Source organism: Abramis brama, assembly GCF_963993115.1.
Source record: "Abramis brama genome assembly, chromosome: 22".
Lineage (NCBI taxonomy): Eukaryota > Metazoa > Chordata > Actinopteri > Cypriniformes > Leuciscidae > Abramis > Abramis brama.
Window position 1 is genome coordinate 25,788,913 of NC_139984.1, and position 72,089 is coordinate 25,861,001.

Below are 72,089 nucleotides of genomic sequence, written 5' to 3' on the forward strand. Positions count from 1 at the left end.
AGAGGATACAGAAAGACCAGTTCAGGACAGAAACACAATACCAGGCAGGAAATGAGCAGCATCTACTGATAACTGCAGTCGGCCTCTACCTGTCCCTCCATCAGCAGCCATCCGCCCTCTGCCTTCGCATTGTGATGCAAATCAAGTCCCTGGCTGGAGAGCTGATAAGGAGGCCTCTCATTTCAGAGCGCTTTGTTTCCCTAACAGAAGAAAGCTTAGCAGAGAGGGCCTCCGGGCTGACACAAGAACCCATCCCATTGTGCACCCTGGGAGAAGTGTTGACTGATATTTGGGAAGAGGTGTTAGAGGGAGGGAAAGCGACCGGGGTTTTTACGGCAGGAACCGTCTCGGGTTGTTGAGAGATCCTGATGGATTTTTATCCCCCTCCCATTCTTTTTTTACTCCTAGCTACTCAGACGGTGTCAATCAGTAGCCGTTTCTTCTCACCACATGCAGTTTGCGGTTCTTTTCAGGCGCTTGTCATTACCAGCATATTGCCAGTATTGCTATATAAACAAATGAGTTCACGCTAGTTTCAGGAGAGAGCATTGATCCTGCTGTGCAACATTTACTTCAAAGCATATACTTAGTATTCAAAACACGTTTGTGTTGAGATAGCATACATGTTGGTGGTTTATACAGGAATTATAACGTTAATGTGACCTGTTGTGTTTTGATAGCCTTTTTGCGTTCGTTTTTCACTCATTGTGATATTAATGCGCTAGTTAGTGTTCCCAAAATCATGAAATAATTAAGCTAGATCTTATTCTGACAAAATTCCTCTTGCGCACTTTCAAATTGAGCGGTAAAAAATAAGTAACTTGACATTGCACAATAGTTGGGAAACAAATGTCATGCATATTGCTAGATCAAATGCAATTAGCTTTTATTACTACATCATATACTCAGAAAGCTTGTGTATTTCTCATTCTCACTTGAAGAATAAGTGATTTGTTTGTAACCATGGCCATGAACAGAAGGCCCTACTGTATGTGAGCTCGACCTTAAATAGGACTATTCGCCTCGTTCACCCCCTCCACCCTCGTCCCTTTTTCTGTTTTCTATCAAATTCCTCTTTTTATGCCCCCTTTTCTTCTTTTGAAGTCTCCAAACTCTTGTAAAAAGCCAAGCTGGTGGTTTTTGCTGAACCCTGTGGTGGGACGGAGAGGGAGGGGTTGTTGGTTGAGTTTAGGCTTTCCATTGAAGGTAGCTGAAGAAGGTGGGGCAATAAAAGTTAGAAGTTTAGAGCCTCCCTGTTTTTTATTTTTTGTTTTTATGATTGGGCCTTTTTTTTTACTAGCTCAGGCTACAGCTGGTGGTGTGAATGGCAGCCTGAGGTGTCTGAGTCTTAATAAAGACCCCGCCAGCCGGGCTAGGGCCTCCAGTCCAGCTATGAGACCACCTTTATAGGCCTAGCTTACGAGCAGGGGCCTCTATTAAAACCTAGCAGGACTGCACTGAGGAATTTAAGGCCAGGAAACAAGAGAAAAATAGGGTTTTGTGTGTCAAAAGATGGCAAGGGTGGGGGTGGGGGCTGGGGGTTTGGATTTTGACTGACCAAGGGTCACTAAAAGAAACTATTTGGCATGTGAAAATGTAAAAAAAGTCACGTTAAGTCACCTTTATTTATAAAGAACTTTATACAATACAGATTGTTTCAAAACAATTATAAAACTAATTTGATTCAGCTATAAAGCAGCGCTACAGAAGACAGTGCCATCATTCAGTTCAAGTTTGTTCTTGTTGTGGAAAATGTATTTTAGGGTTTGATCTGGTGTGATATCTCAAAGTCATGACTTTCAGTAAGGCTTGACATCAGAATTAGTGTGACATGAGACACTAGTCCGTCCCGCGTGCAAGACCCCAAGTACAGGGTGGAGTTGTTCCCCCAGGCTATGTGACAGAGATGAGCAACCTGTCTTATCGGCTCCGCTTATCTGTCGGCTAGTGTTAAACTGTTTGTGTTTTCTTTTCATTCCAGTGTCAATCACCAGCCTAATCCCCTAAAATCCTGACCCCCTAAGGACGGGGTAGGCTGGGGGGCGGAACTTGAGGGAGATGAATTCTACAGACATGTTAACTAGATTTGACTTTTTACCTAGTTGGCAGATGCTTCTTATACAATAACAGATTTAAAAAGCAGTGATGGGTAGCGCCTTGTGTGTTTCTGCTCGGGGGCATCATGAAAAGGGTTTAGCGAGGAATCATGATGGTTTTCAAAGCACTTTGAAATCGGATACGGTTTAAAAGGTTCACGGGAGAATCTTTTCTTCTCTCCATGTGGCGTTTAATATCTCCCTCTCATTAAATCCTCCTGTGTTGTGTAAATAGTGTGAAGTGATGTGATTAAGCGAAGCGTCTGATGTTTTCTTTTCTCTCCTGTTGATCTCTCTTCAGCGGTGGAGACCCAGAGCACCAGTTCGGAGGAGATGGTGCCCAGCTCCCCTTCTCCACCACCTCCGCCTCGTGTTTACAAGCCCTGCTTCGTCTGCCAGGACAAGTCTTCTGGGTACCACTATGGTGTCAGTTCTTGCGAGGGTTGCAAGGTAAACAGCAGAACTCCCATCGCCCGTGGCCTGGCAAATCTCATGTTTTTCATGAGTCTGTTAGACACTTTGTCTTGATGTTTGGCAAAAATGTGAAAAATACAGAGAAGCGTGGAGGTTCATCTCTCGCACATTAAAAATACTTAAATACTAAAAAAAGTATTTTCGCACCTGTCAACAGCAAGAAACTAAGACTGATTGAGGAACTTGTAGTGGAAGGAGCAAAAATGCTTACGAAAACACAAAATGTCACATGAAAAATATACAGTTGTGCAGTATCAGCATAATGTGAACTGTAATGTGATATAATGTGACGTAATATGAGTAATGTGAACAGTACATTAAAGCAATGAGAGGAAATGCAATAGTCATTTTTACGATGTTTAAATGATACAGTATGTGTTGTACTAATTACCACTGTGGTGAAATACAACTATGGTGAAGGCTTCAAGCAGCTTATTGCTTTTAAATGTAATAAAATGATAGTTTCTCAAGACCTATTTTAGTTAAAAGTTGAAAAACTTTTGACTTGACACGACATCTTATCAAAACACTGGAAAAAAAACCCGTCAAGCAAATATTTACATACAAAAACTATTTAACGGAAGCAATAACACATTCTTTGTGAACATGCCCAGTTAGTTTCTTTAATCTAATGGTAAGCTGTTTGCAGCAAGTAATGATACATTTTTGGCATAATATCTATATTTTATTTATTTAGGTATAAGGGCCGTTTCATCACTTTGACTTTTCAGATTTTTGACCATTTATATAACAAAAGCAATATTATGTCAATAGCATGAGACAGTTCTGAATCAGCAACTGTGAACAATATACTGACAGCTTGTATAAGAGAGATGATAGGAGAGGAAAGGTGGTTGACCTACTCTTCAGCTGACCTACTAACACTCTCTCTCTCTTGGATGTCTGTTGTAGGGTTTCTTCCGTCGCAGTATTCAGAAGAACATGGTGTACACCTGCCACCGTGACAAGAACTGCCAGATAAACAAGGTCACACGCAACCGTTGCCAGTACTGCCGGCTGCAGAAGTGCTTCGAAGTTGGCATGTCCAAGGAAGGTGAGTGTTCAGGCCTTTGCCAAGCATGTGAGCTTATTGGTCTTCGGCCAAGACCCACATACACAAACACAAATATAGAGATGGGACAGGAGACAGACGGGGACACACTTATATAGGCTAGACATACAACCCAGAGACACACAGACAAATTTAGAGTCATGAGACTTGAGACCCGGAGCACTGGCATAAACAAACTGTAGATGACTGTAAACAGCCAGTCGAGACACTTGAAAACACAAAAGAGAAATGAAAGTTCAAACACAAACAATTAAAGCAGGTTAGAGCTCAACATGAATTTTCAATCAATTTCACCCACATCAATCCTTCCACGGTAGGTGTGATTTCTTTGGTAGCCTTTCCTCTAGTCACTTTATTACTTGGCACTAACAGATTTGTGTTGTAACAAAGACAATAGCCCGAGGTTGAAAGAGCGAGTCTGGGGCATGTGTTTGTTCATTTGCCAGGGTCACGGCGATGATGTCACGGGGAGAGTGGCACATTGGCCCTCTATGTGTCCACTGGGACATGTATGTGTGCGTTTATATGTATGGGATGTGTGTAGGGGCCGGGATCACATTGTGCTTTTGCTATTACTGGATATCCTGAGAGGAAGGAAAGAATGGGAGGGGGGGGGTGCAAGAGAAAGAGGGGAGGGGGTTTAGGGTTGGCAGGGCTGCTCTCCCTTGGGTAAAACTCACCAAAACACCCACAGTGTCCGATCTGAGGTAATTTTTCCATGTATTAGTGATTACGTTTAGGATTCGGTATCCTAATCTGGAGATATGCGATAACACAACAAGGCCCTGTCCCAAATGGCACCCTAAACACTCGCGGTCTTCCTTCTAGTCTGCACTTTAATGACGTAACACCGCTTTGACTGTGCGGGCTCGGCAAAAGTGTGCATCGAGGGCGCATATCGCCCGCAAAGGGGGCGCTCGCAAGCACCTTTCTAAAGCCTAAAATGACAAATGGGACACCCTAAGGTCTCATGGACTTAACGGACACGCGCACGCGGCAGCCATTGTGAGTCCACAAGACCGAAAGTGCATATGAAGTGTGCCGTTTGGGACAGGGCCCAAGTGATAAATGCTATCCAAGTTAAACTGAATTTGTTCTAACAGGTGACAAGATGAATCTTACAAAACCTGTCAAGAACATCACCTCAAAATCAATGGAAAAAAGTAAATTATATTTTACATGAATTTTATACAATGAAAGTATATTTTTTGTAAATATATGAGCCTATTTTTAGTGGCATTTTTATGACAAGAAATCACATTTTCTGTTGCAATTATGTATTTATGTTTATGTTATTTACAGCTGTGGTCAGACATATTGACACGCTTGGTAAATATGATCAAAGAAGGTGATGAAAATAAATCTGAATTGTTTATCCTTTTGATCTTTCATTAAAAAAATTCACAAAAATCGAACCATTCATTGAAGTAAAAAAAAAATCACATTATGAAATAAAAAAAATTCTTTAATACACAATGGCCACAATTATTATTATTGGTACCCTTAGAAATTGTTATGAGTAAAATATTTTTTTTTCACACCAGGGTGACTAGGAACATGAAATTATACAGCCATGACTTCCTGTTTCACAGGAATCTAAATGAGGAAACACAGAGGCCAAATTCCCTTAATCATCCATCACTATGAGTAAATCCAAAGAATATAGTTGTGAAGTGCAGCAAAAAGATTGTTGAGCTTCACAAAATATAAAGTGACTGTAAGATAAATAATAGCTAAAGCATTGAAAATTCCCATTTCCACCATCAGGGCGATAATTAAGAAGTTCTAATAATTAGAAATTTGATTAAAGAGGAAGAGGAATTATGTCATTATGAAAGAGGAAGAGGAAGTGTGTCTATATCGTCTTAATGCATTGTGAGAAAGAAAGTTTGAGTGGCCAAAGACTCTCCAAGGATCACAGATTTTTTTGCGGACTTTACTTATTTTTTTACGAATTGCAGAAAATACTTCAATCTTGGGGTCAGAAAGCCTAAATAATAATAATTATTATTATTATTATTATTATAAATAAATAAATAATTCAAACAGCACCGAATCACAAGTTGTTTGGGAGGGTTTCAAGAAAAATCATCTGCTCTCATCCAAAAACAAACTCCAGCATATTCCGTTGTCAGGCACGACAGAGACTTCAAAGGGGACTGGATTCTATGGTCAGATGAAACGAAACAAAAAAAGCCCTTTTTGGCAGCAAACCCAGCAGATGGGTTTGGTGCACACAGGGATAAAAAGTACCCCATGCCCACGGTTAAATATAATGCTGGATCGTTAATGTTGTGGGGCGATTTTTCTGCCGGAAGTCCTGGACATTAGTTCGGATACAAGGAATCATGGATTCTATCAAATTCCAACTGACAAAAAAACAAAAAAAAAACTGATGGCCTCTTCTAGAAATCTTATAATGGGTTGTGGTTGGATCTTCCATCTGGACAATGATCCAATACAAACATCAAACAACAATGCAATTAACAATTAACAATGCAGATTTATTTTCACAGGCCTCTTTGCTCAAATTTACCAAGGGTACCAATAATTCTGACCAAGACTGTATGTCGTGGTTTTTGTTAATTTAGTTAATTTATGATTTAAATACATGATTTAAAATAGTCATTGTACAGTATTAAAAAATAAAAATCATTAATGAAAGGCACAATAGCTTATAGAATAATAAAAAAAAGAAATAAGCTTTTATTTTATTTTATTTTTGGTGTGAAATGTAAATTGGACATGTTTTCAGTAGAGTCAGTTCAGTTTTTTCACTTAGTTTTGCTGAGTACCTGGTTAGCAAGTTTACAATCCTGCTCCTTATAATTGTATATTAAGCAATGTGTTGCAGACATTCTGAGGAATTAAACCTGATTAAATCATCTGATGTTTTTTCTGGCACATCACTTTGTAAAGTTTCACTAGGTTGCACATCCAAGTGCAAAGATCATAGTTTGGCAGTTTGTAAGTGAACCTGACTCACTGTAGAAGTATTAAGGAGCCTCTCTTTGTGACTTTCAGCTGTGCGCAATGATCGAAATAAGAAGAAGAAGGACGTGAAGGATGAGGTCGTTCCGCCAGAGAGCTATGAGCTGAGTGGGGAATTGGAGGAGCTGGTCAACAAAGTGAGCAAAGCACATCAAGAGACCTTCCCTTCACTCTGCCAGCTGGGAAAATACACCACAGTGAGTGTTTTCTGAAAATGAGCGAATCTGTCAGCAATGGAATGTGGAATTTATTTATAGCGGTGTAAACTGACCATGTCAGATGTAGTGTGATAAACATGTTCCTTCATTGAAAACCTAATTTAAAGGAACAGTGCACCCAAAAGATAAAAATTGTCATTTACTCAGTCTTATGTTGTTCCAAACTTTTTCTGTGAAATTCTTTCTGAAGTTTTTTCTTGACAGTCTTTCATTATAATTCATGTAAATAAGCACCAGGGCCATCAAGCACCAAAATGACAAAAAAAAGAAGAAAAAAAAAAGAACCATAAAACTCATAAAAGTGGGCCACATAACTCATGTGCTGTATTCAAAGTATTTTAAAGTTCTAAGGTGTGAGGAACAGATGGAAATTCCTTTTTTTTTGCACATTCTGCAAATTTTCACCTCGTGTTTCATGGGAGAATGAGTCAAATGGTTTTGGAATGACATGAGAATGAGTATATGATTCTTTTTTAATAAAGTCAGCATGAAATGGAAGTTGCGACAGTCTTTTTCTCTATTGTGACATATCTGAGTGTAATGGCTTCCTGAACAAGAAAATAAAATGTAGGGCGCCCTCGTACCAGTAAACACGTCATCAGAGAAGAGATGTTGCTGAAAGAGGGAGGGGAAGTTATTTTTTAAAGATAATGAGGGCACATGAATTAAAAAAATATTGATCTACACAAACAAATCATAAGTACTACAGTATTCCATAAAAAAATAAGAATAGTCAGTTTTGATTCCATGGTGACATCAAAATATTCACGTATTAATATATTAACCTCCTCTTCTCGTTTTCTTTTCATCAGAACTCAAGCTCAGACCACCGGGTTCAGCTGGACTTGGGCCTATGGGACAAATTCAGTGAGCTTTCAACCAAGTGCATCATTAAAATTGTGGAATTTGCCAAACGCCTTCCGGGCTTCACCACCCTCACCATCGCAGATCAGATCACCCTCCTTAAATCAGCTTGCTTGGACATTCTAGTATGTGTGCCCTCCTTAAAGAAACTCACCTTGATGCAGACCATGCATCTACAATGTCACATTCACATAAGATTTTACCTCATATATATGTCTGTCTCTTGTAGATGCTGCGAATCTGTACACGATACACACCGGACCAGGACACAATGACCTTTTCAGATGGACTGACCCTCAACCGGACTCAGATGCATAATGCTGGCTTCGGCCCGCTCACTGACCTGGTGTTTGCCTTCGCTGGTCAGCTTCTGCCCCTTGAGATGGATGATACAGAAACTGGCCTCCTCAGCGCCATCTGCCTAATTTGTGGAGGTATTACACAAAGCAATTTTGTTGCAACACTGATGCCATCTAGTTGAAGCAACAGGAAAAGTGTACTCATTATAACATAAATTGAGTTAGTATACAGAATTAGTTTTCAGCACCTAAAAAATGTATGGTGGCACTACTATACTGATATTAACCTCTTTCTCTGTAGACCGAATGGATCTTGAGGAGCCTGAGCGTGTAGATCGTCTGCAGGAGCCCCTGCTGGAGGCTCTGAAGATCTATGCACGCCGCCGCCGACCCAACAAACCCTACATGTTCCCTCGGATGTTGATGAAGATCACTGATCTACGTGGCATCAGCACCAAGGGTCAGTTTACTAGCCAAAAAATAGCATTACTAGATATAAATCTTAATGAAAATCAAAGGCTGCTTTTTAAATTAAACAGTGAACTTACGGCATATTCATACCAAGAGTGCCAACAGTATTAACAGTGGTTTTGCACCCCAGTGGTGTTCACACAGAGGGCAATGCAAATATGTACGAGTCTCTGAGAAATGTTTGCATATTTAAACAAGCAAAATGCACCTGGCCAGGCTCATTCACATGCTTCAATGCAAGATTTGACTTGCCTCAATGCAAAATACAACTCATTTGACAATACAGATAACAGAATACTCATAGTTTGATGGCAAATACACTGCTAAAAAAGTAACAGATTGTTACTCTCATGGAATGGAACAATGGAAGTAAAATAGTATCCAATTTACATAATATATATGTACACTATCGTTCAAATTCTTTTCTGATTTGGCACTCAAGAAACATTTCTTATTATTATCAATGTTGAAAACATTTGTGCTGCTTAATATTTAGTGGAACCTTGAATAGAAAGTAAAAAACATAAAACAGCATTTATTTGAAATAGAATTACTGTCACTTTTTATCAATTGAATGCATCCTTGATGAATAAACGTATTAATTTCTTTTTGAACAGTCGTGCATATGTAAATATCACAGAGAAAAGAATAAAAATCAACTTACATTATAGGGAAAAAAGTAGTTTTTGTACCTTATGGGGTCCAAAGTAAATCAATGAAAATTGTCGACAAAAAAATGGTGTGAAAATCAGTTTGAATAGGCTTTCACTCTCTGCTTTTTGCACTCGCTACCTTATTTCTTACTATTATGTAGATGACACCATCCTGACAAGAACTGTTTGTGTACAACAGGAGCAGAAAGGGCCATAACTCTGAAGATGGAGATCCCAGGCCCCATGCCTCCTCTCATCCGAGAGATGCTGGAAAACCCAGAGGCCTTCGAGGATCAGACCGAGTCCACAGAGAAGAAACCAGAGCCCGAACCACCCGCTCCTCCACCCGCCCTGCTCACTATGAAGAAAGAGCAGGAGGACGAGGACGACAGCTGGGCCACAGAGAACGGCAGCGAGCCTTCACCGGAGGAGGAGGAGGACGACGACGACGACGGGGAGGAGGAGAGGGGCACAGACAGTGACGGAGAGGCCTGGGCCGGCCAGGAACCCAATGTGGATGTGTCCAGAAAGAGCCACGGAGGAAGAGCTCAATGAGGAAGCTTTCTCGTTCCAGGGCAAACGCAGAGCCTTACCTGTACAGACACTCCTAACTCAGGCCACTCGGTCAACGATGAGAGACATTAGTGAGTCAATTTGAGGAAACTCACATAAAAAAACCTCTTCTCAGGACCTCTCCCGCAGAACGAGAGGAAAGGCGAAAGACAAAACAACTGGCTTTTCAGACTGCCGCTTTTATAAAACTTGTTTGTTTGCTTTGAAAAGGAGAAGCCAAATGGACGTATACCATTAACAGCTGACTTTCAACGGGTTCAAAACTAGTTCTTTCAAAAGAAAATACAGGATGAAAACTGAAAATGCTTATACTTTGTTCTGTTGTTGTTGTTGTTGTTGATGATGATGATGCTTTCGAATATCATTTTGACTTTTTCAGCCTTGAGATAGTTTGTTCTCTTTACATTTTATGAATAAGCTCATACATATCTATATATACCTTCATATATTTTTTTTGTCCTGTATTCTATTTTCTTAGTTATGTTTTGTTTGGATAGCTTTCCTGGGCAGACCTACAGAAAGATAATCGGATTGCTATAAGTGGCAGACCTCTGCTGAGTCTTTATCCAGCTGCTTGGTTGGGTTCTTGGGCACTTTGGCTCAGCGTTAGATGTCATTGATAATCAGTTCAGTGGCTGGGTTTCTCCCGTCGAATGATCCGTGTTTTTAGGGGAATGCCATTACGTATCGGCTTTCATTACGTCATATGATTCGCTGCCAACTGAATGGTGTGTCTGTGCCAAAGTTCGCAGCTTGTAGGGTTCGACTCCTGTCAGGGAGCCCGTTTCCACATGTCCATTACCTTCAAGTCTCTGCATCATGCACATGATGTCATACTGGACCGGTTTCACTCAGAGCGCTCAGGCTGAAGTTATGCAGCACTCGAGTCAAATTAAAAAACGGCGAGCACAATGTTGCACGTGTCATCATGGGATTTGACCTCATCGGCCTAGACGATAATTCAGGATAGCTACACAAATGCATCTGGACGATTTTCAGAATCTCATGCATCATGATGAAATGCATACCTGTACTAACACACACACACACACACACTTGAAAAGCATGCTTGTTGTACTACATATATTCAGAACTCTTGCTATAAAAAAGAAAGAACATGAAATTCAGACTCAGGGCATCTCTGTAAGGACCAAACGCTTGCTGTCTGGCGACAGACTTGAAACAGGCAATATTTATGTGTTAGGTTATAGAAATCCCGCCGTGTCACCATGAACTAAAATAATTCTGTGTATCTTACACAGTCATTGCAGAACTTTCATCTTCATCTTAGAAATAGATTTGGTTGTTTTTTCTTTTTCTAATTTTATCTAATATTTTAGTCCATTTTATTGCCAAAAACACACAGTATGCAATTTGGTGGTCGTGTGCCACTGAACATTAAAAGGTATCAGTCTCAGTCAAGCAATACGACTATGACCAGAACTCAGCTGTGTGTGTGTGTGTGTGTGTGTGTGTGCGCGCGTGTTTGTGTGTTGAATGTGAGGATGGCTGCACTCAATAAGCTGTAGTGTAGTACATTATTAAATGAATGTCATCACGCTGGTGCTGTCAGAGAGTGTGTGAGCTGTCATACTGACCTCTTCTCCTTCAGAGTTGCGCCACAGCCACACGTATAGCAAGCGGAATGTTGAGATTAACTCTTTGTCATATTTTTCTTGTTCTCTCAACTTGGCTAATGTATTGTCAGTCCTTTGTTCGTGTTCAACAAATTGTTATATAAAAAGCCATATAAACAATAAGAGGCACAATAAACTTTTTTTTTTGAGAAACTCTCTTTCGCTCTCTCCTTGCCATTCATTTACAGTACTTTAATTCATCTAGTATACACTATAGTAATAGTTCAGCCAAATATTAAAATTCTGTCATCATTTAATGACAAGCATGCGCTTTCACTGCCATTGATACTCAAAAAGATATTTAACCCCAAAATCCACATTATAGGGCCTGTGATTGTATAACTGTATTACGTGTAATAGAAAATTTTAATTAGCTTCAATTTATGCCAGTTGTATTACAAAATATAACTATGATGTATAATACATTACAGTTTAATGTTCGCCTGTCCATCCGATCATTGAAAATCCTTTTATCTAAATGTAGGCCTATATTTAAAATGTGTAATCGCCCAGGTGAAAAAGACGTAGGCCTACTATTAAATATATTAAAAATGTACTTGAGTATGTTTTTAGTACAATACAACTTTAATGCATTTTTAATACATTTAACAGTACGTCTTTTTCACCTGGGCGAGTATAAATAAATACACACTTATATATATTTAACTCTTTCCCCGCCAGCATTTTTCAAAAAAGTTGCCAGCCACCGCTAGCATTTTTGAACATTTTCACAAAAGTTGGCCCTCAGAATATTTTGTTCTATGAATACCTGAACATGCAGTATTTCTTTCAAAAGAAAGAACAGACCTGCTTAAAAAAAAACTCTATTTATAGCTTCATGCAATCATTTTTAATCAACACTTGAATGTGGGTAAAATTAATAAAAAGTAATATTTTGAGCTAAAAGCTGAGAAAATAGCGTTTTTTGTCAAAGATTACATAGATGGAGTACAGTCCATCAACACCCCCAAAGCTTGCACAGTCCCATAGATCGTCGTAGGTTGACATTTCATTCGGTAACATCAGGCAGTTTAGATTTATATGCTGTTTAATGTTGACGATTAAGGTTTGCATCTGCTTATCCACCTTATTTATTGTTTACGCTTACATTATGCTATCACTTGTTTCTGCTTCTTTTTTCTTCTGTAAATAGCGCCCCTACCGTATAACAGTGAAAACACAGAAAGCCTGGAAAGAGTTACATGCATAAAACTTACATTTAAATGTATATTTAAAAAGTATTACTAGTCTGTAAATACACTTTTTAAACATGCATACAAAAGTTTTAAAAGGACTTTTAATTCAACTTGCCGCCAACTGACTGTCGTGTAGTGACTGCACAGTCAGGGATGAACCTTGGACGAGGCTTGTGTGTGAACTGATTCAAAAGATTCGAATCAATAGGATTAATCTACTCTCAATTCCCAATTTACATATTAGCTATATAAAATAATATCACAGGGCAAAACTGGTTTCATGTAAGTAAGCAAAATAAATTAAGCCATTTATCTGACGGGTCTGAAAATCCGTTAATGACGTCATCGTGCATTTTGTTTGAAAGCGGGGAAGAAGAGCCTGAAACAAATCTGCATCCAAAGGAAGATTTTGATGTGAATAACGACTCAAATTTCGGTCTGTACTTCATACAGTACTATAATTATCTTTAGAAGATTTGAAATATAGTGGCTTAATCGTATGGAGTATATTCATTTTATTTTATATGTTTTCAGTCCCTTTTCAAACTTGACAGGCACCGGTCACGCTGTTCTACGGAGGAAAAAGGAAAGCAGCTTAGGCTATTTTGTGTTTTCCATAAAATTTTACTCGTCTTGAACGACACGAGGGTGAGTAAACGATGGCCGAATTTTAGCTGACATTATTCTCAATGAAACAAGGTGTGTGAAACATGAAAGAAACATCCAAATCCACAAACAATTACGTTAATTCATCCAACAGAGGGCGATCGCGCACCACAGATTTGCTCTAATGACCCTGCTGGCTAGAGAACTATAATTTATCAAACGCTAACCACACACAAACACTACTGAGACCAAAACTAATGGATCCTGCCAGTGAGCCCTCATTTGTCTGCATGTGTCATACAGTAATTATCCGAGGACAAAGAAACATCCTTGCATTACTCATACAGGAGCATTAAAGACTTAGACATGAGACAGAATGGGCAGAGGTTATTGTGAAAATTTAGTTTCATTAAGAAGAAATAATTTAATCTTTTAGATAATTATGTGATAATTAAAAAGAAATATATAACATGTTAAATACTTTTAATTGGTTACATTACCCTGAAGTAACGTGAAAATAATGTAGTCTTTTTTTTTACCAGCCATACGTGATTATGGATAGCATATTTAATTTTATTTATTTAATAATATGTTTCATATTATAATACCAAGAAAATTTTGAATCTATTCAGGTGTATCTGTAAGTGATTACCTGAATGATGGAGATAATAGACATATGACCACACCCTTTTTATTCATGCTTTTATATTCTCAAAACCCATAAAGCACAAGTCCATATGGATGTATTCATGTATTTGAAATAATGCATGGACACAGTACTTGAGGGATTCAGACTTGACCACTTTATTTGTAAAGAGCACAAAGGGGCTCACAATATACAAATCTATTTATTCATAGCTCAAGGGTATTGTAGTAAACAGGGCTATGGCACTCTTAATTAAAAGATTACTATAATTAAGTTTCATTAAAAGGATCAATAAACTAGGGCTAAGATTAAAAACAAGGCCCATGCATTATACACTGGTTTACAAGGACCCCATACATCCAATCCCAATGAGATGTTGCCATGGGAACACAAGGCAGATAGGCTGAGGTGATGGATTTAAAGAGACAGGACATGTTTTTCTATCCATGGCAAACATGCTCTGCTTCCTGTGGTGTTCAGTGCATAGTGCTGAGAGTAATGAGAGTTAAATGAAGGAGAAAAGAGCAATAATGAAAGGAGAGAGCAACGTCTAGGCTGCAGTTGTTCAAATTACAAAAACAACAAAGAAGGCACATGTGGAGAGATTCATCTATTCATTCTGATTAAAGCCATTTAAATGGTTATCAATGAAAAAAATAAACAGAACTGATTTTTTTTTTTTTTTTAGTGGAGTTGTGCATGCCTTGGCAAAACCTGCTGCCATGGAGTTTGCAAGGATGAATTATGGTCGATTGTTGCCCCATTTCGTCTCCCCTATACAATAAAATTCACCCTAACGTTAAAAATAATTGCATTTTCACATTTCACAACAACTGCAACTTGAAATCTGTGAATTTATTTCTTATTTATGACTTTACATCTCAACATTACAGCTTTACCGTCTCATAATTCCAGCTTTATATTTTGCAAATGTGACTAGTGGCTGATAAAAACTGAATTTATGTTGGTCTACAAAATCATACTGTAGTAATTGTGAAATGTAAAACTACTTTTTTAAAGAAAGGACGTTGCAAAAATAAGAAGTGAAGTATTCATTTTGAGAAAAAGTCACAATTACACAATTGTACCGTGTGCTTATATATTGCGTATATATTGCTCTCAATATATTATAATAGCGACAAAAACACAGACTTGTATCAAATCATCAAAGCTGCTATAATAATAAGGTGTCTGGGAAAAATAACATTTTATTTTGTATTGTGAAAACAATCAATGGCATGTATTGAGCAATGCCAGTTTTATATTTGCAGTATCTTGTTGTTTCTCTCAGCTCGAGGATCCAGGCAGTCACAGTAGGTGGTTGTGAGGGTGTTGCTATGCAGTTGCTAAGGTATTCAGAATAGTTTTTAGCTTGACACTAGGATCAACTAGCTGGTTGTTAGGTGGCTGCTCACTGATCCACCGCTAAGTCTATCTATATTAGGTATATACTCTGCTCCTTTAGGGTTTTTCACACTTGGAATAGTTAACCCTGGGTCACTGTAAAGCCCAGGTAAACGAAATCCTGTTTTATCTTGCTTCACGTTTCACACTGCTCATAATTTACCCAGAGTTAACAATTAATCATAAGCTGATGTTTCACACTGTACATTCCTAAACCCTGGGTTAACGTCCATATTTGCATATTTGCGGTGCCAGTGTCACTGACTGGACAAACGCAGAAGTGACCTGTTTACATTAAGGTTCTAATATTGCACATATTACACATTGCTGCTGACTGTAATATCAACTTTTCGAACTATAAAGGTAAGAATGAAACGGTCACGTTTTCCAGCACCGTTTGACATTTTTCCTATCACATGCAGAAACGACTGTTTATATCGCACAGTGTTTCCGTGACTGCCCAACGCGCGTGAATATGATTGGTTGTCGGTTGCTAAGCATCTAGTTGTAACATTCTAACACCTCATCTTTTCACAGTGTACAAGTTTGGCACCGCAATGCGGAGTTAACACCGCAAAAGAAGTGGTCCTTTTAAATGACATGTGTGAAACGTTCCTTTACCAGGGGTTAAAAGTAGGGTTAAGAAAGACGATAACCCAGGGTTAAGCTTAGTGTGAAAAGCCCCTTTTATAGAATTTTTTCCTAATAGTAATTTCTACTATTTTACAACAGAAGTGAAAAACGTTTCTCAACTTTCAGTCACCAAGTTTATTTTTGTGGCTCAACTGTCACAGAATAGTACGCACAGGATTGTGGGATATCAAAGGCAGTGAAGGATACATCTATGCTTAGGATACATCTATGTATCTTTGGAGACAGGAAGTGAAGCTAACTTTGAGTTCGGATGTGTCTTAAACTGGGTAAACCCAGCCTGATCTGCCGGCGACTTGATTTCGCCCTGCATCTCAGGCTGGAAACCTGTACATTTATCTCTGCTGCTTCCTTTACAAATTTGCGGGAACCAATCACAAGCTGGCTTATCCACCTGGTGCGCTATTGGCGGGTTTAATCCAATCCAATTCCAGAGCCGTTACGGCTCTGTCCAATTCCTTTTAATCTCTCGACGATGCTCAATGGCTTCTTTTTAGCAAACAAATCGCTCGAGTGGGTGTAAATACCACTAACTTTCATGTTTTTTTTTTTAACCCGCAAAAATTGCTCAATTCCATTGCTGCTTCTGCAAATCGCTGATCAACACGTTTGGTTACACGTTTCCTGCCTGGAGTTTTCGAGTCGCTCTGCAAAGTACGTCACCCGGATCGTTGGTCTGATTGGTTGAAGGACTATCCAATTGCGTACGGAGTCATTTGAACTATGCCAATTGATCACACCTCTTGTGCAGTAGAAAATACAGAGCAGACTCCCCAGAACAATGTTCAATCTTAAAAGATTGAGCTTTGTCTAGTGATAGCCAGACTATCTTGATACCTTACTTGGAATGTATTCTCTGAAGGTAGGAATAGTTTCAGACGCAGCCCATGATTGAGGCATCCATTCATAGCACAAAAATGCAGAATTGTTAGTTATATTAGTAATAATGCATCAAAGTTTAGCAAACATTACTTTAAAAATGAAAGGTTTAGTTCACCCAAAAATGACATTTCTGTCATTAATTACTCGCCCTCATGTTGTTCCAAACCCATAAGACCTTTGTTCATCTTCGGAACACAAATTAAGGTAAATATGAAGAATTATTAATATTAAGATTAATAAAGTTGTTATTTTTGTTTGTTTTTCGCTTCAACATTAAGGTTGAACCCCTGTAGTCACATGGACTATTTTAGCGATGTCTTTACTACCTTTCTGGGCCTTGAAAGTGGTAATAACGTTGCTGCAAAGATAAACAAAGGTCTTACTGGTTTGGAACGACATGAGGGTGAGTAGTTAATGACAGAAATTTTATTTTTGGGTGAACTAACCCTTTAAGATGCAACACAAAGTAAATTCAGAATGAGAGCGAGGAATAAAAGCGTTCAAACAAAAAGAGAAAGAAACAACTCAAAAAAATATATAAAGATGTAAAAGAAAAGAATGACTGTAATATCTTGCCCAGCAAGAGATCATACAGTCTACACTGGTTTAATGCCGCTCAATCAACTCGTAATAAAATACAAAATGACCCATAATATTTTTTGCCTTTCTAATGTTAGAGAAAAGATTCTAGCTGGAGGTGTTCTGGAGAAGGAGAGATTATATGTTAGACATTCTCTACAGGAAACCGAGGCAGTGGCTTCCTAAAAGACATGAAAAGGCAGAAAAAAAGGAAAGAGTGAGAAGGAAGGAGGGAAGGAAGGAGAGCAGGTAGTATGTTGTAATGCCAGGGTGCAGTGCTGTGGCCCCAGGCTCTTCATATCTTTTACATTTCTAATTAAAAGAGATAAAGAGTGAAGGAGTCATCAATCCTACAGTGATTTCCCTGTTAAGGTTTTAGAGGCAGCCGTAAAGCAGGCAGCCCGGCTCCATTGATTTTATAATTATCTCCCGTCATGCTGCTAGGGGAGTGAGTGTGGAGAAGAGAAAAAAACATGGGAGAGCTAGAGAGGGAGTGGCATAGGAAAAGCAACAGAGGAAAAAATGGGGTGAAGGTCAGCAAAAAGTTGTTAAAAAGCAAGAGAGGATAACAGGGGGGCAATGGTCCAATTCTACACAAGTATCTTTACAGGTAAATCAAAAGCTTGCATAGTGCATCCATAATCTAACGTACCTGTAGGACCTTGTGCTGTATCAGTAAAATGATATTCTTGTGACTAAAATTATCCTAGTGAAAATAGACCTAAATCATTTATAAACAGTGATATGGATTTTACCATTGTTGTAAACAAAGTTTTAAAAAAAAATTTGATAAAAAAAAAAATCTATTAAAAATCATTTTAACTGTAATTGTTACAATAGTGTTTTGTTAATTTATTAACCTCAGTTAATGCATTAGTTATTGTGAATTAACAATGACCAACACATCTACAGCATCTATTCATCTTGGTTAGGGATGCAGTGATATTACAGTTCTAGCCAATTACCAATAAGCCAATAATTATTTTCATGTTATGGTTGATAACCATTAACTGGCCGATATTAAAATTCTATACTTTTACCAATAAAAATTAATAAATAAATCAAGTCAACAGTTTCAAATGCTACAAGTGAATTTCAGCATTGTGACACTGCAATGCATGTAAAATTGTTATTAGTTATTTTATGCTAAAAGTTACATTTAAGTGTTATTAAAATATTTTTTAAAAATTTACTTTATGTGAGCATTAGATGACAGCAAAGGTATCTAAATGTAAAAATTGGGGAAATGAGCATGGACAAGTAAATATCCAACACAGATAATAAAAAAACCCCCTCTAATATCATCCAAAATGGTACAGATAAACTGTGTGTCCCTGATCTAGGTTAATGCTAATTTCTGCATATACCAATACATTGTACCATTTCAACAAGTTGTATAAATTAGGTAATGTATAGTGAACAAACATGAATGAACAATAAACAATAGTGTATTTATAAATTAATATTAACCTACAGTAATAAATGCTGTAAAACATTTTTAGTTTGTTACCTGATGCAAATAATGTTTAACGAATTAACCTTATTGTGAAGTGTTGAGTAGAGCACATGGACATACAACAAACATTACATTAATTTTTTTTTTAATGAAACCCATCCCACATCCTGAACAGAATGACATAACCTAAAAACAAGTTAGATAAGTGAAAGTAGAATAACTACATAGAATGCAAACAATAAATCAAATTCTCTGATTGTATTGCCCTGAAATGACTTGCGTTCTGAAAGACAATGTCTCTTAAACATTACTGAAACTCATGAAAGTGGACAACCATTACTTAGGACTAATCTTAACATGTTCCCTGCCATAAACAGGTTTACGGTTGTAGTATAGTGGCTAACAGGAATAAAACAATTTTGCTGTCAACGGTTTTTGCGTCTACTGGGTGATCAAACTAAGCTTTCATTTTACATTTCAGGTGAAGTGTATCATGAAAATGACAACTGTTTTCAATCTCAGATACACTAAGAGTCTCTAGAATACAGTGACCAGTGCACAATACAAATACAGTAGGATGATGAATACAAAGTGAGCGCTGTTTAAGTGAGGTGTAATGGTAACATCACTTTTAAAGTCAATACAGATTATGACATGTTGTATAAAAGGCAAATAACATATAGGTGCTATTTAAACTTTACCCTACAGTAAACGGCAAGAACAAATCAACCAAACAGAAGGTCTGTGAGTACAGTGAGCTCAACCGGAAAATGTTTCAAACATTAAAAAGAAAAAAACATTTTAATGTATGATACCTTTTCACAATATTCCCCTTCATTATTTCACTTTTAAATATATGCATTAAAATACTCTCCCTGTGAATGTAATTAAAATTTAATTTTACCTCAGGTAATGAGCTTCACCAAAGTTTAAAGACGGCCAAATAACGTTCTCCACATGATTTAAATACGGCCAAATAACGTTCTCCACATGATCAACCTGAAGCCATCACACATCCAATTGAATTAAACATGAGATTTCTTGAATTTAGTGAGGCACAATTTAAAGCAGTTCAATTCATACCTTCAAATAATAATAAAAAAAACCTTCTTACAGTACTGCAAAAAGTTTCTAATGTATCTCCAACCCAAAGAGGAACATTAAGTAGTTAAGCTGTCTAAGTACATTTAGCATACAAATAGTAATTTCATCCTTAATGTAAAACAGTGTTTCAGTACAATGCAGGAAACTAAGATGAAGCACCAAATATAAATTTTGAGGAATTAAATGTAATAAATTCATTATAATAACTAACTGTTCCTAATACCCCCAGTCTCCATGCTCAAGTGGATTTCCTTCAAAGAAGATCTTGCGCATATGAATTTTACACGAGGATGACAGTAAACTTCCTGAAAGGAATCAAAAGTGCCACTCATTACTCTTACATCTAAACAGAAGGATCAGTCGCTGGTGTAGCCCATTGCACATAATCACTGTATGTGTGAACTTTCACACAGTCTTTCTTCTAACAAACAAAATTTCAAAATACTTCTACCACAAGACCCACAAAATGAAGAGCACCCGAACTAAATCTTACATTTAAAACCTGAAAAGATCTTGATGACATTGTGCTTTACATTATTGCTGATGCAGATTAATGATAATTGTTATATCCATACAAGCCTTATGACAGAACTCAAATAAAACACAAGAAAATCAAGACTGAAATAAACAACCCTAACACACACAGAAACACACACATTATTTCCTCTGCCTTAAATACAACCTTTCCCTCGATCTACTCGTTACAGACACTTTCTGCTTGTCAGTTGATATGTGTAAAATAACACGTCCGTGCAAGTTACCGTAAAACTGCGTGCGACATAGAGAGGTCTAATAGCTTATGCATATTCTAAGTGCATATAAAGTGTAAAGCAAATTGCATATTTAAATACTCATGTCAATATAATGTAAAGCGCAAATGCTTCTAAATACAAAACTCGTAACACGTGTTGCACTAGTGCAAAGCCATCCACGCTGCACTGGCCCTCCGGTCCTGCAGTTCTGCTTCTCACCACTCGGGACTCTCTGCCAGATCTCTGCATGACAACACACACAACAGGACAAGCGTGAGTTTGGGAAGAAATGGTGCATTTATAGATGGCAGAGGGTGAAAGAGATGGATAGAGAGGGAAACAGACGGAGGGGGGGTGGAGGTGTAGAGTTAGGGAGAGAAAGAAAGAGGGTGAAGGAGAGAAGTGAGGGAGAAAGGGTTTTAATGATGCTGAAAATTGGCCGGTGAGCGCTGACTACCCTCTCAGTAAATCATTGCTACAGCTTCCTGTCAACTTATCTGTCCTCTTGTCCTCCCCTCACAGAACTCCCGCTATCCATTCTCTCACTCTCTTCTCCCTCACTAATTTTATGAGGTGGTATTCAAAACTTCCATCTCCTCACCATATTCGGACTGTCACCATAAATAAAGGCCTGCATTAGCGTGTGCGAGTGTGCAAAGACAGAAAAAGAGACAGACTGTGACAGGGAGATATAAAGCGAGGCGTTGGGGAGAGAGAAGGGCCGAATGTTTTTTGCGACAGTGACATATTTACTCATGTGGGTTGTGTAAGAGTATATGTGAAAATCTATCTGAGCCCGTGTCTGCAGGTCACAGATAACGACAGTGTGACTGATGGGGTTTATAGACAGTGAATGTGTGTTTGTGCGTGCTGTACCCGAGGGTAGCGTCTCTGTTGTCAGGCAGGAGAAGAGCTGTCTCCTCTCCATAGCTGTGTCCTCCTGACAAAGCAGCCTCATACTCCTCCTCCTGTAAAACACACGCAGTCACATATGCATGAATAAAGGGCCTATTGACTACAAGTCTGAAGAACAAGCACAACCAGATTTTTAGAACGCCATAGTGTATCTCTATGAACTACTTCATACTGAGTTTGAAATATAAATCTGAGATCATCTGTAATTTTTGTATTATTATTTTTTAACCTGAAAGCTAATTGGTCAGTGCCAAAAAATCTTGCCAACAATTCATAGATTGACAAAAATGTGGCGTCTGGCTCAAGGCATCTCTATGAACTCCAACATATTGAGCTTGAAATATTATTCTGCAATATTCTAAAGTTTTATTTTATTCTGAGCCTAGGTTGATTCTCATTCTCTGTTGAGACTTTATGTTTGATGTGCATGTAAAAATGATTCATTTCGAAATTATTTTCCCATTCAGATTCCTAATCAAACCTGAGCATCCACCTTATTTTTCAACATGGAATTAAGATATTTTCTGTGAATGTGCAAGACTTTCGATTCATTTGCCGCCATTAATAAAACCAGTGTTTAAAAATATGATAATGAATTAAAATATGATAAGTACCAATATAAAGCAGTATAATAGACTGTTTTGAACAGGTAAATTGAAACCGGAAGCCAGTGGCTGTGCCTTGCTCGTATGTTAAAAATTAGGTGGATACAGATATTATTGAAGCTTTAACCCTCTACTGTATCATAAAATTTCTATCATTAACTAAAAACTAAAAGTATTTTGTATTTGCGCTGTTTGGTAAAGTTCTAGCAAAAATGCATTGTAGAAAGATAAAATAAAAATACAGTAAAACAAAGTGAACAACCTGCAAGAGTTTTTACACCATTTAGAGAATCCTAGCTTGTGATAATTCATTGCATTATTCATGTTTTATATCTGGGGTCTTTGAGACCCCAAGCACAGTCACAAGTTTAAGTAATGCCTTTTTATAAAGGGTGTTGAAATCCTTCACTTCCCTAGCAGACACTTCCCAAACACAACATGAGGGTTAAAGCATTCAGAAAATCTCATTTTACTCAGTGAAAACTTCTGTATCCAGAGAGTTGGTTATTGTTTGGATGTCGGAAAAATTAATAAATGAATAACAATAAATTGTATACTTCAGCACATTTCCAGAACTCAACGTTGTTCGTGAAGTAATGCAAAAACTTTCAGCATCTTACATCTGTGAATAGCTTTAGTGCAAATTGTTAGCAAATATTTTATAGCTTCGTTCTTTTGTGTCATTTTGTCACATCAGATTTGATGAGAAGAGGCCTTGAGGGTGAGGTCACATACAGCTAAACAAACAAACAGTGAGCCAATTCTTCCCTAAATGCTTTTTATGTAACCACAAAAATATCATATTTGGATATGCTGCGATGACTTAGTGACAAACCCTCACCGACTCAGAGCTGTGAGTGTGTGTGTGAGCACTGGGCTGGTGTGGAGATGAGAGGGGTGCAGGTTGGCTGATGACCACCGTGTTCATGCTGGAGGGGTGTCTGGGAGAGGGTGGCGGGGTGGCTGGGAGTAGCAGGTCGGCCTGGGGCTGCTCACACAGACTGTAGTGGTTCAGAGGCCCAGAAGAGTGTGCGTCCTGCAAGGCCTCGGGGTTCTCATCCTCAGAATCTGACAGCAGTGGGCTTTCTGCTTGACCTGAAACCAGGAACGGCAGATGAGCTTTCACAAGTGTCCTAATAAGTGTCTGCCCACATTTTTTTTTAATGAAAATATTTTGATTATTTTGATTGTGATCATATCATAATTATGTGAATGTAATAGAACTTACATTAAATATAAAAAATAATATTGTAGAATTTACCATATTCTTCATGTCAGCTACACATCCAAAATAAGCTAAAAATGTGATTCTGACTTAATTAAACAGAGAGCAAACAATATGACAAACCTTTATATGTAAATATGTAAACACTCTTAAGTCGACATTGCATTCATGCAACAGACATCTGTAATTAGTTATAGAGCTTAACTGTTGCAAATGTAAATATAACATTTTTGACACTACAAACAAATCTTTTTTTGTGTGTGTGTGTGTGTAACAATTTTCCTGATTTTCAAAACTAAAACTGTTGTGTAATGCTTGCTGTTGTGACTTTTGATTATGGGCATAAAGTCTGAACAACTTTGAAGGTTGCACTGGCCAAAAACCTGTTCGACTTTACTACTAGAAGTTGTGTAATGCAAACCAATTAGATTGTAGATTGCCATTTGCCATTGTGGGAAAATGTACAATTTTTGTGCAGAATATGTCATGTGTGAGTGGTCTGAGGTAAAAGTTAATGAGTCTAAAATAAAACAGTGTTATATTATGTTGTTTTGTAGTATGGCAGAGTTGTGTGCTTCCGGGAGGTGGGGTTGGTGTGCTGTGTTGTACGGTGGTGAAGTCTTGTCATTGTGCAGGGCCGTATAACGCAGTGTTGTGCAGTGGTGTGTGGCATTTTATGATGTGGCTGTCTGCCGCCTGGAGTTCTGTGGTATTGTTGTGAGAGGGCAATAAAGAAAGGAGACAGACTCACAATAGTGTCGTTGTGTGTAGTGATGTTTGTACAGAATTAAAGAAAGCACAGTGACTCACTGCTCTGCAGCAGGGCCGTCTCACTCCATTTAGAATCGCTCAGCACCTCCAGCCTTCTCTCCAGCTGACGGCTGTACTCTATCACTTCCTGCACACACACACAGTTAACAAACCTTACATTGTATAGAATGAAATAATGTCACACTGTTATGTTTAAAATACCATACTGTCCGTCATCCTGTCCCTAAATCAAGAGCGCACTCATCTTAAGTATAAGTAGATTCATTGTTATATCCATTTGCAGTTTCCTTTTTTCTTATTTTAGCACAGCTATAGAGAAAACTGGTCACTTTTTCAAGTAATACACATAACATTTTTTGTTTAACCCCTACCTAAAATCTTTGTAAAACTGCTGTATGTTTAAAAACGTAGCTTAATATATTTTAAATATTCTGGGTAATATTCAGTCTAATAAGGTCTGTGACACACCAAGCCAGCAGTCAGCCGTCAGTGAGCATCTGTCAGGCTAGTTTTTGCCGTGTGTTAATACACGTCGGCGACAACACAGTTGACTTTCATTGCTGCTAGTTATTTGATGTCGCCCTCCTGGTGTGTCACGGCCTTAACAGAACGGAAAATGCATTTTCAGTAATGCATTTACAGTGAGCAGCCAGTTGGAAAGCATAGAGCATAGAGCAGAGCAAATGAACATTCAAGATAGACAAATTTATGTTGAAGAATAAACATAACAACATAAGCCTATATATATAACTCTTCTGAGCTATATTATATAAAGTTTTATTCAAATTTTAACCTTACATCATGACTAGCAAAAAATGTAAAGTTACTTTTACTTGGTACCCCCACAGGGATACCATAAAGGAATGCCACATAACTGCATATGCATGACCACACGCCTATGTTGATGTTCTGCAAACTCCATTCATGGCTATTACATATGTAACATACTAACCAGATGTTCCTCAACCTAGAAAGGATCATTTAAAGTTTATAGCTCACATAAGATTTATTTACTTAAGAATTTATGCAATGGCTACCAAAAATACAAGCTTCAGATTTCTGTGTTTAAATCCATCTGCCCACTCCCCTGCTCTGTTTCCAATCTATTTACAATGTGGAATATTGCTTTAAACCAGGAGCCAAACGCTGTCAGACACACAGAGAGCAAAACATTCTCTTGAGAGACAGGTTGTATCTGGTGGTTATGACTGGTATAACAGCATTTTTCTGTTATGCCTTCAGGCTCATGTGAATGAGAGGTTTGTTTACTGATAAATTGAAGACAACTTCGCTGAGACTAAGCAAACTTTTTAAACTTTTTGGTTGACCTGTGAGAACCAGATTTAAAGATGGCTTTGATGAGAATATTTTTGGTTGACCTGTGAGAACCAGATTTTAAAGATGGCTTTGATGAGAATATGATGGTGAGTACGGTGAGTTTTGTGAGAACAGTAGAGATCGTGCCTGTATTTCTGTCTGCAGCTGCTCCTTCTCTTTCTGAGCCACTCTAAGACTGGCCTTCAGCTCCTGCAGCTCACGACGAGTCTCACTTAACTGAACCTGAAAACACACACACAAATTTCACAAGAGTACTATAAAGCAGTGGTTCTCAATTCCAGTCCTCGTGACCCACTGCTCTGCACATTTTGTATGTCTCCCTTATTTAACAGACCTGAACCAGATCATCAGGTCATTAGGAGAGACTCCATGAACTGAACTGAGTGTGTCAGATAAGAGAGACATACAAAATGTGCAGAGCAGTGGGTCACGAGGACTGGAATTGAGAACCACTGCTATAAAGTACACGTCTTTAAATATTTAGCTTCACATTGAATAGCAAATGTAATTCATACCTTAATTTACATTATATAAATCTGTAAATGACTTTGGTCATTCTAGGTCACTAATCAAATGTAAGCAAATATGTGATATTGACCATGTTAACTCCTACAACGTGTGCTGTTAACACTGAAACAGATGGCACTAAAAATATTGACAAGAAAAACTTACTTGGAAAAACTTGAAGCTACATGTCATTGTTTTAAAGAAATGTGTTAAAGAAATGTGATATACCCGATTGCAGTCTTTCTCTCGTCCCAGCTCCACTACTGCTTTTTCTCTCTCCATCCTCGCCTCTTGCAACATCTCCTCCTTTTGCTGGATCTCGTCATTAAGGCGTTCCAGGCGGACTTTGTCCATCTGACAGTTTATGCAGTCACTTCAATTAACGACAGTTTTAAAGTTGCCTTTGTGTTTTTAAAAATATTTTTTGCTACACGTACCTCAGTGTTCTGCTGCAGGGTCTCTCTCTCCTGTGCCCAGTTGGCTCTGCCCTCTCTCAGAGACAGGCTTGCATCTGCCAGCTGAAGTGTGAGCTGTGCGGCCTGCAGACGGGCCTGATGGAGCTCGGCGTGTGTGGTGTCCCTCTGAGCGACCATGTCTCTCAGCTCCCCCCTCAGAGTCTCCACACAGCGTTCACTCACGTTCAGGCGCTCTTGAACACTCCGGAGTTCACTCAATGCCACTTCATTGGCTGCCTGATCAACAATGACACAGATACAATCGTGTCATGCTAAAAAGATGTAGTCAGTCTAGAGGCAGTTAGGGGGCTTGCCTTGCATGTCTTCTAGCATCAATCTGTTCTATTTTTATTTATTTAATTGCTGGACTATACAGACATGGTTCAAATGCGTCACATCTAACAGTTTTCTCAGCATTTCATGCTGACTAAAACATGTGACCAATTAGAAGAAGATGGGAAGTTGTATACAGTTGATATTTAATAAAAATAAATACAAATCAAATCACTTGCAAAAAATACACTACCATTCAAAAGTTTGGGGCCACTATGATTTTGGGGCCTCTAAAGACATTCATAGTTTTATTCAGCAAGAATGCTTTAAATTCAAAGTGACAGTAAAGACTACTTTGTTACAAAAACTTCCATTTCAAATAAATGCTTTTCTTTTGAACAGTCCATTAATCAAAAACTGTATAATGATTTCCACAAAAATATTAAGCATATTCAAGATTGATGATGAAATGTTTCTTGAGCACCAATTCAGCATATTAGAATGATTTCTGATGGATCATGTGATGCTAAATTTCTTTTAATAAAAATAAAAATCTTACCGTGCCAAAACCTTTGTAAAGTAGTTGAGAAAAATGATCAATATATGTTGATATTTTGTCAGAATGGCCATCAAAGTTGAAAGACATGCTTTCTGCCCCCATATGGTGTATTTACAACATCTACCAGTAGGGAATATGCTAACCAGCCAAACCCCTTATTAATAACATGAACTTCATGGATAAATGGCATCAAGTATCTGTTCTGAGACAATACACCCTGTGTACGAATATCCAATGTGAAAGCTGGGATGTGAAAACTGCTGGAGTGTTACCTCCTTCCTGTGAGCGCTGTTGAGTTTGTGTGTGAGGGTGGTGATGGTGTCACGGAGCTGTAGAGCATGTGTATCTCTCTGGGCCAGTGAACTTCTCAGACTCTGAAACTCTGATGAAAGACTGTGCAGCTCTTTCTCTGTCTGTTCCATCTTTAACTAGTATAATACACAAAACAATGGCACAATAATGACCATGTAGTTGTGTTTATGCTTATTTGTCTACAAGCGTGTACAAGTGTTAGCTGAGAAACCTTCAGGTTCTCGTGTTCATCCTCATCTTCCTTCTTCTGAGCTGATGCTTTCTTGGCCCGTTCCCTCATCCTATGCAGAAACAGCACACAGGAGAACCAATGAAACCACGTGACTCAAAGAGACAATAAGACCCTGTTCACAGCACTAAACCGACCTCTAGAAGGGGTCCAATGTGTCTTGTATATAATCCAATCACATCAATGACATTTGGAGGAAGTCAAAGATGCATATGGCCACAATATATGAAACAATTATGTCCTGATGTGTCCCAGAGAACACAGGAGAACTACTTGCTTATATAACATGTACAAATTAAACAATGATTTTACTTTTCAGAAGTACATCTTAAAACAACAACACAATTCAATACTCAAGTCATCAACGTGCAGTGACAATTGTATATAATATGTGTGCAGCCTTTAGTCATTTGAAATTATGTTCAGTGTGTATTCATGAAATCGAAGAAAATCTTTAGGAAATCAGATCAGAAGTGGTCATTGGAGATTAGTCAAGTAGAGATTAGTAGAGATTAGCACATTAGCCTAGTTGTATTGGAGATTAGTCAAATAGAGATTAGTAGAGGTTAGCACATTAGTTGTAAACAAACATACAACACAATCAATGTAGTCTGAATCACAATCAAATAACTCTTATTAGCTCTTATGTGTTATTTTTAGTAAATCATAAATAGTGATGCACTGAAATAAAATTAAAAAATTTGGTTTTGATAAAACGAAAATTAAGTTTTGGTAATTAAATTTAGGTTAACTGGGTCATTGAACTCGGTATGCTATTCAGGATGTCGTCATAGTAAAGTTCTTTGGCAAATAGGTGCTTCTCGATTTTTCAGCAGAATTTTTGTTACATATTGCTACTGTAGCATCATATTTGGTCACATTGAAATTCGACTACACTGCTGACATATACCTGTTGTAGCTTATCCACGCTATTGTAGCTTATATTTTTTGCTTGAAATAGACACTGATACAGTCAAAACACGTCATCAGAGAAGCGCAAACTGTACCAATGATTTTGGCCATCCAAAACTATACTGCCCAAAACAGTTTTTTTGTTTTGTTTGTTTTTTCACTTTTCAGTGCATCGCTAATCAAAAACACATAAATCTTGACTGTGACCAGTGTAGCCTGATTTCTGAAATTAGTGTCTCTTATGAGCTGATTCTTTCAATGAATACCTCCTCAAAAACACAGGTTAACAATTTGAATTAGTCTCAACCGCTGCCCTGCATAATTTACAGCATCAACAGAGAATAAATTTCTTTCATATGTAAAGCAAAATGTTCATTATGACTGAAATGCACCCAAATTAATTGGAATCAAATCTGTTACAAATGTGTAGGGCTGGGTAATGATTCAAAGATAATTCAGAGTAGAAAGCCTCTCACCTTTCTAGGTCAGTCTCTCTCTCCAGTCCTCTCTGGGTCAGTACTTTAATGTCCTCTTCTAGCTCTCTGATTCGCTGCTCATTAGCTTCTTTTTGAGTTAGCAGAGCTCTCTTCTCCTCTGTCAGGGCCTCACCGAAATCCTCAACTTCCTAAAAGAGAGAGGTGTGATGGTAGTGAGGTATTTAAACTAAACTGTAACACTAAAAATCATTTAGCAGTTAGATTTCCACCAGTGTATGTGAACATATACACCACAGTAAACACAGTAAAGACAAAATATACACAAAACCCTGACCCAGGGCTGACCACACAGGCTGGTGGAATGAGTGTTTACACTACCTTCTGCTTCTTCTTCATCTCCTCTACTTTCTCTATATATTCCCTCACTTCCTCCTTCAGCTCGGCGATCTTCCTTTCCAGTTCCTTGCGGCTCTGCTCCCAGGAGCTTCTGTCTCTCTCTCTCCTGCCTTTCTCCCGCTCCACGTTCTGGTCTGCTGCTTCAAGAGCCTGGAGCAGCTCAGCACGCTCCTTCAAACATTCCTGCAGACGTCTCTGTTTGGAAGAATGACAGAGAAAGATACAGATATTAATAAAAAATACAAATGAAAAAACCTAGTTTTAAATGAGGTCTGCCTATCGATTCAAATGTTTAATTATTTACCTTATATGGTAAATAAAATATAAAACAAATTAATTATATATATATATATATATATATATATATATATATATATATATATCTCAATATTAGCTTTGAAGACATGGCATTATTGTAGCAGATCAAGTAAATCAAATAAATTATATAATAAATAATTTAATGTAATTATTTGGGCTGGGTATCGGCAAGGGCCTCACGATTCGATACATATCGTGATACATGTGTCACGATACGATATATCACGATATATTGCGATACGATACATATTGCGATATATTGCAATACTTAAAAAAATAAATAAATAAAAAAGTAAAAAATAATAGTTGAAAATACAAAACCGAAACTGGGCACCGATATAGAACCAGTACCTAAGTAGGCTAACCGGTATGTAACCGGACCGAATCAAAACGCAGATTTTGGTGCCACTTAAATGCCTCAACTGTCTGTTGAAATATCTGCCCTCTGGTTCTCTGAAATGGACGTAAGAAAGCATCATCACCGCATGTGATCGCTAGTTAACCCTTTGATGCATATGATCGTTCACACCGGTGTGATTAGAACGTTCAGATCATGTGATCATCAACTTCTAAATTCAAATTTGCATTTGCGCGTTGGCTAGCACTGAGCCAGAGACAGACGCTCTTAGCGCTGTCATATTATATCACAACTATTCAGTGTTTTCAACCACATAAGGTTTATTTAGGTTTCAGACATTTAAATACACATAAGTACTAGCAAAACAACATTTATAGTTTGTAAAATACACACTGATGTCTATGGAAGCGGCAATAACAATCCTTTCAATTATAAATTGATGACGTGTTTAGATACACATTATGTAGGTAACTATAAAATTTACTCTGTTCTTCTCACACTTCACCAGCCACCAGTGAAATAAATGATCATGATAGTTAGCTGTATCGATATTTTTTAACTGCCCTAGTAATTATTACGTTTATTGTGAAGTTTATGTAATTTTAAATAATTGTCTTCTTTACATATGCTATATCAGTAACAAAACCGCATTACTGACTTGGTTGGAAAGCTCTAAGCTGTTCATGTGATTCTCAAACCACACAACAAAACTGCTCATTGTGGAGATGTTAAAAGTAGACTCTCTGTCTGAGGTCTGCAGTCTTCTATGGATTAAAGTATCAATACACTGGGACATTCTATTCTATTTTTACCCTTTCTTGGACAAACAACAGTGCATCTCAGAGCTGTCCAAAAGAATGAGAAATCCCTTTTATTGTAGTACTGTATACATACTGTAGTTTAGTATTGCTGTATACCTTTCTGACTTGCTTAAAAAAATAATGAAATATATTATAACCTGGAAGTTAATCAAAAATACAGCGAAATGGTGCATTAATTTAAAAAGTCTTTTTTTCACTGTGATTAAAACTTGAGACTATTATCATTTAGGCTTCATGCTAACAATCACACCCTTGTACCAGATTACCAATATTGTTTGTTTTACATATTTATTTATTTATAATATATGATAATATATACTGTTTAATTGAACTATAACTATAACTATATATATATATATATATATGTACAGTATATGTATATGTATATGTATATATGATTGGCTGGAAGGTATGCATTCAAATCGTTTAATGCACAGGTAGTTCCAGTCAGTTTTATCACCATTCTGTATTAATGCATTGCTTTCATTTAAGTGCGCGCACACACACACACACACACACACAGAGATTGGAAATCGCACTGCACACACACACACACATAAAAACATTCAGGAGCACAGAAACTTATCAATGCTGCCCTGTGACTTTTATTGATAAAATAGCCTCGCCGCTGAATCATTTCTCAGCAATAAGGGAGTAACACCAAATGCACAGCTTCATTATTAGTAGAAGGATGCTTCTCAGGCAATTCACACGCGCATCTCTCTCTGTCTTGATAATTAATTAAAATACATGCTATAATTCATTCATTCATAAATGTAATCTTACCGCACTGCTTTATCTCTGTGTCTGATTTAAAGTGGGCAGAATGCTAGATCTAATGAGCCGTAACTGACCAAATTAACCATTATTTTTAACTTTCTGGTCAAATATTGTGCTGCAAACATCAATAACTTGTTAATGTTGGCAAATGGCCATAAGCAGGAGAATCCACGGCTAGCTGTGCATTAAACAATTGGAATGCACTCTGCTGAATGCATGTGTTGTGTGTTTCTTTGCCGCTAGTACAGCTAGCCGTGGATTATCCCTTACATATATCATGCATACGGAGAGAATGCTACAGCCCTAGGCAACCATTGTCTTATTGTGAAACACATAATTTGTGTAATGATGGACTGAATTACAGTCTCTCACATATTCTTTGAGTACATCTGACCTGCAGTAGCTGGGCTCTGGGGATGACCAGCAACATGTCTTCGCCCACTTCCTCTCCTTGGCCCTCCTCCTCCAGAGTCATCAGCTCCTCCATGGGCTTTGGGGCTGAGAAGGTAAAGGCAGTGCTGCAAGAACAAGCCTCTCCCCTTCCATCCACATACACAAACTGGTACTGCTGAGCACTAGGCCCTGGTAGGTAGGAAGCTGAAGAGGGGAGAGAAAAAGAATGCTGTGAAAGGCCAAAAAAAAAAACTATAAACAAAACAATTGTCATATGGTCTCAGATTTTTAATATAGGCAAATTGTATTTGAATATTTCCTGTCTGGTTATTCATAGTGAGAGAAGTTTGGAGATTTCCTACACAATCACATGAAGCCAGGGCCACTGGTGATGACCTCATCTGGCTTCTCCTAAACGCACTCTGTCTCCATCACCAATATTCACCACAAAATACAATGCTGCCATTCTGCACTGTGCAAATCTCAGCCCAGATGATACTTTCACATGCGCTTGCAAAACTCGGTCTAACACTACTGTTCACAGTTTTTGGGACAGAAAGTTTTTTTTGTGAAAGAAATTAATACTTTTATTCAGCAAAGATACATTAAATTGATCAAAAGTGAAAGCATAGATATTTACAATGTTACAAAAGATTTTTATTTAAAATAAGTGCTGTTTTGAAAATACTATTCATCAAAGAGTCCTGAAAAAAATCACAGGTTTAAATAAGCAGCTGTTTTCAACATTATGTTCAACAAAGTTACTTGAGCACCAAAGCAGAAATACATTGCACTTTAAAATATATTAAAATGCAAAACATTTATTTTAAATTGTAATATTTCACAATATTATTGGTTTTACTTTATTTTTGAATGAATAATGCAGCCTTTGTTAGCATAAAATACTTTAAAAAGAAACATTTGAATCGACCTCAAACTTCTGAATGGTAGTGCAAGTTACTTTAAAAGAGCAATATATAGCGCGCCTACACCCTGCAGTTTAATTACTACGGATGTGCTTTTCAGAAATAAGCTAGTCATTAGGTTGTCTCAAAGATTAGTTAACCACTTGGTTATAAGGAAGCCCTGAATAAATAGGGCCTCTAGACACTGATCAGACATGCTTCTTAGGGGGCGTTCACACACGATACACAACAATTTAAAGGGCTGTCACGGGGTTTTACAGTGCTTACGATAATGCACGCTACAGCACAGCATAGTAAAACCTTTTAAAAATAAATTGCATCTCTAAATTCATTATTTTTAAAGCATTGCCAAAACAAGCATTTTAGGTTTATTGTTTAAAACATTTTTAGAGAAGCAAGTCAATCTAGGGTAATTTGGGAGCATCCTAGCCCTCCCTACTAATAATTAACTACAGGCGAAATCCTTTGTGGCATTTTATCTCTTTCACAGGTCATCTGAGGACAAACATTTGCTAATGCACTGAATGCATGAGCCCAGCAGTTGGGTGAATCAATGCAAGAAACTGTAATTAGCTTCTTTAAATGTCCCTAAAGCACACTATTCTTTATTCATACTGTATTAAGACCATCAGCTGACTTTCAAGAGGGCTTGAACACCAAAATCAATGCTTCAGAGACCTTGGAAATTAACGCAGCAGTTCACGGAGGTCCCCTCTTTGTAGTTGGATGGTGCTACTGCCCACACAAACGTATGGTAGTCCTTGATTGATGACCAGCCAACCTGAGGGTAAAAGAAACAGATCAACTTTAATTAAGCAAAAGAGCCACATCAGTGCTGAAAAGTCCTGGAGATGGTTCTCTCTTACTTTAAATAGTCCAACCCAGTCATTACTGGCCCATGTGTGCTGTGAGTTGATGGTGTAGTGGCAGTCCACTCTGCTCTGAGGGAAGTAGCTACTTCCGACATTGCGAAACTCCACCCCCAATGTCTTCTCCATGGCAACAGAATAGTGATGCACCTAGGTAGTTATTAAAAATTAAAATGGAAATATTTAGTCTAAAACTATTTTTCTCATTCTCAAATAATATGCATGCAGTTTTATGGCGTCATTACATGAAATATTAGCATTACAAAAAAATGGTCAATGAACTGCAACAAAGTTACTAAAAATGGTTTAAAAAAAACGTAATACATACTTAGTAAAAGACATAATACATAGAAAATACAATATGTTAAATTTTATCCTAAAATCTTGATGTTAAGAAAAAGTTCAAAGACATGTTACTTATGTGCTTTGAAGAAGTGTGGCTGAGGTAAAAGGCAATACAGTAATTATTTTGTCTTAAATATGCTATCTTATTTGTATGCCTTTTCTGTCTCTATCCAAATTCACAAATATACATAACTTTAAAAGGAATTTTAAACAGGATTTAATTAGTCCCCAGAAAATTGTATGGATATTATTATCAAGGCTTACTGAGGATAGTAGGGGAGAGGTGAATGTGTTGCGCAAGTGAAGAGGTACTGTTTATGTTAAACTAGATGCCGAGTTCCTGCGGATGACTGACGAGGAGTGCAGACTCTCTCACCCCAGACACACATCAGCTCTTAGAGAGCATTTGTGACACAGGTTGTCAGGGGCCACAAATGCTGTGACTGACTGTGTTAACAGTATAGATTACAAGTAATGACAGGTGGGCCCATCATTAGCAACACCTTATAATAAACTACAAACTCCATATTTAGACTCTCCATGAACAGACCAAGGACGTTTTCTGACGTCATCTGTATGATGTCAGAAACTTGCAGCTTAACTCCAGTGCTTAGTATCAAGCTTTATCTTAAAAAGAAATACCAAGGATCATTTGATTCATCATCATATGAGTCGTTTAAAATAAAATAGATGGTAAAATTAGTTTTTTTTAAAACACTAGAAAACACAAAATTTATTTTAATGTACTTTTAATATTACTTGACACGTGACACCTGATTGTTGTGGCACAATAATTGCTGACTTGCGAAAATAAAATCTTTCTTTGCATTGCAAACAATCGTGGATGGCTATTGCAATCGAGGCCCAAAGTTAGAAACTATCTCAAGTTACTCGGTACAGCGTGACAACAAGAAGAAAAACAATGCATAAGCAGATCTGACACTTTGTTACAGCAGTTAAAAAAGAAAAACATGACAGCCTTATAACATTGTTATCGTCAATACACATTCCATGGGACTGCCTCTAATGGGATTGGATGTTATAAACATGGCATGCTTTGTCTTTAGCTGCGTGCTACTGAACATACTGCAGTTTTTTTCTTTTCTTTTTTTCTTTGTGGAAAAACCGCAAACGTCGTATAACAAAACTCACCCAATTTAGATTAGATAACCAGAACAATGTCCTCTTGAAAAACGATGTTCGGTCATATAGGAGAAAACATCTATGAGACTGATGACAAGTGTAATTTACACCGACACGTTCGCCGAGATGAGCTGTGCTACGAACATCTCACAACAATAACAAAAACAGAAGCATGGGTGCTTTGGAGAGGCACGCTGCATTGTGGGAAATGAAGTTCTATCACTGATTCTGAATCATGTCTCAGACACTCAAAAAAACTAAAATCCCCATCTGTAACGAGAATGCTTTGAAGGTCGATGTGAGAAGTCAAACGTCATGGTAACGGTACAGCGATTGAAGCTCTGATTGGTTCACATTTCACATCGGTTTCATCGTCTTAGTTTCTATTGGTTAAATGTGTATGTCAATCAACTCTTGGCCAATGCGATACGTGTTCGTAAAACAGGCATGGTGAAAAGCAACACGATTGCGAAATGAACTAGTCTGACTCATTTCCGCGAATAGGCTCTTTCGAACAGTTCGAAACATCGATTCAGTGATTCATTCATTTACGTCTCATAATTAAAAAGTGATATTCTTTGAAATAAACTCTGTCATGTATTTGTGTTAATAAAAGTGTCATACAATCAAGTCAACTTATATGTTCTATTTGTAATAATTTTGCAAATAGGCTACTCTAGTAATAATATATCGCCCCATCAGTCAAATCTTTGGTAAACTTAAAATGCTCACACTGTCAGCTCGGTTCTTGGCTTGCTGCAAAATTGACATGTCAGAAAGAAACAGCTCTTGGTTCAATGAGTCGGTTGACTCCAGAATCACTCGACCTGATTCGGTTCGTTTCGAACAAATCGTTCGGTCTGTTATAACCAGTTCAAACTATTCAGTAAAAAGATCCGGTTCAGAAGAGCGATTCGACTGTGTCTGGTTTCCAAGAAACAATGTTATATAATATCATAATATTCGCATACATAATATAAAGCACCTGCGTGGGACATATATCACTCACATGCTTGTTTGATGCCTGCAATGGCTTTTCAGGGTTATTCTACTTTGATTCTTGCAGTCTCAGTAGGCCGACACACATTCAGCTGAAGTAAACAGCACTCTTCATTTGCTGACTCACAGAAACTTGAAACTAGAATGCTTGGCCATGAAGCTGAAAAGCAGATGCTAAATGCCTATCATTTTTCAATGATTCTTACAATAATTTGTCTCTCACACTAAGGCTAACTTGTAGCTCAGTTTGTGTAATAAAGAGGTGAAATAAATGTATTATAAGCTATATTTAATCAATAGTTAATGGAGTTAGATATTTAGCATTTTAAAGAACCAAGGAGACACCTCTTTTCCAAAACATTAGTTGTCTGATGTTTTCATTTTGAACACAAGATGGCAGTGTACTTTTAGGAAAAAGGAAAGAGCTGCGGTGTAGCTGTGCATTGTCCTCTAAGATTTTTCTTTAAATATATTACTATTTATAAACATGTTCTTTTTTTTAATTGAATGATAGTACAGTTAGGCTTAATCACACAAACCTTTTTTTAAACAATACATTTCTTTGACGTGAATGTGAATGCCCATACATTTTCAAATAGAGTTTTGTAACGTCACAATCTTTTAGATGTAAATTGTAAAGACACTGATACACAAATAAAACTCACTTTATTTTTCTGTATAGCCTGAGTAATAGCTTGGATCAGCCAGGCATGTTATCTTTCATATTCAAGGCATTATTAAATGCATGAATAATTATAATTATATATTGCAGAAGAAGTTTCTCAAAGAATTTGGCACATACAACACATAGATGAGCTGGTCTCATGGTGATATTAGGAGGTCACAAGTCAAAGTGATACATTCTAAATGAAGTGCTGACTCACATGCCTTTGATGTTAAGGATTTAGGGCTTAAGTGAATATTTCACTATTTTAATATCTTTACACTGTCCATTGCACTGCCTGCACATTTTGAAGTCCTATAAATCAGCTTCAAAATTATCATGATTTAACCACTGATAAAACATTGTCTTGAATGGACATGCTGTAAACTTCACAGGTACTGGACTGATCATTTTGACTGAAAAAGGAGATGGTTCCAGACACGATTGCATTTTGGAGGTTATTTCAGAACCCTCCTATGAACGCCAGTCTATCTCCTTATTTATAGTTCTTGCAAAGAGATTGTTTCTTCAGAGGTGGAAACTGGACGTGGTTTTAACATTTGATGTGCGGTTAAGTGAGCTGGTGACCATTATACATATAGAGAGAAGACAATACAATTTATTATAAACAATGATTGATTGATTTAAAAAAAAAAATTGAAAGCCTTTTAAACCACCTGGGGAATATAATCACTTCATACTGGCTTGTGCGCTGTTTTGTGTTTTTGTAAATGTATTTTAGTTTGTTAATATCTCACATATCACATTTCCATCTATTTCTGTATATTCTATTGTACCATACAGTTTTTCCCCCTTTTCTCCCCCCAATTATTATTGTATTGTCACTTTGATTGTGTGTGTATAATAGCATTAGAACCAGTTTGCCCTGCAAGGAAGGTAGTCGTAGCCATGCACTGCAAACAAGATGGCCACCCTCAGCCTGTAATTGCATGCAGGCAGTAAATGAGGCAGCCCAATAAAGGTGCTGAGATTGTTTTAACAGAGTGAGCTTGGCTGAAATGGGTGGAAGGCTGCGTGAGAGGCAGGCAGGAAGGGGGGAAGGGCAGAGGCGTGTGATTGATGGCACACAGACAGTGTGTTACCGACCTTGCTTGATGACGAGTCTCCCTCAGGCCCATGACACTCCTAACCTCGCTCCTCCTCCCAGGCGCTCCATGTCAAGTGTTTCTGAGGAGATCAATGAGAAGATCTGGTGCAGACTTGTGTTGGCCAGTCATTTTATCATCTCATTACTAACCTGGTCAGAGATTCCTCATGCTTGTTTTATAGATACTGCAAAACCTGAAGAATGGCCACTATTGAGTTTTTGTGGTAATTCGAATTGTTTTCTACAAATCAGACCTTTGTAACCTGTATTAACATTAATCTACCATGTTTTGATAGGTAGGCTACTCTCAGCTGGCAAGTCAGTGAATATGTTTGGTGTACTCAATCAGAGAACCGAACAGAATTTATCGTAACTTTATGACAGTGCAAATACATTATAATAATAATCATTGTAATGGGTTCTGTTCATCAAAGAATCCTGAAATAATGTGTCACAGTTCCACACACAAATATTAAGCACACCTGTTTTCAACTTTGATAACAATAAATGTTTCTTAAGCAGCAAATCAGCATATTAGAATGATTTCTGAAGGATCATGTGACACTAAAGACTAGAGTAATGATGCTGAAAATTCAGTTTTGCCATCACAGCTATATTAAATATATATTACATTTTAAAATATATTTAAAATAGAAATTGAAAGAATATTTCACAATATTACTGTTTTACTGTATTTTTCATCAAATAAATGCAGCCCTGGTGAGTGTAAGATACTTTTACATTTAAGAACATTTTAAACTCTAATCTCACAGACCCCAAATTTTAGAAAGATTTATTTTAGTGCTGTCAAATCCATTAATCACGATTAATCGCATCTAACATAAAAGTTTTTGTTTACACAATGTATGCGTGTATATATATTATTATATATATATTATATATTTGTGTGTGTGTGTGCGCGCATGTCTGTGTATATATACATATACACACACACAGAGATATATAAAATATATATAAATATAATATATATATACGTACATATTATGTGAACAAAAACTTTTATGTTAGATGTGATTAATCGATTTGACAGAACTTAATTATTATTATTTTTTTTGCCAAAATGAGTTTGATACAACAATAATTTTGGATGACTAATGTTATAATGGTGTTCTGCTTTAAAAAATTCTTTATTGATTGAAAAATAGCCATGCATGACAAAATATAGCTTATGAACCATGTTAGAAAGAGAAGTGACATCTTCTGTCTTGTGTAACAGATTACAGCATCTGAATGAGTGCAGTGAATGCAGATGACATGCAGTAGCTTGCATTTGGTTGCAACATGAGTGAGCTGACAACAGGCTTTCTGGGGTGGGCCATTTTTCTTGGGAGGGTAGGTGTAAACATCAGTAACAAACACCCGCCACACCCTGAACGTATAGTCCTTCCTTATGGAAAGAGAGCATGTGAATACTACTGATGAAAAACAAAGAAAAAATGCTATCTAAAGTGAATTATAGAAGGGCAGGGAGAAGAGAGGTAAAGTAAAATCTTAAAGTCAATCAAAGACCCCAGAAGGGTAAAAGACAAAGAGAGAGGGAAGTACGTAAGTGACACAGATGAAGGGACGGAGAGAGAGAGAGAGAGAGAGAGAGAGAGAGAGAGAGAGAGAGAGAGAGAGCTGATGTGCCAGAGAGAAAGGGAGAAACATGAAGGGGGGCAGCAGTATTTAGTATGCACGGCCAAGCTGCCCCATCTGCTTAGCACAGCAGTCCCCATCGTATAACTGTCTGTAGGCCGTGGGCCGCATAAAGAATGTCTCCAATTTGATGTAATTCCGCAAAATTAATGACAGCTTTACCCGGGATGGGTCGTGAGGGAATGATTAGAGTTTGATCATCCATCTGATCGGTGGCCATGCCTGGCCCAAGCAGCACGTTGACGCATACTGGGTACACCCTCGCCAGGGACCCGCACGCACAGACCCACTGACAAACATGCACAAAGCCGATGCCAAACTGGCAGGCTTTAGCCTCTCATTCGGCTCCTTTAAATGAGGTTTGCAAACATACCTCCGCACAAACACACTGTTATGGCAGGAGGAATATCTCTTGTGTGCAGTGGCTGGGCTGACCTCAGTTTTAATGCTGCTCCAGGCAGACCTGCGCTGTATTTCAAAGCAAAGGGGTCCAACCGGCATCTAATTTACTGAAGTCTGAGGTCGCATTGTGGTATTTTACAAGAGAGCTTTACTGTGGCCATGATTGGAATTGGGTATGAGTTTAAGAGAGATGGGGGCGGATTGGGAATTGCAGAGGGGATTGATCCAGGCAATGGATAGAGGGAGTTAATTCCTGGATGTGTGATTTTCCTCCTTCCCTTTCGTTCCCGATCCTACCCATCCCCCACTCTCTCTCTCTCTCTCTCTCTCTCTCTCTCTCTTTCTGTCTTCCAGGGACCCTACTTTTACAAGCGAGCAGGGGCATTCCGTTTACTAGGGGGCCTGGTGCATCTCTCTGTGCTGGGGACATTAAAGGGGAAGCCGGAGTGTTATCAGTGCAGAGTGCAGGGCTTTAGATCAAGGTCTGTCGTCTGGCTCACACTGCTCTTCTGGGTTTGTGCTGTTGTGTGGTGTACTCACTGGGTAATTTAAGTGAGCCCACAGATAAACAAGTGATTGATTACAGCGGTGTGTAAAGGACTAACTGTCATGGTGGTTGGAGAGATGGCACAGATTGCACTGCAACAGACAACCATTGCTAATGCTTGAATACCAACTGTTGAGCAAACTATAAATGCCTCAGAAGTGATGGCAGTAAGAGTGTAAGCAATTTGCTTTGAAAATGTAAAGGTGGCTTTTGTTCTTGCATATAATTGCTGAATGGAAAAGGTTTTTCACGGGATGGAACACAGCAAAATTAATTTCCCATCTGAAAAGACTCTGGGTTTCAACCAAGCTGGAAAAGCATGACTGCCAGGTACCTGCATTAAAGGCAGGGTGCCAATGCACTTTTAAGCGATGGCTCCGGTGCAGATTTCTGGGCATGCTGGCACGTTTCCTAACAGCGTTTTGATTTTGTCCGAAGAGCTGTCCAGAAAAATAATTGCATGTGAAAGAAACGAAGATCGACAAAATGAGGATAAGAAAATGTTTTACATGTGGTTGGATGGAACTGATTCACATAAGCTCGTTAGAAAAATACACAGTGTTCTGTTTGCTTTAATGACTTCATCATGTTTTCAAAATGTGTATTTTTTTCTTCTGTTTTTATGTCATTACATTTCGTTTAATTTGTGTTCTCTCTGTATGCTTTTTTCTGTATACATTTGCATTCAGTAGTTGCCATTTACCCCTTGTATCATTTTACCCATGCACCCACCCTCCATACCCTTCTCTCTCTCTCTCTCTCTCTCTCTCTCTCTCTCTCTCTCTCTCTCTCTCTCTCTTTCTTTCAGTTTCTTTCTCCACCTCCACTTTTTTTATATTTTTGGCTGAGCTGGAGACCTTTCTCTGTGCTGTGACCTTTAGGTTTTAAATGAAGCCCCTCTGCGGCTTGTCTCTCTTCATAGACCGCCAGTTACGAGCCTTGGGAGGACTGCAAAAAAATAACGATTCAGATGAAATGGCCCCTTTAAAAAGCTCTTCCAAATTCCTTTTACATTTTTCCTCCCTGTCCTACTGCCTTCCCCTTTTTTTCTGGCCGCATTAATATTCACACTAATGAGGAACATCCTAAAGAGCAAGCTTTGGAAAATCTCAGCTAGACAAAACAGGCCTTAAATAAGTATTTGTACACACAAATAAGCAACTATACATACACACAACATGCAGGCATGGTACAGTGAAACATACTAATACAGTGAATGCTCATTAATGATGGATTTGAAACAAATGTCAAATGATTTATAGGAATTTGGAGAGCCTGACTTATGATTATGTTTGCCAAAGATGTGACTGTTTTTTCCCCCATTTAATCACCCTTTATAGTTGCCCTCTATAAGGGTCAATCATTGAGGCTTTATTTTAAATGCATACATTGGCAAAATGGAAAATATTCCTTTTATCCACATGGGCTGTGTTTGGAATAACATGGAAGCAGTTTGAGCCTCCTGCTTTAAGTTCTGTACTGCTAACTATTCATCATGTACCGTAAGACAGATCTCAGGGCTCCGGACTAACTTTTTTCACTAGGAGCTCTGTAGCCCCTGACTGAAAATTTTAGGAGTGCAAGTAGAAAATTTAGGGGCACACCTTAAATCAGCTTGCAATGCAATTATTCAAATTTCCCCCAAAATAACTGTAAGACTGACAAATTATTTAATAATAAATAGACTTAACGTACAGATATTACAATGTGCAGTTTTATTTTAAGTTCACAGGGCTCCAGACTAACATTTGAGGGCAGCAGCACCGGAGCCACTGAGTTCTGCAAAAAAATTATCTGGTAGCACTGGGGCTGACAATAAAGCACTAAGCTTAATTTAAGGTGTAGATGAAATTAACTTTAATTATTATCATTCATAATGTCTTAATATTGTCTGAAAAAAATTATATTAGGGAGTGAAAATAGCCAATAAGTATCCTACTGTTTACAATGGTAATTTATTTATTTTATTATTTTTAAATAAGTGTTTAAATAAGAGTTTTCCTACATCTTAATTTTTTTAGTTTTAGGACAATCTTTGAAGGATGAACAAAAAATGTGTTGGTCATCACATTAAAAATAACATTTATATATAATAGTTTTGAAGTGCTGGAAAAAGATGTGTGGTACTTGTAAGCGTTTGACTATTTCTGTCACATTATGGTTACAGTTACTACATTAAATCCATGGTGAATGGTGCTGATTTGTGGACTGAAAGCCTTCTATAAGTGTTTCTCCTGGTTTCCACGTCAGCGCTGTTTGATCTGATATCTATGGTTTATAACAGAGAACTCTGCGCCGAATCGGAAGGTTTCTCACTGCATCTCACAGCGATGATGTTATTAATTCTGAGGCGAATTCAATAGATTTCTTCACAGAGTCTGGATCTCCTAATAACAGTGTCGCGTGATCGAGATCGGCCCGCAACTTGCAAGTTCGGGGCGCTGCGCTGTCTATTATTGGTCCTATTATTTATTATTGGTTTATTTATAACTAATAAACGGTCCATGAAGCATAAATGAGTAGCACATTTTCGTTCCGCTTTCATTTTGTTTAGATTCGCTGCTCGGCAACGTTGTGGAAACATTTGAACTAAACTAAAGAAATATTTGGTCGCAGTCTGGAGCCCTGGATCTGAAACATGGGGGGGAAAAAAACAGATTAAATTGTTTTATTTTTATTGTGTATTATTTGTACTATATTCTTTTATATAAAAATACATATTATTTAAATAATATTAAATCTTTTTATAACATAATATTTCTTTTTTTTCTTTTTTTTTTCTCTTGGTTATAATGATCTATAATGAGGCTGCTTTGCCTTTGAGACTTTTATGTAAATACAGAATTTGTTTGTGAAATGAGTTTAAAACAAATTGAAAATTTAAAGGGGTGGTATAATGCCCTTTTCACAAGATGTAAAATAAGTATTTGATGTCCCCGGAGTATGTATGTGAAGTTTTAGCTCCAAATACCCCACAGATATTTTTATATATGTTAAAGTTGTCACTTTTTGAGGGTGAGCAAAAACGCACCGCTTTTGTGTGTGCCCTTTAAATGCAAATGCGCTGCTGCTCCCGACACAGTAGGCGGAGCTTCACGAGCTCTTGTTCTTTTACCTCACACAGACATGCACTGGGAATTTCAAAACCTTTTAGCCTTTTATGTTCAGACCGAAGTCAGAAAGATGGAGAGACTCAAGAAGAAGTGACAACATGTAGACAACATTTCTGAATGGTTAGTTGATGAATTTATGTAGCTTATGTGTAGTTATCTTCTAGTCATTGATTAGCGTATTCTGTCATGATAATCTATAAATCGTGTTCTGGGGGCGGGTTTATGTCAATTTTAGGGTTAGTGATGTCACTAACCCAGGAGGAAGCTTGTGTAGTCCTTACCAGCCGTTTGTTGTAGTCCTTAAAAAACAATTTCTTTAAAAGCAAATATCTCCCTTTGCTTTGAACTTTGAGCATTGTAACTTTACAGATGGTGTTTATGCTCAAACAGCAACATTACACACTAATTAAAAAAGTGAAATCATAATCAACCACCCCTTTAACGCAACTGCTACTGGGGGTCTCGGACAGAGAAAAAGCAGCGTAAGCATTGACGTGTTAATGCATTTGCATTTCTGATGTTAACAAACTGTATTTGTGGTATGGTGTAAGATGCCCCGCCAGTACAATATAATGTAAACACAGATAATAGAACTAGAGTGTGAGCACATTTCTTATGAAATGACTCCTGTAAAATTTGATCAAGATTTATTGATGGATTATTTTTAATGTCATGTTTGTTAAAGGCACAGTATGGCATTTTTCGCCACTAGGGGTCGCTAACCTATTTACAATAACAAAGGCGTAGATTGATGACGCAACATTTGCTAAGAATTATGGATCTTGTCGTCAACGTCAAGCCGACTGATCTAATAATGTTTATGGATGACTGAATACATCAATGTTTTTATCATGACTGTGATATGAAGCAGTTCGGGATTGCTAAGAGACAGCTATCAGCTCCAAACCGCTCCAAACGCGACGCGAGTCCTGCGGATATAAAAGGAATATGGACATTTCATTCTACCGAACTACACGCAGAATTACTACTCACAGGTCAGTTTATTAGACAGATTAAACTTGTGAGGTAACGCAGCGCTGTTTCACTTGGTCTAACATTACACTATCACACTAAACTGCATTTGAATGTGTTGAAATGTATGTGTTAGTCTGTCTGTATGAGACTAGCAGTAAACTAGATCAACATTAGAATAACATACAGATCATATTCTGACATTTTATCATTGTTTATCATTAATTGTAAATGTGCTCACCTGTTTAATAAAGTACATGTAGGAGCGGTCGAAGTCTCGGACGTGGAGCTCTCGTTTATATACTGTCAATGGGAGCTTTCGGCATCTCGAAAACACTGCGCTGATATTGATTCTCGTTTTAGTTCTCCTTTTTTTATCCAAAGTCTGCTTGTCATGGTCCATAATGTTTGAACGAAACAACAACAGCGTGCAAATAGACATTGCAAACTACAAAGTTGTCCGCGTCAGTCGCTTTGGTTACTATCAGACGGCTCTGGTTGCCATGGCAGCACGAGCGGAAACCAGGGACAATGCGGATATGACGGCATTGGCGGCGACACAACGGAAATAAAGAAACGGGACGTTTCTCAAATTAAATTACAAATTTCTCCTGGTTTAAAAGTTGTTGGAAACAGTCGAGATAATGTAAGTACACAACTAAAAAATATATATAACATAAATATAGTGATTTTTGCTATTTTTAAAGCAAAAAAGTTACATATTGTGCCTTTAACCAATAAATGGCTATACTAATACTTTTTTTTATTAAAAATAAGAATTAAAAATGGATATTATTTATTGTATTAATTAACAGTCTTATTAATTTTTAATATGAAAGATTAAGTGAAAGATTAAGCTAGCTAAAGGTTAACTTAGAGAAGTGAAATGAGCCTGCACATTATCAATTAAATATCCAATTTCAACCGATACCGATAAATTTAAATCCCTAATATCGGCTGACAACCATGGTATAACTGATATAGTGCATTATACTTCATATGTTTCTGTCTTTGGAAAAGTGGAAGTTTAGAAGCATTTCAGTCAGGCACATTTCACTGCTAACAGAACGATGCCTTATTAATTCTGCTATACACAAAGCAATCATCGTGAGTATGAACAGCACTCCTGTTCGTTACGGCATTAAGACCAGCAAGTACTTGTCCAGTTATCAAGGAAAATGAGAGCAATTAGGTATGAGAGCAAGCATGGAGGCCAAACACATTTGTGACAGCCTTGGGTGAACTCCATGATTCAGTTTTAAACCAGACAGTGATCAGTGGGGTTCCTAATGGGAGCCAGGTAATCAGCAGGGCACAATTACAGATCTAATTGATGTACAGAGTGAACACACACATAGTTGCTTGCAATGTTTGTGTGGCTAAATACAAACAAACAAGCTTGTTTCTCACACATGCACACAAGTGTTATTCAGGTAAAGTTGATGCTCCCAACTAATGACTTTCAACATATCCCACATGTTTAAATGTACATCAATGACATGAAACTGATTTAATAACTGACCTGCAGTCCCATGCACTGTTAACTGTTGCAGGTCAGCAACGAAGCAATGACCACCATGTACAGCATCAATGTTGAGAGTTTTGCTCTGGAAGACATTAACACTCCACTTTACTGCATTAGGAAGATTGTTGGGTTTGAGCACTTTAGAAGCACACATTTTCCGTTTTCAAATTCCTTCTCGTAAAATTCCCACCACCTCTCTGGACACCCAGAACGGAAAAAAGAGTGATGGAAAATTTCAGGGAGTTTGAGCCTAGGAAAGAGATGAAAACAGAAAGGTGTTGATTCTGCAATTACAAAACGTTAATAAAAAAAAAATGTAAAAAAAGAACAACCCTGCAGGGTTTTGAAAGCATTTACTAAAATTACACTGAAAGCATTAGCATCATGCTAAAGCTAAATGTACTTATAGACCTAAACTAATAAAGCAGCCTCTGGGAAAATAAAAATAGATAGATAGATAGATAGATAGATAGATAGATAGATAGATAGATAGATAGATAGATAGATAGATAGATAGATAGATAGATAGATAGATAGATAGATAGATAGATTCATTCAAGAAATATTTTTGTAGCTCAAGCAGTAGAGCATGGTGCTAGCAACAAAAAGGATATGGGTTCTATTCCCAGGGAATGCACGAATGCAATGCGAGTCATTTTGGAAATGTAAAATGTAATAAATGTAAATGTAAAAAATAAGTAGGAAGGTATGTATGCAGAGAGAAATGAATGTGAAAGAATGGAAACTGAATGTGAGAGGTGCTTTACTGCGGGTAAATTTAACACTGCTTCTGCAGTGCCATGACAGTTGGAATTCAGCATAGTTAGTGATCTAATATAAACAAATATATGTGGACATCTGCATTCATAAAAATTTGGAGAGAAAAAAAAGCACCAACTTGTGCACGTGCATGATTTGTAGCAGAAAAGGAAATTCTCAAGCGGCATTCAGTAAGGCACTGCCAACACATAAACAATACCTCACCAATTCAGGAAGAAATGTTGGTTCCACTGACACATAAAAAGAGCAGTTTGCCATGGAGACATAAACAGTGAACACATAAAAATTTAGCCACATAAACTCTGCACTTAATGTCTGTCGTGTTTACGGTGAAATCGGACATTTCATCAAATTCATTGTCACAATTTAAAGAGTGTCCAAATGAATGCCACATTTGGGTAATCTGTGGTTTTTGATGTTGTTCTACTGGTGAAGAATGCTTAAATGCACAATTAAAAACAAACACCAGCCGTTATGGCTTACAATAACTGAAAAGGATTATAGTGTTGAAACCATAATAGGACAAATTCATGGTTAGGTTTTTTGAGAACCTATGAAGAATTTAATAGTATTGCAAATTAATCAAAGTAATGCTGTTACGTATTAAATAATAAGACAGAAGAGATTGACTGATAATTAAAGCCAAGGATCAAGGATGATACTCAAGCCACTATTCCATATTCAGCAGCAAGTATTTCGTACAAGTTTAAGCCCCCTAAATATCACTATAAAACTATGTTGATTGAACTGTAAATCTCCCTGAGGAGTCCAATGAATGTAAAAGTGATTTATTTCGGCAAAATCAAAGTCAGTTTGACCAGGCGTCCAATTCATTTCTGTGATATTTCAGTGAATACGCCATGTAATTCATGCAGAGCGAAAGACCCTCCCTTTGAAGGCATTCCTTCGCTCTGAACACACCCCGCCATTGTCAAAGAGCTGCAGCCTGGCCACCTCACAGAATGTTCTAGTTCGGGATCAGTGGAGCTCAGAGCCTGAGGGAACCAGGAGGACACCAATTCTCGCTCCTCAGCCTGCAATGCGGTGGCACTGCTCGTCACCGACAAATATACGTTAGCCCGGTGCCTTCTCTCAGATGCATATATACAGACACGCTCACCCTCCCTCTCCTTATCACAGAAATAAGCATTTTTACAGAGTTTTAGCTATAAAAAGGCAGGAGCAGATAGGCCATAAATCTGGTCATAAAAATGTTAAGTTGTCAGAGGTGCCATCAGCTATCAATCGTGTGGTGGGAGGCTGGTGGAGGGGAAATCGGTGATAAAAAACAGCATTTTAGGGAAATTATGTCTAGTCTTCCATTTGCAAAGTGCTGCAGTCGTATCCCGCCTGAATCTTAATCACGGACTCCGGTGTGGGCGGGTAGGAGAGAAGTGTGTGTGTGTGTGTGTGTGTGTGTGGTGCAGGAGACTCAGGGAGGGTGGGCCGGTGCCTGAGGTGGAGTTGGAGATGGGGGGAAAGAAATTATACAACTAGCATAAATCTCCTCTACAGTCTCCCAGCCCAACACACACACACACACACACTCTCTCACACACACACACACACACACACATACACGGCCTCTCTCATCATCATCTCTCTATCTCCCACTTCATCGCATCTTTCCCTTCCTCTCTCACCTCATTTGCACTCTTCCTCCCCTTTTCTTTACCGGTTCTCCCTACATCTAATCTCTTTTTCATTTTCTCTATCTATTAGTTATTTTCATCTCCACTGTGATTTGTTTCCTTCCTTGTTCCATATGTTGGCTGTTTTGATGCCTCCTTGTTGCTTCTATACCTGACTGGTCGATACAGATTGACATGTCTGAGTGAGATTTCCGTGTGTGTTGTGTGTGTTTAAGAATATTTCCTCTTAGGTACCATTTATTATGCATTCTGTCACAAGGTGGCATTTGTGATGGGGCTCTGGATTACATGTTCATTTATTGCCACTGAATTGTAACAGCATAGTTAGATTGATAGATGCGGAGTCCTGTTCCTCATTGTTTTTCTCATTGCTAGCCTGTTAGGCAGAGCGCCACTCACTGACTTGATGAATGCCTGAATTGTCAGATCTGCGGCGCCGTTTTTTTAATTGAAGGTAATTTTGTTAATTAATTTGAAATGGCTCCAGAGTGCTTACAAGATGAGTGATGCCCCTTCAAAAAGGACACAAACATTAAAGACACATGAGACAGATTCACGTTTTGCACCATTTGAACCTCAAAAACATAGGCAAATAGGCCTACATTTTTGGGTTAGCATAAGAAACAATGCTGGGGTTGGCATAAGAAGAGTACTAAAAACTGATAAAAAAACAAAAAAGTGACTAGAAAAAGTGATAGTAGGAATCTAAAATCAGTCAGTCATAGATTTTGAGAGGTACAACAGTAATACAAGACTTGTACAGGATCTCAGAATATCACATCGTCAGGGTAATTTTTTTGTATTGTTTGTCATGAGTTCTTAGTATTCAGACATATTACTAATTTGACATACTGTAGGGAAGCACACAGTTTTCGGTCTGTTTTAGTTTCCTCAGTCAGATGAGAAAAGTACTTGATGTCTCAGGTGTTGTGCTGCCACCTATAGTCTCACTATAGGACTGCAGGCTGAAATCAGTTGCATGAATATTCTAAATTATGAATTATGAAAAACAGTTTTACTTAATTAAAAGTGAACACATTCTCGCTGAAAGTAAATGTATTGTGAGCTATAATTTTATTGGTACTGGTGCTTGTATTTGGCCAAAATACATTTATTACATTTAATACATTCATTTGTCTTTGCATTGATAGTGTTTGTTTTTGAGGAGTAGTGATGTGAAAGAGTCCCCGAAAGTGTCACTTCACATACATCCTTTGTGCCACTATAGATTTAATCAAACTATACACACATCAAATATAACTAATATCCATATCATCACCTCTAATTGATTAAATAATTATTATTTATGAGTTAATATTATCTTTATTAGCACATGGCTAGCACAAATAAACAAACTGTAAAAAATAATTGCTTTAAAAAAAAAGTAATCACAAACATTTAAAATGTTTAAAAGAAATTAATGCAACAACATTTCTGACATGCAGGAACATGAAAGGCTGAATATTTTGCATGCAAACTAATTAGATTTAATTATAACTGTGGAGTAAAATAAAAGATTGTCAAACAGCGGACATGTCAACATTGCTGCTGTAGAGCAATGGGACACCTCCCAACATTACACACTTTGAATGTCTGCTTTCTCTAACACACCGGTATTTGGGTCTTTGAGTCTCTGCTAGCAAGCTGATGAGTCAGTTTAGTTATGTTTGACTATAGGAAGACATACAAAATCTGTATTGCTGGGGGCCCTTCTAGAACAGGGTTGTTAAACCACTGCTATGGAGGTCTTGGGGAAGGGCAGTGTGCTGCAATACTTCATTATGCCGCCAGAGGGCGGTGAAACATTCACAAAACACATGAAAACATCAAATCTGCAGAATGCAGTTCCAGTGCAACTCTTTCAGTGTGTATATCTACAGGAATGTATTTTGAGACGTATATTTTACAGTTGTTAAATTGTATTTATTATTATTAATAGTAGTAGTAGTAAAAGTAATAGTTGTGATAAAAGCAGAAGTTGTTGTAGTAGAAGAGGTGGTGGTAGTAATAATGATAATATAAAATAGTTATTTCTTCTGTTTATGAGTCTTAAAGTTTTGAATTCCTAGCTGGACACCGACATTTGTGAATGAAATGAGCCATGTTGCAAATAATACTCTTTTGTCTCTCAACTCTTTGAGACTATAAATACATATATCCATGGTTCATGTCAACTTATAGGCCTTTAACAAGGTATTACTCCCAACATTTTTCATTTAAGAGTTTGTGTTAAATAAAAAGGACTTTGTCGAGGCCATCTTACTGTAGCCATCCCAAACCACAGCCAAATTACAAACTGCCAAATCATTTGAGATGTCTTTGACTTTCCAAAATAAGCCCGTAAGCTGCAGCTCAATGACTCTCAAATGTCACACTATAATTTTTCCAGCCATAAAAATGTGAATGGATTTGTATTTCTTTTTAATGTTCAGGCAGTTTATCACTGATAATTATTAGAGGCAATAATGTAACGGTATATAGAAACTGTTAAGTTAACTCATCACGATGCCCTTTAAAATGCAAATGTCTGTGTTAAAAATATAAAAAGATTCATTGTGGCTTTATTTTCATTTTCAACCACGCTGTAAAAAGAAGAGTAAGTAGAGTGAACGGCTCACTTTAGCTAGTGAAAGACTAGTTATGCAGTATGAAGAAATAAAGAATGTTTACCTCATAAAACAAGATGATTTACACACACCATTTATTCACATTAAAATTTCTGACCAACGTTTCAAGAGAATGATGATATGTTGTGAATTATATGAGAGATTTTTACTTTCTCTCTCTCTCTCTCTCTCTCTCTCTCTCTCTCTTTCTCTCTCTCTCTCTGTGTGTGTGTGTTTGGTGTCTATGATCTTGGGTACATGGTTTTAACTTGTTTTGTGGGTCTGTGTCACTTCTGGTTCCCCAGGCCTCCATACAAGCTTGGTCATAAAATGTTTTTTATTTTTTTTCAGGGCAACTGTGTTAAAAGGAACACCTGTAACTCGACTCAGTGTTCTGGGCCGAGATGCCAATGGCATCTTTACAGCTCTTGGAATGAGGACACACACCTAAATAGACACTTTGTGTACACGAGCGAAGCAACGCACGGATTCGCATTCCCCAGCCGGAGAGAGGCCATGATGTTTTAAAGTGTGCATGTGAATGGGCACCATTTTGGCTCAGTGTGTGTATGTGTGTGTTTGCACAGGCCTAGCACAGAGGGGGATGGGAGAGCGTGTGAGAGCCCTGAGGATTCCTGCTAATGTTTTAGTCATTCGCTAGCCCCTTGGCTGACAGACACATTCAGTGCAAAAAGCATTTGAGCATCCACAATGATTTACCATTTATTTGGACATCTGCACAGAGCTTTTGCACCTCCAGCAATGTCTTGTATTTACGCACAAGCGCACAACCTGACCTCTGCTCACCGTTGCACACTCCCCCTCTTCTTGAAATGACTTTCAGCTGATTCACCAGCAAAGTATCCGCCGCACAGTCATCTCACCTGCCCGGTCGTAGCACTCTAAATCACGTCCTCTTCAGATCACACCTAACTCATGCGGTGAGTGCTCTCTGGCCTCGCTAAAATCTGCTGCCCTGCTGACACCCAGCACATCTTCACCAGCTGGGCTCATCAATCCTACTGACAGCTGCCTGGTACTGTGCACAGACCTGGATGGCATCCAGAAAAGGAAACCAGTTTTTCTCTCTCTCTCTCGCTGACATGACATCCACACCCTGCACAGAAAATACCCATCCTTGTGTAAGTGTCTGTGCATGACTCCATTCTGGTAAATATGGAGTGATATTTGACATTTGCCCCCAGAAGCGGTAGCAAAGTAATTTGTTGCACTTTTCTGTCACGCTATAGGCCACAGCTGCGGAGAGTCTAAGAGTGGGAAAGGGGATGGCCATCAATGACAGGTCTGAGTGCTGTGGGTGGGACTGCCTGTGTGGCATGTGTGTTGAAAGCGATGGCCAGAGGCCTTCTGTCTTTTCAAAAAATATGGTGTTATTAGCCCCCGTCTGTCCATAAGAGACACACATGCACACTCGCACAAACACAGCAGGCAAGCCATAATTAGCAGAGAAGCAGACAGACAGGATAATTGGTGGACGCTATATGTTCACAGCTCTGGTTCAAGTAGGGCTTGCCTCAGAGTGTTTTACACCTCAAGAGGACAAATAGCTTGAGGAAGCAAAGTACGGACGGATTTATTGGTCACCTCTGAGTCTTTTGTTTTGAAAGGCCAACAATAAATCAGAATGTCAGCTTTAAAGAATGACTTTGACAATGTTTGACTTTTGAAAAGTCTAATTTTTTTAAACATTGTAGATTTTTTTTTATCTGTACTGTTTGCCATTTTTAAAACAGTAAGTGTCCAAAAGCAGCAAGAAACACTAAAAGGGACTCGCGCTGGCACCATAAGCCTAAAGCGTAAAAGGGACTCGCACTGGCACCATAAGCCTAAAGCGGCACTTCTGATGTGTTCTTGGAAAGGCATCAGTAGCAAAAGCGGTTTTGAGATCGTTCGATCTGTACCACATGCATTAGAACATTCTGACCACTGTCAACAAAATCAATGGCACACAAACACGAGACCACTAAATTCCTTCCAGTCTGTACTTTTCAGCAATATTCATAGTGCTTTTCAGCAGTAAGAATATGCTCGTCTTTTGCGACTGATGAAGGAAGAAAGCATGGGGGGAGGTGAAGGTAGCTCAGAGGGAGGGAAGAGAGAGAAGGGGAAAGAGAAGCCGTGGGGGATGCTGCGTTTGGACATGACATTGTAAAACCTGAAGGCCTTTTATGACTTTTAGTGCCAAGGAGAATATACCAAACAAGAAGATCTCAGCTTAACGTCGCAAACCTGTCTTTCTTTCTCTCTTTATCTGTCTGTCTCTCCGTTGATCTTTCTTTCTTTCTGACGGCACAACATTTTTTAAGAATGGTGGATGATGTAATTAGTTTCATGTGGGTTTCAGGATCTGTTGGCATACAAATGTAGCAGCATGTTGTTTGAGACATGTTTACAGCCAAACATTATGTCTTCCTATAAAAGTGTTGTGTGATAAAAGAACACTGGTAACTGTGGGACAATGATTAACATCACAAGGATGAGAGAGGAAGTATGAAGTGAAACTGGATCTGATCCAGTTTTGAGTCTTGTGGGATTTTGAATGCCCTCATATCTTAGAACAAATTCATCTGTGGGGGGAAAAAAAACATCCGAATGCTGCGATGATATTAATGAACATCTCAACTATAGTGATTTCACTGGAAGGTTGCTGTGGAAATCCACATTCCTGAATAATGGATTATTAAGGATTAGATATAAATTAAATCAGTAGACACATTATATAATGTCCAAGTTCTTGAGGAACAGCTCAGATTTGTCTGGAATGAAGAGAGCATTTATGATGTAGTGAATAGGGAGCATGCGTTTGCTTCCTGCTTGGCTGGCTCTTTCCTCTGGCTTCAGACTTGCTCGATCCAAAGGGCAGGACCTTGGTTTTGGCCATCGCTGCTGTCTGTTTACCATCCCTCTTCATAAACCGGCCTGCCGCGCCATCCAGCCACCCCTCAGGTACTCATTCAGCCTGCGGTGAGTCTCAGCCAGTCAGCACAGTAAACACCCAGATGTCATTACCTGAGAACAGCAAGCCATCAGGAAAAGCCATTAAGACAAGTGGACTGTACCGCATGGACTGACAGACGACTATGTGTGGTGGAACTGGATTATATAATGCTTTTGAGTGGTTACATTTGGACCAAATACCCTTTGTATATTTAGAATACCTCTTCAAAGAAGCACATGTTCATGACAAATTGGTCTGTTGCAAAAAATACAAAATCATCAGTAACAGCTTTACTTTAAAATAAGTTTTATTTATAGTAAGTATTTACATTTTATTGAAATGTATAATAATACAGGCCCAATTCTATACGAGCTAAAATGATTTTCTGTATTCTGTTGCTTTGAAATTGTAGTGGTCCATTGGTTTGTCTACATGGGATTGAATATGTAAGCTTTTGTATAAGCCAGCTCATATGATATCTTAAGCAAGCATTCATTTTCTCTTCTGGCATTTCAAGAAATTAAACAATAAAAAGTGCCTGAGCCTTGAACCAAACTGATCTGTTAAGATCAATCACTAAATTAGGACATTTGTTCCTGAACGGTGATAATTTTGAAATGACATGAAAACACAATTACTTATATCTACAGTGGGGCTTAATTGAGTTAATATGTACAACAAAAACTGCTAATTTACAAAAAGAAAAGAAAACCGTGTTTACATAAAATATTCAAATGATTGGGGTTTCATTGTCTTAAAATGACAACACACATGCGTACATTGAATAAAACTACAAAACGCCAATGCACAATTACAAATAAGCACTGTAAGATCGAGTTTATGAATTCTCCGATAGACCTGCATTCAGTAAAGTTATAATGCAGTAAAAAACAGCCTAAATGTCTCTGATAAAAGTTTGAAGAAATTAGTGAAAATGTGTGTTGGCTTTGTTTTCCTATTTTCCGTTCGTCCGAGAGTAAAAAGTAATTATTTAGCCTACGTATATGCACACTATGATTATAGGTCACGAAAATAAGAAAATTGTTACGAAAATTAGATTCGATGGCATGAAATCTGATAATCTAGTGACTAATTATTAGCGATAATTACAGCGGCCTAGAAACATGTGAACTTCTTTGATTCTATGTGGAATTAGCAGCCTTGCACGAGAGTCAACAAACTACTCTTCTTAAACGGTAAGCTAAATGTTTATATCCTTGGTCGCTGTGCCAAAATTGTGAATTTAGACTTTTTCATATATTGAGACTTTCAACTGTATGATCCCCAAGTTATGTTCTCATTCTTTTCACTGGAGATGATAATTGTTGGAATTATTTCCAGAACGAATCGTGTGCGTTAACATGAATGTATCTTTACAATTCAGTCACTAATGTTAGTTATTGCATTTTATTGTTAAATTTCAACTAATTCTAATCGGCTGCTTAAAAAGAATAGAGGCTACTCATGTTGGGCCTGAAACTCTAGTTTTACAATTACATTTAATTGTTTTTAAATTAAAATTATTCATGTCGTTTCTTATGAGTAGGCTAGCATATTAAAGTTAAAGTGTCTTGCCCTATAATGTTAGAGCAGTTTTATGTATTGACACTGGTTCTGATATCAGCCATTCACCTTGTTATGGTTCACCCTGGACGGGAGTTTTTCTGACCTTAAAGGGATAGTTCGCCCAAAAAATTGTATTCTGTCATTAATGACTAACCCTCATGTCATTCCAAACCCGTAAACTTTCGTTCATCTTCGAAACACAAATAAAGATATTTGAATATCTCAGAAATTTCTCTCCCTCCATTGACAGCTATGCAACTACCACTTTGAATTCTAAAAGTTCATAAAGAGATTGTAAAAATAATCCATATGAATTGAGTGGTTTAGTTCAAATTTTCTGAAGAAGCACGATCGCTGCTGAACAGATTTAATTTAGACTTTTATTCACATATAAACATTCATCAATGTGCACATTAGTTATGGTAAATGGAAGCTAAGCATGTCAGCTTCATTCAGCACATTTGAGCTTCCTCAAGAACCAATGAGGTTCATTCTCATGTGTCAAGCAGATTCGGCTGAGCTTGTTTATGTTCACTGATTAATGTGAATGTGAAATGTGAATAAAAGCCTAAATTCAATCTGTTCATCAAATAAAGCAATCGTGTATCTTCAGAAAATTTGGACTAAACCGCTTGATTTATATGGATTAGTTAAACAATCTCTTTATGAACTTTTTGAAGTGACAAAGTGGTAGTTAAAGTGGTAGTTTAGCTGTCAATGGAGGAACAGAAACCACTCAGATTTCGTAAAAAATATCTTCATTTGTGTTCCAAAGATGAACAGAAGTCTTACGGGTTTGGCAAAACACAAGGGTGAGTAAATGATGACAGAATTTTAATTTAAATTTTCAGCTATCAGCTAATCTTTATTGAGACAGTTTGTATGCACTGTAGCAATTACATTATTATCCTTTGTTTCCATTGTTTTGTCATTGCTTTAATGTCTTCAATATCATGCATGCAAAATTATAGTCAGGTCTATTCTAATGATGTGGTATTTGTTACACTTAACAATTTGACTACTAAATTAAATTCACTGTTGCATTTCTCAAATTCATTATTTGCTCATTTAACTGGTAAAGCCCTGTCAGCCCTCTGAAATCTTAATATATATTCAAGTGCTTCATGATCCCATTATATATGGGACAAGTACCATCCCAGATATAGAAGATGTTGTATGAAACATAAAATAGACAGATCACCACCTATTGTATTGATCCATGATCCATAAATAATTTTAATGCATATACCTAACCATTTTTTGTCTGTTCTCTTCCTTTGTTTGTGTGGGAGTGGAAAGGCAATAAATGCAAGCTATTGCATGTGGCTTTGCAACAAATCCAAATGTTTTAGTCTATAAGTGGGAGTCAAAGCTTAGCCAAGAGACACAGATAGTGACAAACGCTCCCTGGTTATTTAATTAGAGGCGGCTCTAATGTTTTCCATGTTTCTCTGGAGTGACTGGCATATAGGGAGGGGGAGCGGTGACATCAGTGACTTTAACTGGAACCAGATGGAAACTAATTAACAAAAGGGCAATGCTGTAATGGAAACTGAATCAGTGCTCACATACAGGTGTCAAAAAAGATAGAGGAACAATACGGAGTCATAATTAAAGGAAACAGGAGAAATCACACCAGGTTGCCTCTCATGGAGCTGTTTCAAGAAAGAAAGAAATTTTTCCTTCATTGGGTCATAGCTGGAAACCAGGAGCTTAGCTTGAGTACTTCAGCAGTGTGGCTTGGGTTTGAGGCCTGGCCTTTACTACTTAAGGCACAAACCAAGCAAAATTTTCCAAAAGCTTATTGTGTACTGTTTTGCATGACAACGAAGTCTTTTGTCATTAGTATTTTTTTTTAATTATTGTTGAGTGGAATAACAAATGATGCTTGGTATAGACATGACAGGAGACTATAAAGGAGTGGGTCAGACATGGTTGCGTGAGGTTTCTAGACTAGTTTCTAAACTAGAGGTTTCTGGGAAGTGTGATTAATGTCGACTGATTAACACTATGTCGTGTTGAATGCTGCAGTCAGATGCAATATTGTCATATAAAATGCTTGGATAATAGCTGTGTATTAGTATAAAATACTGATACACGTCTTTAAAGGGTTAGTTCACCCAAAATTTTTAAATCTGTCATCATTTACTCAACCTTATGTCGTCCCAAACTCATAAGACTTTCATTCATTTTCGGAACACAAATGAAGATATTTTTGATGAAATCTGAGAGATTTCTGTCACTCCACTGACAGCTATGCAACTACCACTTTGACACTTCAAAAAGTTTATCGAAGTGGTTTAGTCAATTTTCTAAAGAGACTCAATCCCTTTATATGATAAACTGATTAAATTTAGGCTTGTATTCACATATAATCATTGATCAGGGAACATAAACAGAAGTTCAACCGAACCTGCTTGATGCGGGAGAACAAATCTCTTTTGAGGAAGCTCAAACATGTTGCGTAACGCATGAGAATGAACGTCATTGGTTCTTGCTGAAGCTCAAAAGTGCTGCGTAACACATGAAAATGAACCTCATTGGTTCTTGTGGAAGCTCAAACGTGCAGCGTAACATGAAAATGAACCTCATTGGTTCTTGCTGAAGCTCAAAAGTGCTGCGTAACACATGAGAATGAACCTCATTGGTTCTTGCTGAAGCTCAAACATACTATGTATCACGAGAATGAACCTCATTGGTTCTTGCAGAAGCTCAAACGTGCTGCGTAACACGCAGGAATGAACCTCATTGGTTCTTGCTGAAGCTCAAACATGCTGCATAACATGCAATGAACCTCATTGGTTCTTGCTGAAGCTCAAACATGCTGCATAACATGCAATGAACCTCATTGGTTCTTCGAGAATGAACCTCATTGGTTCTTGCAGAAGCTCAAACATGCTGTGTAACATATGAACCTCATTGGTTCTTGCTGAAGCTCAAACGTGCTGCGTAACATACAATGAACCTCATTGGTTCTTGCTGAAGCTCAGACTGCTGCTTAATGATTTTCACTTTCTCCATCTCACATTTTTAATGACATTAAATGTAGTTTTAATCTCTCAATGCATTTTCTAACTGAAGCACAGAAATTATTGTACATTGTGGCGTTAACATTATCTGTCCACTGTACAGTCTTTGCTGTGACAAGAAGGACTATAATGGCTCGTTTCCACCGAGCCGTACATAACAGTACGCAATTATTTCCATTTGTCAAAAGTTGTGAATGGTACCAAAATGCCGAACCGTACCTTTCAGGGCCATTGTGGTACCTAGTACAGTGGTACGGTACTAAAGGGTGGAGCTAGACTCACCGCAGAACGTTGATTGTTTGACAGAGAATCGTCACTTGCGCATGCTACAAGGGGAATTATGACAAAAGAGGCGCCATTTTTTAATACAGTTGAAATACAATAATACTACTGTTATTGTGTCACGAAATGTAGTTTTAAGAGTTTTTCAGGCGAGAATGTAGTTTTTTAAAGCTCAGATCTATAAAGATGTATGAAAATTTGATCGAGGTTGTGAGATCCATTTCAATCACCATACCCCGCCTGAAACTGCCTTTCCTCGGCTAGTCCTTCTGACGTTTGCCGCCGACTCTGGCGTCTCTGTAGTGGTTAAGCATGATATATAATTTGTCTTGTGTATATCTAACGGGCGATCTTTGGTCTCGTGAATCTATAATTTGTTCCCTGGCCAATTGTTTTGGCTGAGGGCTAAGTGAAATTTCATTATATCTAGGCTATTAACTTTACCGTTGTAACATTAGATTAGAGCGCTGACTTTGTATGTTTGACTGAATTGTTTGCTTTATTTCTTATTGTATAGCTTCTTGTACCTTTCACTTATACTTTTATAATGGCTATTATTGATAAAACTGAAATTTAACAAAAAGAGACAGGGTACGTTTTGTCATTTTTAATTTTATTACAGTGAAGATGATCAGAGTACAAATGCACAAGTGGCAGGGTTGTGTTTTATATTTCATTTTGTTAAATAGGCTAACGTTATACATGCACTGAATATAATCAACGAGTTGCCTGAACCACATTTGTGTGGTTATAATGTTTAAGATTTCTTTAAATGAAAACGAAAATAGGCAGAGTGGTGTTTTATAACATATTTAGTTTTATTGTTGACTAAAATATACATACAGAGATAACCGGAGTAGCAGAGCCAGCTGAGTGACGCTTTCAAGAACGCGCTGTTCCATTTGCAGAATTACCGGACTCGCGTCCTCGGCAGTCATTCTCCTGAGACGGACCTGACAAGTTCGAACTTTGCGTAGCCTAGGCTACTTGGTATTGAAAAACGCCTAATTTCGGCGCTTGTCTTCTTGTGACAAACATGCCGAGAAGCAAGAACAAGAGGCTTGTTTGAGATGAGCAAAATCTGCGCAGAACCTATCATCAGTGATCAGCGCGAGATGCATGCCGGTTAGAAATGTGTCCGAGTGCGGTCCGCCTTGCTCAGATGTCATGCTGACGTATGTCAAAAATCAATCGCGAGCGAAAGGCGGACGTGTCGGATTCTGCAGTCGAGCGCAGTTGCTCTCCACTGACTGCGCTGATCAAAAGCACGATGGAAAACGACTTGCTTGATGACACAGCTTAATGCTCATTGGTTTAAACAACTGTGATGTACTGTTCTCTTTTAAAATGTTTAATTTTAAAACTCTGATATCATGTTTTATGTGTAGGCCTATATGTTATGTGTGAATATTCCCAAACTATCTGACAGTGCGATCTCTTTGGGTTATGCAATTTAATTTTTATAAAAAAAACAAACAAAAAAAACAAACAAACACATGTTACCAAAGGTACCTAAGGTAACCAATCCTTTAAGCAAAGGGGAAAACAAAAAACTAACTACAATGTACTCACCCAAAAATAAACAGATTTATTGACAAATAAACCAATATGACAATACATATATCAAATCAAAGAAAAAAAAAAAATACATTGTAGAACAAAAAACTCACCCCCCCCCTCAAAGGATATTAATAACCAGCCAACCTCCTATGAACCCCAATACAATCCCAACTTTGTCACACAGAACAATTCAAAAATAAAGCACAAAGTAAATGACACCAACAACCCCAAAATCATATTAAATAAAACTATAACATACTCAAACCAACACAAATAAATCAATTCCACTACAAACTTAAATCTCATGCAAATAAAGATTTCATGTGTTTTAAAGCATCAATATAGTACAGGGAGTACAAGGGTTGGTTGGCAACACGAGGCTGGGAATTGACATACAAACAAGGAAAAAGTAAAAAAAAGTAAAAAAACACCCCACTAGCCAGTACAATTCACAACATCCATACACTCATTGCGCTGGAGGCATACAGCGCGCACATGTCGGTACTGGCTAGATGGGGAAAATCAAAAACAAAACAAACTCAAGAGGAACAGCGATAAACTAAACCTAATACAAAAACATAATTAGCAATACAAATTAGCAATACACACAAAATGACCACAAAACATATTTATTTAATCTCATTAGAAAATAAAATCAAGACACTTACAAACTGTATAAAAAACCTCAAATTACCTGCAACACAGCCACTAATCCTGGACTAACTTCCAAGATAGAAACGGGCGTGACCAACGGCCTACAAATCCACACTGTTTGGTGTCTGCATTAAAAACAATTCCCTAATTAAGTAAAAGTCTTCATAAATATGAAACATAGCAATCACTATTTATTTAGCCTACCTGCTCACCAAACCGTTCACGCACAAACCAACATGGACCTGTCACCGGACCGCACAATGTTTGTGTCTGCATTAAAAACATCTAATTCAGTGAAAAAGGCTTTGTAAATATAAAACAAAAGTCAATATTTGCTTGGCCTACCTTCTCACCCAGACTATGGAAGGCATTTTCTGCCAAATTCAAATAAATAAATAAAATGATTAAAATGAAAATTAAAACCAGATTAACGATTTCATTACAGAAAACTGTATGCAAAAAATGTGACAAAATTGAGAATGAAATTAAATGATTTCATTTTCACAGCATTATCCCTGTCAAATTGAAAAATAAAATGCAATTGGTGATTTCACATTTCATTTTCACTACAGTCTCATATTAAAATGAAAATAATAGTGACACAATTCAAATACAAATGTAAATTTTCGTTTTCATTTTAATTCCTCTTTTATTTCACAGTTTTCATTTTCATTTTCAAAAAGACAACCTGCATGCAAATTCTATGTTAATGAGTGGGTGTGGCTTATTCTAGTAACGGCGCTGAAACACGCCTTCTGTAAAGCTAGAATTCATAACCTAGTTATGATGTTAGACTCAGACTAGACCATAATCGACGATGAGGTTCATTCATGTATTAGGCTGTTTTGGAAATTCAACTATTTGGGTGTACAGAGGTCTTAGTAACACAATTTCTACAACAATTATAGCCAGACATTAAAACCCGCTAGCTTTAACCGAGGACCTCGGCCAATGTTTCATATTCGCGTCGTGCCTAACAACGCCCTTCAGCCGTGACTTATTCAGATACAGCACTGAAGCACTTACAGAAGGCGTGCCTCTAGCGCCGTTACTAGAATAAGCCACACCCACTCATTAACATAGAATTTGCATGCAGGTTGTCTTTGAAAATGAAAACGAAAATGAAAACTGTGAAATAAAAGAGGAATTAAAATGAAAACGAAAATTTACATTTGTATTTGAATTATCACTATTATTGCGTGAGCGTTACTAAAGAGCATTGTAAAAACTGTATTTGTAGTTTCTTTTTCACGTTTGGCTTTTCATTTTAATATTGGCAGTCTTGCCTCGAGACTGTAGTGAAAATGAAATGTGAAATCACCAATTGCATTTTATTTTTCAATTTGACAGGGATAATGCTGTGAAAATTAAATAATTTAATTTAATTCTCAATTTTGTCACATATTTTGAGTACTGTTTTCTGTAATGAAATCGTTAATCTGGTTTTAATTTTAATTTTATTTATTTATTTAAATTTGGCAGAAAATTCCTTCCATACCAGACCACGTCTGTGCACCAACACACAAGGAAAGGCTACCAAACAGCACAATTCCACACAAAAGATTGGACCTCCTCCCTATAGGCCTCCCTAGAGGTGCCTGCTTAAAAACCCTCTACCTACCTGGCCACGCCCTCTACTAATTGCCATCTCACCGGCTACACACATATGTCTGTATTAAAGACAAAATGATTGATAAACATGTATTTGGAATGGAATTAAATAACAAGTACTTTGGGTGTCTTGTTCATTTTATTTATTTTCATATAAAAGCAACAGAACTTGAATTACATCCAGTTTATTAGCAACACTGTGCACGAGCGTGAATCCCGCGATATCCATCTTTGATCTCGTGTCTGATCCACTACGAGAAGAGTGAACTGTCCGGCTTGCCTGCGCTTTTTTCACTCCTCCTCTCACTGCAGCCGCCTACTCTCGCATAGCCTACATTTCAGGTGAGGCAAGGCGCATCTCAAACAAGCCTAAGATCTGCTGTATATCATCCATTGTTGTTTACTATGTCGCTTTCTTTTTCGCGCGAAAATGACGTCGATGGCTTCTTTCCGGCATAGACTATAGGCTACCGCGCCTATCAAGTAAGGGTATTTTGGGCGGTGGAAACGCAAGCCGGACCAGGGCTTACCGTCCCGAATCTTTCTGTACCGTACCGTAGCCTACCGTACCGTTCCGCTCAGTGGAAACGAGCCATACGTGTGTTTTCAAGGTTCATGTCCATATATTTGGTGTTGTAGCCTACCTTATAAACACCATGGAGGGTTTAAGTCATCCACTGATTTTTGCTTAGCCTATGATTTATTATTTATATGAAGGACAAATGGTGCAACTCGGAATAGTATTTTACAGAGTGATGTTAGACTTGATTACAGAATTTTGACACAAAACTTGGGCTGCATTCCAGTCCACTTTTAGACACGCACTTGCAAACTTCGCTAAGCACTTCCCCTCGGGGGAATCCCTGCCGCCATTTTGAAGTGCGTTCCACTTCGTGAAGTGAGGAGGGAAGTTTATGGACAGACCCTCGCTCCCTCGATTTTTCCCTCGAGTCTACTTCATATGTACACTTGAGGCAGCTCCATATACCACAATGCAACACGATTGTGACGTTTAATTTACCTCACCACAAACAACTCTGATATATTATTTTTTTATTTTAATTTTAAAATATAACTCAAATATACCTGTATACATATAGAATGCTGCATTAAACAATTTCGTAAGGGGAAAAAATAAATAATAAATCAACCCCATAGTGGATTCTAAGTGATCAATGGCTTAGCACGTTCCAATTCAGCCTATTGCAAAGGTTCCGCCAGTAGTGGGCACTCATGACGTACATCCGAGTGAACGAGACGGAGGGAAGTTAGCGAGAGAAGGGCATGAGAATTTTGGACTGGAATGCAGCCTTGGTGGCTAACAATAAGAATCGGTGCTGTTTTGATTCAGGTGCTCTACAAACTGAAAAAAGGTATTGTTTGGATACTCAATAAAAGCCATAGTAACAGAGTTGTTGGGTTGGGGTTTTTGTTGTTGTTGTTGTTGTTTTTCTTTACAACAGGATATTGATTCTTAGATGACATGTCATCATAACTAGACCACCTTTATCTATTATCATGCAAATGAATAGTAGTCTAGTTAGTATACAGGCTTGTGGAGCAATTGAATACTTGTAAACTTCACCACTGCATGAAATCTCCCCTCTAGCTCTAATTTCAAGTGCATGTCACTGGGAAAGAATCATAGAAATCAACAAAATTGGCATTTGAGAGACAGATTTTTTGGCAGATGGAGTCTTGTATCTTTGTCACCATTTTGAGCCGCACATTAAAAGTGTATTATTACTTTGTGTTTCTTTGTGATACATAGCTGTATGCATTGATGCCAAGAACCTCTGTAAAAGCTGTTTGGTTATCACACTTTTTGTTTAAAGGGACTTTTATTGTGTTCCCTGGTAATTTATCTTGCTTTTTATAGATATAAAATGTCTATAAAAATATAAATCCTATAAAATTGCTAGTAAGGTGCATTAATACAATGGCATTAAAAATGATCGCTTCACAGTCAAGCTACTATCAGAAAAAGGGTGCTTGCGACCAAAATGCGAATACCTCCCTGTTCCACATGGACCACTCAGCTGTCAGAGATTATATAATCATAGACTATTTCATTATGAGATCACATTTTGTACACTAAATAATTATTTATTGCTCATTATGAAGAAATAAAGAACAAAATAGGTCTTATTAATGTATACCATATTCCCATATTTTAAGTGCTACATGTCTAAGTTTTTGACAGTTCAGCTCCAGGATCACCTGAAGGCTGAAGCAATAGTTTACTGGTTAAAATTATTATGTAGGTTAGACACAAAAAGTGACCAAAGGCTTGTACAGCCATGGCACTGAGTTATGATGCATTGATGCATTGTTCTTATTTTTATTATTTTAAACATGGAAGTAGAGGTTGAAGTTTGGAGCTGAAAACTGTATATTCAGCTTTTTATCACAGCAGTCCTCTTCAGCACTTGCTGCTGTGGCGGTGTTGATTCTTTCTTTGTAAATGTGTGCTCATTTTTCATAACAATGTAAATGTGTGGTTAATATTAACATGATTGCATGAGTTGCTCATTTTCTTAAGAGTGTATTTTTATTTTTATTTTAAATATGTTCCTATCTCAAAATACAAAGTCAACAATAAGTAATGCATTTATAGGTATATTTCTGCCATCAAAGTACAAACGTTGTGACTCTGTAGCCCTATCAAAACATCGGTTTGTTTGAGCATCCACCCTACCTGACACCACAACATTAATTTAACCAATGACAATAGCAATGAGTTTGCCTGATCAATGGTTAAAAACAATGTTTTTTTTTTGTTTTTCAATTATATTTAAATATATATATATAAAAAATATGACAATTTTCTTGCAGCTCAAAGTGTTTAGTCTCATAGCATTTACAGCTCAGAAACTTCTGTGGTTCCGTGAGCAAGTGAAGTGAATAGGAATGTTAACAGATTCTCCAGGTTTTATGATGAACCTTCTTGTGCACTACCAACCAGGGGTGCATTTCCCAAAGCCAACTATGGTCGCAAGTTACCAAAACAATTCTACGTAAGGATGCTTTTGGGAAACACACCCCAGGTTATCACACTTTGCAATCCAACATTCATGGTGCTTTGATCTGCAAAGCATTTGAAAATACTTTTATTTTCATTATAATATATTCCATGTCAAAACCATCCATCACAATAAAGTAATATACACTGGTAAAGAGCCACAATAATATGGACAATAGCGTTATTGGAACTATTTTACTGCTTAGAAAAGGCAAATTCTCACAAAAGAAGTTATTACACTGTATTGCTGCCTTAAATTATTAAGTACAATCAACTTGGATGTTTAAGTCATTTCAACTTAAATTACATTAAACTGACTTAAAAAAATTGTTGAATCTTGTAAAACTTATAAAAAGTAGAAAAAATGCTTAACTTATTTTGATAAGTTAAAGCAATGTAAATACATATTTTGTCATAACTTATTGATCATATAATTTTTTTACAGTGTAGTTAGTGTTTTTTTGTATTTTGACTTTGCCCAGACTGATTATCAGAAGTTTAGGGTAGTCAAACCAATACCGTAAAAAGTGCAAGCTTTCTACTCGAGCTATTACTTTCTTTTCTTTTTCTTTTTTTGTGCAAATGTTTGACGAATGTTTGGGATAATTCTCACTTTTAAAAATAGTGTGATTCTAGTGCAGTCTTCAAATTTTAGGGGTTTGGCGATCCTGACAACCCTTTTGAATTAAGTGAAAGAAATGTAATTTATCCTGATTTTTATTGATTTAAAAATGATTTTCTGTTTGAAGGTTCTTAGTTACGCATCTTCATTCATATGTGATGGCACAGATTGAAAACTGGCTTGATATAGGTATCCAATAAATAAGCATTTATTATTAAACTGGCGATTTGTTAGAAATTACAAGAAAGATGAAAGCTGTCCACTGGGTGTTTCAGCACAAAGTCACATTTTGATGACCATTCTTTTAAACTGATGGTGTCCATTCATTTTGCATCCATCTCCCCCTTCACCTTAAACTATGTATAACTGGTGTAGCTTGCTAAAAGTATATATTAATGACCATATTAATGACCATGTAAACCTCATGGCAGGTACATCTTGTGGTTCTCTCTCATCTAGTCATTCAGACTGCTTCATGTCCGAATCAACAATGATCTTGAACACCCGTGACCTAAGATCACTGCAAGATGTCTGTGTTGTGGAGTTTCATCCAACATACACTAACACACATACAAATACCCACCAGCTGATTCTCTGATTTTATTGCTGACCACAATGAACCTTCACTGAGCTCTGCAGCTCCATCTCTTATGAAGTGTTCACTTACATTCACTGTCATGTCAGTATTTAGTGGTGAAGCATATGAGTGAGGAAAAAATGTTTGGAAAAAATTGTAGTACTCAAATTTTTCTCTGAAAGTCGTCCAGTATGCCACATAGTTGAGGCAAATAAGGAACAGGGACATACCAAAACATTCCACATCTTTAATCTGCAAGCCTTCTTATAATATAATGAGGCCGATTTGCGATATGTTTTGCCAAGTAACATGAACGTTTAAAAGAATGTGTTTGATTCGTCTCCATCCTCTGTGTGTCTACTATACTTTGCAGACCATCACATGCTTCTACAATAGCATCCGAGTTCTTGCAATGACAGTAAGTCACGTAGGCTGCATTATATTGTCCAGCGTTCAGAGACTGTACATTATTGCCGTCGACAGTCATGTTAAGCCTTTCAAGCATTTAATATCTCACTCATGCATATTATTTTACAGCAGCAGGATGCGTTAATTATCTAATTAAGAACAGGATTAATTAAGGACCCCGAGTGCGCGCTCTGTTGATATAGGCGAATTTAAAATCACAGCTCCTCACTTCTGCAGGGCTCTTCATAAAATCCCACGCAGGATGAAATGTTGCAAAATGCGGTTTTTCAATGCCCCATAACCACTCTGGATATGTTAATAAAAAAGCTTTAATTTCAAATTACATTTGGTTTGTATTTACTTTGCATTTATGGACGGCTTGACTGAGAAAAACAACTTTTATCCAAACAAGAATAGGTCTTTAAACATACCAATTAAATCAATAAAACCAATCGGAGTACTGGAAGCACACACATTTAAGCATAGTTAAAATGTTTATTTGTAACTCAGGGTAGAATGGCTTTATCTGACGACCGTTCCACGCCTTTGTATAGCTCCAAACTTAATATTATCAAGATATGTTTATGCATGTGATTAGGTTCCATCATTTAAAATAATTTAAAATATTTGTAACAGGTTCTCATTTGCGAATGCGAATTCTCGTTTTGTGGAAATATTCAAGAAACACTTTGAATGTTCTCGGGGGCAAATTTATCAAACTTGTCTCTAAGCAAACTTTATTTTATTATTGCTGTTTAGCGAAGTTTATTCAGAAGACCTTTAGTGGAACAGCCGAATTGGATGGATAATCATGAATAATTTTGTTCAGCAAGATGATGGGTTAAAAATATTTAAGTTATTTATTTTATTTCTAATTTTATTTGAAAAATTAGTCGAATTTATCCACGACTTTTTCACGTTCGTGGCTCCCCAGATTATCACTAAAGTGTAAAGTTTTTGAACTGTAACTTCCAAATTGTTCTGGTCTCTTTATGCTGAAATCCAATCTAATGCAAGGAAACAAAAGAAAATAAGTACACTTTTTATTGAGATATGTTTTTACAAGACCTATAACGTTTGAAAATATTGGTTATAAATGAGAAAATGGGGAACACTTAAACACTGAATTTTGAATGATAAAATGTTGTTAAACTTGGAGAGGTGATGAGTATCACTTACTGTTTTAAGTTTAACCCTAGACCGTTATTTGGTTTGTGAAGCTGCAATTTTTAGGTAGCTTGCACGGGCCAAAAATAACACATCCAATGTTGCACGTAATCAAACGCAGGAACGGTCCAAAGTTGTTGTTTGGATCAAGACGAACGGTGAAAGAAATTTGTCTAATGCACCACTGAACGTGACTGAACGTTTTTTTGTAAATATTGTTTAAATTGCAACCGCGTATTTTAAACATGTTTTTCTATACGAATGGAATTCTAATTTATCAACTGAACTAATAGATTTTAAGAAAACAATATTGCACTTAGAAGCGTGTTTTAAAACTTCAAGACAAAAGTTGTGCATTCATACTGTGATTTATTTTGTTAGAGGTGAAGGGGTCTCCTTGCGCGTTCTCCTTGGCTGTCTGCTGTGAGAGACTTTGAACTTGAACTTTACTTGTTGTCCCTGTCCAGCCGAATATGAATCGATTGTGAAAGTGCTTATCGATTTTGTATGTAATACATAAATTTAATATAATAACCGACTGCAATTTTTAATTGATCAAAAATGATATTTTTTTCTAAATGCGTAATTTGTCCTTGCATAAACATGCGTTTAGGAAACTAGTGTCGTGCGTGCGAATTATTGTCTATTTCTGTCTGGTGACAGTTTAAAATGTGGTATAATTTTAGTGTTATAGTGCGATTTTAACTTTATTTTCATTTCGTACACCAATTTAGATGTCCTAAGAGCTACATTTTACAAAGTGCTCATTAGTGCTCAATACTAGTTATACATTTATGCCAGGGATTTAATTGCCTCCTCTTCCTTAAGAATAACTGTAAATTTGTATTTATGTGGATGGAATATGTTCAGACATATAATTCATCTTAAGGTCGTGAAAACGGCAAGTGACTTGTTTTAGTTATATAATTTACTTTTTTAGATTTTGAGAAAAGTAATTTTACTTCTGTACGTATCTTGAAGATCACTTAAATTATACTTCAAGTCAAATGCAAATACTCAAGGACGTTTTTCATGCTTTTGTTGGCAATACTTGTGCCTTGACCTTCATCATGTTTTGTTAAACGATGTAAAATGCAGAGGGAGAACAAATTGTCTGTTTGCATTCTTTTGCCTATAATAAAACTATTAAAGCAACTTTTGTCCGTATTTTTATGCTGATTTCAGAAGCTATTTGTGCGTTATTTTTTCCTGAGGTACATGTTTTAAACCTAGTTCGAAGGACTATTCAAGTGTACACTTCATTACAGCGGTGAATAATAACAATAGCTTAACAAACCATCCAATTTCGTTTCCCTTTATAGTTTACATGTACTAACTATAACGTAACAAAAATATGTAACAAAATATAGGATAGATAATATCTAGGCTACTAATGTCAGAGGTGGTCGCAAAGTGTGAAAGTATGAATTCTGAACGGGTTTGATGCAGTTAGCATCTTCAAATAATGTTTTGTGTAACCCAGCGTTTCTGAGTATAAAAACCTCTATTTTGTATTCAACAATTCCTTGTCCTTAAAGTTAGAATTAACTGTACAGATTCTTAAAATATAGAAAAGGAATACAAAGAATTAAGTTGCGCGTCAAAGTACCATGAGAATATAAAAAATTATACAATGGTACAATGGAAGCTGTAGCCTACTCCTATAGCGAAAATAATTGTGTCCAGTGATGAATTGGAGGCCAGAATGACCACCACTTTTCATTATGTGTCCACATACTTTCCTGGACTCTCTGATGCGTCATATGGATAATTGTAAGTCTGAGATAACTGAATAATATATTTTTTTTGGGCTGTTTTTCCAGAGATTTTCAGCACTGTCAGAATATGCCAGATTTTTGTTCTCATTAATGTTTTTAACATTCCATCCTACAGCTCTTTGCACGTCTGTACACACATACCACTCACAATTGAGTGTATAATAAAGAGGGATCTTTTTTTATATATTTTTTTTTATAACTGCACAGATGAAGCTATTACACAACATATATCACATGTACTATAATAACAATAACAAAAAGTGAATTTACACACATCCCTTTGTTTCCTCGATGATGTCTATGCTTTGTGATAGTGTTTTTTTTCTGAGTAGTGAAGCTGCCCACTTCTTTAGAGAAATCCTCTATGTACTGCACATTACGTTGGTTTTCCAGTATTTTCTGTACATTTGAACTCTTCCCAACAGTGGCTGAGATCCAGCTTTTCACTTAGGACAACTAAGGGACTCATACTCAACTATAAAAGGTGCATATTAGAAACAATATTAAACGTTTGTTCAGGATGATCGGTGTAAATTTTGTCTTGTGGGAAATATGTATAATGTCTTATGTAGATCCTACACTCTTAAAAGTAAAGGTTACAAAAACCGAGTTTCGCCATAATGCCATAGACGAATCATGTTTGGTTCCCCAGAAAACCTTTCAGTGATCAGTTCTTAAAATAACCATTTTCTTTCTTATGAAGTACAATTTAATAATCTAAAGAACCTTTTGTGGAAAAGTTATTCATGAAAGCATCGATGCCAATAAAGAAACTATTTTTAAGAGCGTACCTTATGTAGCTCTAAAAAATAACGTGCTATTTCTTATATTTATTTAAATTCTGCAAGGGGGTTATAAATTTAGTAGAGAAAGGTTGTGTGAAAACGTATACGCACTCAACAGCACTACCTATCATCGCTTGCAAATAGATGGCAGATTTTAGATAAACAGCAAAACTGTGTTTAATGAGATTTTCAGACTATAGGTTCTTATCTTTAGGTAGTTATTTTAAACGATTATAAAATTATAATTTGATAACGTTTTGTAAATCAAAAAGGATTTTTTTTTTCAATGATGACTGAACGCCTGTGAAATATAACACAAAATAACTGATGTTAATTGTAGCAAGTTATTGTGGAAATGCAAGCTCTTTTGCTGTTTGTAGCTGTTGCTACGGGAGAAAAAAACATAGTGAAACGTAAAATAACTCGCAGCTGTTCTAATTAATTGTTGAATTGTGTTGAAAAGATGACTATTCATCCTCCGTGTTTAAACCGCAATATGGACTCGCTTTGGTCATTTAAAATAAAGCTGAA

General features: G+C 37.4%; 2 protein-coding genes across 5 annotated transcripts in view; one reads left to right on the plus strand and one right to left on the minus strand.

The window, feature by feature from the left end:
• The window catches only part of rarga (retinoic acid receptor gamma a), a 50,503-nt gene extending 39,009 nt beyond the window's left edge, over nt 1-11,494 (plus strand). For 2 of the 4 annotated variants that reach the window (XM_084098062.1, XM_084098063.1), the window contains 8 exons: nt 2,398-2,546; nt 3,483-3,624; nt 4,746-4,805; nt 6,667-6,830; nt 7,664-7,840; nt 7,945-8,149; nt 8,316-8,474; nt 9,338-11,494. In XM_084098062.1, the coding sequence (XP_083954188.1) occupies nt 2,398-2,546; nt 3,483-3,624; nt 4,746-4,805; nt 6,667-6,830; nt 7,664-7,840; nt 7,945-8,149; nt 8,316-8,474; nt 9,338-9,693 (1,412 nt within the window). In that variant the 3' untranslated portion in view covers nt 9,694-11,494. The remainder of the gene's footprint in view (nt 1-2,397; nt 2,547-3,482; nt 3,625-4,745; nt 4,806-6,666; nt 6,831-7,663; nt 7,841-7,944; nt 8,150-8,315; nt 8,475-9,337) is intronic. The other 2 variants (XM_084098064.1, XM_084098065.1) reach the window with 1 other exon arrangement.
• A 7,421-nt stretch (nt 11,495-18,915) lies between these two features.
• Nucleotides 18,916-35,831, minus strand: calcoco1a (calcium binding and coiled-coil domain 1a). The gene is made up of 15 exons (XM_084098954.1): nt 35,521-35,831; nt 34,021-34,173; nt 33,833-33,935; nt 32,230-32,432; nt 29,541-29,753; nt 29,202-29,350; nt 27,796-27,865; nt 27,545-27,700; nt 26,423-26,677; nt 26,214-26,339; nt 25,605-25,700; nt 24,180-24,267; nt 22,986-23,239; nt 21,501-21,592; nt 18,916-20,867 (listed from the first exon to the last, which is right to left on the minus strand). Exons 2-15 carry the CDS (start codon nt 34,150-34,152, stop codon nt 20,840-20,842), a joined length of 1,965 nt encoding a protein of 654 aa, XP_083955080.1. The 5' UTR covers nt 34,153-34,173; nt 35,521-35,831; the 3' UTR covers nt 18,916-20,839.
• Nucleotides 35,832-72,089: the final 36,258 nt, after the last annotated feature.

What these genes read in the sequence shown, in the direction of transcription:
- calcoco1a (XM_084098954.1), bottom strand. Translation starts at nt 34,152, where the DNA reads ATGGAGAAGACATTGGGGGTGGAGTTTCGCAATGTCGGAAGTAGCTAC. An exon ending in ACAGCGCTCACAGGAAGGAG is followed by an intron (nt 26,678 to 27,544) that starts GTAACACTCCAG and finishes ATTGTTGATCAG; the next exon opens with GCAGCCAATGAAGTGGCATT. An exon ending in CCCTGCAGCAGAACACTGAG is followed by an intron (nt 26,340 to 26,422) that starts GTACGTGTAGCA and finishes ATAAACTGTCAG; the next exon opens with ATGGACAAAGTCCGCCTGGA.